This window comes from Urocitellus parryii, chromosome X, assembly GCF_045843805.1.
Source record: "Urocitellus parryii isolate mUroPar1 chromosome X, mUroPar1.hap1, whole genome shotgun sequence".
Classification (NCBI taxonomy): Eukaryota; Metazoa; Chordata; class Mammalia; order Rodentia; family Sciuridae; genus Urocitellus; species Urocitellus parryii.
In genome coordinates, this window is record NC_135547.1 from 20057642 (window position 1) to 20129730 (window position 72089).

General features: G+C 36.5%; 1 protein-coding gene across 1 annotated transcript; it reads right to left on the bottom strand.

Annotated features, from left to right (window-relative positions):
- Nucleotides 1-255: 255 nt before the first annotated feature.
- On the bottom strand, nt 256-53768 carry Stk26 (serine/threonine kinase 26). Its single transcript, XM_026415168.2, has 12 exons — nt 53645-53768; nt 53394-53544; nt 22115-22345; nt 12573-12629; nt 7410-7518; nt 7166-7323; nt 6123-6308; nt 4916-5064; nt 3033-3126; nt 2412-2474; nt 2194-2330; nt 256-1272 (listed from the first exon to the last, which is right to left on the bottom strand). The coding sequence occupies exons 2-12, from the start codon at nt 53433-53435 to the stop codon at nt 1248-1250; spliced, it is 1251 nt and encodes a 416-aa protein (XP_026270953.1). The 5' UTR covers nt 53436-53544; nt 53645-53768; the 3' UTR covers nt 256-1247.
- Between the last annotated feature and the right edge of the window lie 18321 nt (nt 53769-72089).

Consider the following 72089-nt stretch of genomic DNA (forward strand, 5'->3'; position numbering starts at 1 on the left):
TTTGTGCAAAATCCAAGTGTGCAGACCCAAACAAAATATTAACTATTAAAACTAATTAATATCAATAATTCTACAACTACTGATATACAGCCCCAGTTCAGCACTTAGCCAGGCATAATATATATACTGGGCTTAAAAGAAAGAAGGTTATTATCCACTCAACAGTACCATAAATATAACTAAAAATTAACTGTACAGTCTAACTTACCTTTGAATGGACAGAAATCATCCTGTACTATGGTTATTTTCATATGAATTGGAAAATGCTTGATATACCCTTTCAGAAATGAACATATGATGCTTTTGTACTGATAACTATGATGAACAAAAATGAATAAATAGTTTACAGGACAATTTACTGCTATGACAAAAATATACTGTGTAAATTATATTCATACCTGTTGATCAGGTATTTAATCACATGACAATCAGCATTTTTTCAAGCTCTCTAAATCCAAGCATATGTAATTTGACTTAAAGATTTAAAAAATGAAGCCAGTATAATTCCTCCATTGTTACCAAAAACACATCCTTGGCTAAATGATTTTGCTTTAAAATTTCTAACCATATTAAATAAGGGTTGATTGTGTCTTCCATCTAAACGAAAAGATAAATACTGTACACCAAGAGGTACTTCCGTTGCTACACGCTGCCTGTCAATGCCTCAAACACAGGGCTCTCAAATGTGATAATCATTGAGCTGCCTGGAATTCATACCAACTTGGTATAAGAATCAATACTTTTCCAGGTTCAATTTCAAAGAGCTTATTAAAAATTTGTTTTAAGAAGATGTGTCTTACTTCCACTATTCCACAGATAGTCCTTTTTAGAATATGCTTGTGTAAATAAAAACTTTTGAAGCTCGATGATTTACAAAAGTTGAATACTTAGGATGACGTTGAAAGACCTGTATGTTTTATGAGTGTACAGTTAACTAAAGATCAAAACATGAAAGGTATTCATCCTAGTAACTTAAGAAATAATGATACCTAAAAGCAAAACTGTATCTCAACATTTACTACAATACAGGTGAAACTATAGTATTAAAAGTTTTCCTTACAAAATAATCTCTTTAAAATATAAAATGATAAACACCATCACAAAATAGTTGAATAGCTTCTTCCAAATCTTCAATGATGCAAAGATCCAAAAGGCACATGGAGCTCACGAGTTAAGCATTGTTAAGCTTGAAGTAGCTTTGGTGGGTTACTCTGGGTCCATATGAAATTGAAGCCAGAAATACTTTCTTAGGTGGATTCATCTGCAGAACACCTATAAAATTAAGAAAAACATAACTTGATGTGCAATTATGCATGTTTATATTTCTCACTTATATGAGCTCTGTAATGAAGGATCTGATTCAGCCAAGGAGATAGGTATTTTCAATTGAGTATTGTCCTAGAGACATTAAAACACAAGCAAGTCCAAATATCCCTCTGTATTTGATTTCACAACTTCCAACTGATTCCTTTGCATACTGGAAAATGGATGGGAGTTTTCCATTATAATCTAAGGGATTTTGAGTTTATGAATACAAGTGGGCTTTATCGGGTAGAAAGATCTTTGAGATTGTATGATTTTACAGGTCATATGGTTTGTTCCAACTTAATCCCACTTGACATCATGAATACAAGAAATACAAAGGGGCACTGAGAAGCAATATAATGGATTTAAGTAAAATTTGTATCACTTTATAGCTTAAGCTGTATTGTGTGTGTACATACAAAAGTCTTATTTAATAAAATAGTTTTAAAATTGGTTATAAGTTCTTCAAGTAAAATCAAATTAATAGTTCAAACATACAGTATAGAAATTGAACTCAAACAATTGTATTGTCTAGACATAGTCCTCTACCTAAAAATTTTCCCTTAACTTTTCATATTGGACTTCAAACTTAGGAACATAAGCACTGGAAACTATGTGAACAGTGGTGTTTCTGCAAATTCTGAGCCCAGTATCAAGAAAGCATTCCTAAATAACATTACTGTAAGTGCTCAAATAAGAACATGTGCAGTGACCTTTTATCTATACTAGTAGCAGAGAAAAGGTGGGGTCGGGGGAGAATCGGGCCATTCATTCATTACTGGAAAACTACCTCCTCATGTCTAAAGAAAATAACTTCAAAAGTTATGATTAAGATGGGCAACAATTTTCAAGCATACAACTATTTTTAAAATGACATTTCAAGCTTACTTTTGAAACTTTTCAATTAATTTCTTCACCATTTTATCAGTGATGCCAGGACAGGCAGCTTCAGCCACAGCAATACTTTTCTCAAGTTCTTCAATTGCCTGATTCCTGCTTGCATTATTCTCATCCTGCTGTTTAAGCTGAGAAAGAATGACAGCTGTAACATCTGAAATACCATACTATTTAAAATAGATATCAAATGCTCAAGAACCTGTACTTACTTCAGCAAATGCAGGTGTGATTATCATAGACAAACAGCTCAGAGTTTGCACAAGATCTTGCTCCTTTGAACAAATAATATAGATTACACACATAAAATTAAAATAATCATTCATGCTTTTCTTATGACAAATGTGAATTAATTTGAATTTGGCCAAGGAAAGACCTAAGATACAGCAAAATCCTATGCTTCTTCCTATCATGAATTCCCCTCCATAACCAAGAAGGCTTCTTCTAGAATTACAATAGATATCTATGATTCCTTGGGCTTATTATTTCTAGGTGAAACGCATTTTAAAATACCAATGACCATTTAAATGACTTTATCTTTTAAAATTAGCTCAAAACTAATGATATGGGGCTGTGTTGTGGCTCAGTGGTAGAGCACTAGCATGTGTGAAGCACTGGGTTCAATTCTCAGCACCGCATATAAATAAATGAATAAAATAAAGGTTCATCAACATCTAAATTTTTTTAAACTATGATAAATGAAGCATACTACATGTTTAATGAGGCAGGCAGATATTTAGGGGTACTGAATCCTAATAATTTTTAGCCACATAATGTCACTACATAGTTGGAAAAAGTCTATCAAGAGGAAGTGATAGTTTCCATATACATACTGCTCCATTCTGTAGTTTCTTTGGATCAGGCTTCTTTCGCACAGTGGTAAAACTCCATTCAGGATGAGCATTGTTTTCTCTGCTGGTAGATTCCCTAAAGAGATTGCCAAAGATACGTCTATAAGTTTATAAATAATTCAGCATGATAAAAACATCAAATCAATGCAAAGATAATTATCTCAATGTTTAAAAAAAAATAGCATAAAAAAGCATTTGACCTCACTTTCAGGTACATACATTTTACCAAAGAGTAATGTGTGTCTATCTTTCTATCCATCCTTCTGCCTACTTGTCCTCCCTCCTTCCCTCCTTCCCTCCTTCCTTCCTTCCTCCCTCCCTCCCTCCCTCCCACTTTCTTTTTCTTTGTAATATTGGGGATTGAACCCAGGGGTACTTTACCACAGAGCTACACCTCAGCCCTCTTTATTTAATTATTATTATTATTACTACTACTACTACTATTTGGCACCAGGGATTGACCACTGAGCTTAATCACCCAGCGTCATTTAATCATGGAATCACATCTCTAGCCCCTTTTATTTTTTATTTTAAGACAGGGTCTTGCTAAGTTGCTGAGACTGGCCTTATACTTGAGATCCTCCTTCCTCAGCCTCCTGAATCAAGTGTTTTTCAATTCTAAGTATGCATCAGAATCCCATAGGAATACTTCCTACATACATACATACCCATCCCTCACCACTCCCCAGTTACTGAACCAGGACCTCAAGCAGTGCGGCTTGTGGTCTTAGGCTTCATTGGGTGACTCACAAGGGCACCTAAGTCTAGTGACACCATTAGAACAGGGAACAAACTATTCTGATATATTTCACACATTTTGAATATTGGGGATTTTTTCATAAATGTGGGAATCTAAGAGTATTATCTTTAAAAATTTGGTCTTTCCTTTCTTCCAGTTTGCCTAGTGAAAGTGTAAATTATGGTGTAGCCTACATATTCTCCCAGTCAAAACTAAATTAGAAACCTAAAGTCTGATTTTTATATAAATGCTGCCATTTAAAAAAGCCACTGCAACATTTTAAGGGGTGAAAATCATATAGAAATGGGTATTATTATTATTATTTTTGTGGTGCTGGGGATGGAACCCAGGGCCTAACACATACCAGGCAACTGCTCTACCACTGAGCTACATCTGCAGTCCATGTATATTGGTTTTTTTTTTTTTTTTTTTTTTTTTGCAGTAGTAGAGATGGATTCTGGGGCCCTGTATATGCTAGGCAACTGAGCTACACCCTCAGTTTCCCATAAATAAATATTTCAATGTACCAATCTGATCACAGTTTGGTGCATGATTGAGAATTGGGAAAGGTCAGTTCTCCAGAGGGATTTTGGAGGTTGCCATCAAAGTGTGAGAAGATATAGCTCCCTACTTTTTAGGGTACTGGAGGTTGAACCCAGGGACATTCTACAACTGAGCTACATCCCCAGTTCTTTTTATTTTTTAATTTTGAGACAGAGTCTTGCTAAGTTGCCCAGGCTGACCTCAAACTTGTGATTCTCCTGCCTCAGCCTCTTGAACTACTGGATCACAGATGTGCTCCACTGCATTTGGCTCCTTATTACTTTTTGCAAACTAATGTTAACACCTTTAATGAAATTTTATTCCAAAATTTTGTAATATGCTCAAGTATCCACTAGGGGTTAGACCAAGACCATTTAAAACTAGAGCTATTCATTTCCAAGAACAACATGTTTCCAAATTCATTGTATTACACAGACTGTGATTGGGGAACTTTCAGCTTCTATAATGAAACCTCAGAATATGGTTAATGTTTCATGCTAATGCAAGCACACCAGATAATTGTTAAAAGACACAGTGTATTCAAATGGGCTAACTACATACAAATTGAATAATTTGTACATACGAATCAGAGCCATCAGAATCAGATTCATCATCACTGTGTCCTTCTGCCTTCCATCTCTTAAATCGATCGATCAGTTCAGTCAGATAAGAAGTCTTCTTGGAATTTTTTACAATGAATTTATGTTTCAGAAGTTCTTTAGCTGTAGGGCGCTAAGGAATAAAATGAAGAATGCATGACTATATCAAAGCTCTTTGTGAGTGTAAAAAAAAAATCACTGGAACTAAAAGTAAATCTATAGACAGGAGGGAAACTAAAATGTAGGAAAATAGCTAATTCTACTTTTTAAGTGGCTCAAGGCAACCACATTAAATTCACTACGTTTTTACACCAATTTGGTAAAACCCAAATAAACCAGAGGGTAAAGCTTTCTCAAAAGCACATGGAAGGATTTAGAAAGTAAAAATGTAAAAACATCTCAAAATAAAGCTTTAAAATACTTTTATTACATTTACTGTAAGTTGAAAAAATTCATGAAAACTATCAAGGCTATAATTTTGTTATCATCTGCACACATCTTAGGAATGCCTAATTTTGTTATTATCAGCCCACATCTTATTATCCTTTCTCTACAAAGCATCAATTCCTATTGTGTCTAAATGCAAACAGCAGGTGCTGTGGGTGATATTTTCCCTCTAGCATTTTATTAATATCAGAAGGTTTACTATTAACTTAAAATTAGTTATATCAAGTTCTTGTATAGTTTTAGTCTCTAGAAATCACAAGGCAGCTTTAATTTAAACAACAGCAAAATCAACTATAATAAAACTGCCATGTAAATGAGAGGACTTTACTAGACCAGGAAAAGTATAAAACTTCATGTTGGAGTCTCTGAATATTAAATAAAAAGTAAACACAAACTTTCATGAAAAATGATAACATGGTTGAAAGGAATCATCGTGAATATTTTACACATGTACTTTAATAATGACATAAGATGAATTTTATTTCTCAAATTTCTTTCTCCTTGAAATAGGAAATGATCAGTAAACAGCAGGAAGCTGGGGACCAAGAAAAAGATACAGGGGAAGGAGTAAAGATCTGGTTAAGAACTGACTAAGATCAGCAATGTGGAAGGAAGAACTAGGTTCCTGGATAGATTTCAGCCAATTTTCACCTCATTCTATTCCCCACTGTGGAAAAAGCCACCTCTACTCCAAATAGATCTAATAATGGAAAACAGATAGTAGTAAAAGAAATAAATACTCACAAATGATGGATCTTTATTCAGGCAAGCATCAATAAACTCCTTAAAAGACTTAGTAAAGTCTCCAACAAGAGTTGGAGGGTTGTTTTTTGGAATAAGAAACAAAACTCTCATTGGATGCATATCAGAATTAGGCGGCTCTCCCTTGGCTAGTTCAATAGCAGTAATTCCCAATGACCAAATATCAGCCTGAGGTAAAAGAAAGAAAAAAATTCTATTACCTTGAAACTTCATTCCAGTATACTGCTACAAAAGAGTCTGTAGAATGTAGTGGTCCTATAGTTTTGAAAAGTCTGCCAAGATAGGTGGCATTAATAAATTGTTATTAATAGAATTCACTTATTTTAAAATGTATTGGATTCCATACTTCATGCCAGGCATCATTCTAGGCCCAGAGGATTCAGGTGGTAAAAAAGCTAGACAAAAATTCCTGCCCTCAAGGGGCTTACATTCTAGTATGAGAGACAGAGAAGAAACAAACATGTCAGACAGTGATAAGTTCTGTGAGGAAAATAATAAAGCAGAATAAAGAAATAATGAATAAGAGGGTGAAGAAGTTTGCAAATTCACATGGAAGGTCTGGGAAAGACATCTTTGTGTCTGTGATGTTTAAGCAGAGACCTGATTAGAAGAAGGTTATTCCAGAAAGAGGGAAGAGCAAGAGCAAAGGTCTTGAGGCCAGAGTATACTTGCTATGCTTGAGGAACAACAATGAGGCCACCACGACTGGAGAGGCAAATAACAGCCGGAGTTACAGTAAGGACTTAAGATTTCATTCCAAATGAGATGGAAAGTCATTGATGTGAACAGGGTCCAAATATTATTGGCATCAAGGGAATTTATGAGGAAGCAGCAAAATATGACATAACTTCTCCTTAAGAAAGATTTGATAAAGAAGGAAAATAAGGCAGTTCTTTAACTAGGATAGCACCAGGACCCTTTGCTCTTGGCCGTTCCTCTATCTGAAATAAAATTCTTCCTATCAGATCTCTGCTATATAAAATTTATTCATAAAAACAAAACAGTTTAGACAAGCAATCCTTTACTTTTGAGTCATAAGCTGACTGTTGAATAACTTCAGGAGCCATCCAAAATGGAGTTCCCACAAACGTGTTTCTTTTAATTTGTGTATCTGTCAGCTGGCCAGCCACTCCAAAGTCAGCAAGTTTAACATCTCCTTGTTCTGAAAGCAGGACATTGGCAGCTAGGAGGTAAAGAAAAAAGGGCAAAAAATTCAGTTTCTGCAGAATGCATCTATTTTTCTAAGATTCGTATTAGACTGCTATATACCTTTTATGTCTCGGTGAATTTTCTTTTCTGAATGCAGATAGTCCAGACCTTTCAAAATTTCCTTTAGCATGGTAGCGATCTGGAACTCATCAAATGGACCAGCTCGCAGCTTAAGGGGAAAAACATACACACACTCACACACAAAGTTTGCAAAATAAAATTCAAGATTGCTATCTTTGAAATAATGTAATCACTTAGGTATATGAAACAATTGTTTATTAAACCAATATTTAAACAAATGAGGAAATTTTTTAAATATGGGGGAAGAAAGCAAAAGAATTTTAAGTCCCAAGGCTGAACAGATTTTTTAAAAGATTAAATTTAATATTTAAAGATAATATAAACAATTTTTCCTTGATACTAGCTTCAAATTCTGGAGTTCCTGAACTTTTTACATTAGAGATTTAACAAATATATTTAAATGGTGATAGTGCTAGCTAAATTGTTTTTCAGATGGGGGAAAAAATCAACTACTTACATGCTGGCATTTGTTATTAAAAAGTTACTAAATATTGACATTGAACTGATTTTTAGATCAGATAATCTGTAAGATTTCCCCAGCAACTATCTGATCATACAGGTCAACTACAGTAAAGTTACTTAGCATTCTGTATGTTTCAATAATATTGTAAGGAACAGAGTCTTGTTGAGACTCAAATTTTAAATTTATCCAGGAATATAATAATTAAATCATTCAGACTCATTGTAAAACAAAATTTGAATCATGGAGGGATAATATTTTTCAAATAAATGTAACACATTTCCCTTTCTTTCCCCATCCCTGTACTGAAGCCAATAGTTCCAACTGGAATACAAGGAAAGCAATGACTAGGTTTCAGAACTTGTAATGGAATATCTGAAAATTTCTCTTTAAAATAAATGGTAATTTAAAAATTCTGGTACCTCATAAAGCACAAACAGTGGACTGTGCAATATTATTACAGGAAAGGGTGGGAATCTAAAGTCAGAGCCGAGGCACAGTTCTGTTTGCTGGAAGGAGGAAAGAGGTGGTGAAAATCAAACATTGCACACTCTGCCTCACACTGGGAGGGATTCACAGCTCTTTGGCACCTTGTGTATTTCATCTTTCATGAATGCCATATTTATGCTGAATAAAGGGCACTTTCATGTCAGAATTTAACAGCCTAAAATAGGACCCATACTTTGGTCTCACCATTTAATATTAACTCTAGTCTGGGTACACAGTTTACTCCAGGGATGGCTGCAATTCAATAGCTCCCTTTCCTAAGCAAAATTATCTATTTATTTCCAAATCTATCAACTTCTACCCCAAAAGTTCCTTTCTGAAACAGTACTGAAGTGGGGCTGGGGTTGTGGCTCAGCAGTAGAGCGCTCATCTAGCACATGGGAGGCACTGAGTTTGATTCTCAGCACTACATAAAAATAAATAAAATACAGGTTTGTGTCCAACTACAACTAAAAAAAACAGTACTGAAGTAATTCTAAAAAGGTGAAAATGAGATATTATTTTATTGATGGCTGGCAACAAAATTCTCAGGTACTACCAACTAACTGAGGGATAAACATATTCATAAGACTGGTACTATCAAAAATGTTGGCAGGGCTACAGCATGCTGGACAACTGTAGCAGTGAAATGGGCATGGGGCGACAGTGAATCAGGGAAGAAGAAAAAAAAACCACCCACACTATCACATAGAAAACTGTCTCAGATCTTGTAGTTAAAATGGCTCCTTAGGCATGTTGGTAGTGATGAGAAAAGGAGAAGAAAGGGAATAGGAAAGAGAAGGAATGTAAAGTAGAAGGAATAGAGGTTTTTTTAAAAAATATCTAATACAACTTCAGGAAAGATCATGCCAAGATTGTGGTCTACTGTCCTTAAAGTGCATAACTGAACTTCTCTCCAATGACTGAACTTCTTGTCATATCTCTAATATGTAACACTTCTGTCCCAGGACAGTGTACAGGCTTGGTGTAGTTTTGCCTCTATTATGAAGAAAGCATATGCAAAAGAGGGACATGTGCTCTTTCAAAGATTGTACCCTTAGGCAGGTGTGGTGGCACACACCTGTGATCCCAGCAACTTGGGAGGCTGAGACAGGAGGATCACAAGTTTGAGGACAGCCTCAGCTACTTAGTGAGATTCTGTCTCAAAATTAAAAATAAAAGTAGAAAGACTGGGGATGCAGCTCAGTGGTAAAGCACTCCTGGGTTCAATCCCTAGTTCAAAAAGAAAAAAAGAAGAGAGAAAAAATGAAAACTGTACTCTTGTGGACCTAGGCCTGTGGATTTTCCCTACATTCCTTTGACTTTCAGCCAGTCAGTCCCTAATACAGCATGTTATATTATGCCTTCTTTTACAGTTAGCAGATTGTTTCCAACATTTTTTCTTGGTGCTCATGTTTTATTCTGTTTACTTTATTATATGGGTTTTTGTTGTAAGCCACTGTAAATTCTTTTTGGAAAGCAGTAGGATATAATAAACTCAATAAAATAATATATAGTATGCTCAAAGTTTGTTCAGATGCGACAAATGGTTTTTCAAGAATGAGAGAGACCTTTGAGGTACACTATGTATAATGTTGATATAAATTACAAATCATAATGTTATGTTATTCCATTAGTCAGACACCAGTTTAAAGTGATAAATACTCTGTTCAACATCTCTCTTTGTTTTCCCTTGCTCCTGGTAACAGAGTCCTCCTCTACTACTATCATCGTTCTTTCTTAGATTCCCCAAATGACAGCACTCATTTCTATATGACTATACATGGAAAAGGAACAGCACATTTTTTTCAGCACTAGCTCTCCTTTAAAAGCTCAGTTCAATGAGGTTTACAATTAAATCACAATGATTGAATTTTAGAGCTATGAAAACAAAAAAAAAGTTCATAAATCAAATTTCTTCATCTAACATTTGAGGAAATTAAGGCACAAAGAGATTATCTTGCCCAATTTTAGTCAACTGTCAGTGGTAGAAATGGTACTAAGAACTAGGTCTTTAGATTCTCAGCCAATATAGTACTAACAACATTTCAATTCATTTAATTTATTCTAATTGCCATTTTTATCAGGTAGAGTGCAGAATGGCAGGATGAGATCAAGAACTCACAATCATTTCACTCAGGATATCGATTAGGGCTATTAGGAAGGGTTAGGCCAGTGTTCAAATGCTTGACGTTGCTATTAATGATCTTGATAAACAGATTGGACTAGCTTTGCCAAAGCCTACAAAATGGAGAAGAGAAATGGTGAGTTCCATGGGGGAACAGATAAGGTAAATGATAAATTTGTAAAGGCTTCTCAATATTTTAAAAGTAGAAGGAGGTTCTCAGAGCAATTGAGAGGCTTCTTCTAGGGCTAAACAATAAACTATTGTAATAATAAGACTGACAAAGCAAACAGAAATGAGATCATTTAACTTTAAGAATGAAGTCTGACTCTATATGCATGAAGAATATTATACAAAGAAATGCCAGTGGTGTTCTCGAACTAGAGAGGAGAGAAAAAAAATGAAATTAAGCTTTAGGATATGAGAATTAGAGACAAGAAAGGATTACCAAATGTGGCAACTGATTAAACTAAAATGAACTCCTAGAAGTAAATGAGGCTTTCCAGATCAAGTTTATCATGACTTTTTTTTCAGTACAGTTCTGTCTAAAGCAAAGAAAATTTTTTCAGTCATTTCCGTTCATAGTATTAGAAACTTTGACTCATCAGTAGCCAGGGTTAAAATCTTTTAAAAATATCTAATCACCTTCAGGTAGGAAAACTCATCTTCACTTAAAAAATAAGAATTAAAATATTACTTAATGAGCCTAACAAAACACTCTTTTCTTAGACATAGCATGCTATATAATTTCAAAGGAAGAGGCATGTAAATAAAATATATCTTATAGTATTAAAGATGGAAGAGAACTGAAAAATAACTTACTGCAACTTGTTTTATGACACACCCAAGTTCAGGGAGTTCCTGGGTCTGGTTCACAGTCACAGTTTTAGTTGAGCAAAGCTGGCCCTATAACCTTAGACCCCTATAGACTGACTGACCCAGTGGTCATTTCATAATTCATATTTAATCTTATAATTAAAGCCATATTAATAAAGATTTTAAAGGGAAGAAATCAACATTGATAGTATTATACTAACGTGGGGGAAAACCATCAGTTTTTTTCAGAGGCATTCTGCACATGAACATATCTTCATTGAATGGAAATTTTCCTGTACTCTGCAGAACTTCAGCATTCTTGATAATGGCCCACTAAAATGGCAGTAACACTTTCAATCATTTTAACAATCCAAAAATGCCATCACCTTTCCAAATAACCTACAGTGGGGCAGGGGCAGAGAGAAGTCTGTACAGAACTGTATCTGTAGGCCTACTTGGTCAAATCCCTAAAACCAATGTCTTAGTCACTTTGGGCTGCTCTACCTGAATATCATAGACTGGGTGACTTAAAACAGCAAATACTTATTTCTCACTGTTCTAGAGGCTGGGATGTCCAAGATCAAGGTTCTGGAAGACTGAAGTCTGATGAGAGTACTCTTCCTGGTTTCCAGATGGCCATCTTCTCAATGTACCCTCGCAGGGTAGAAAGACAGCTAGAGGGCTCTCTGGAATCTCCTTCACACAAATGCCATTCCTGAGGGCTCTGCCCTCATTACCTAATTACTTTCCAAAGTCCCACCTTCTAAGACTATCACACTGGAGTTAGGATTTCAACATACGAGTTTGTGGGGCACACAAATATTCAGTTCATACTCACTTTTAGTGACAGTTATCACAATTATATATTTTTAAAAATCTAAGAACTCAGTCTTAGAATAAGCTTGTAAAAGTCAAACACAAAACTGACAGCAATTAGCAAACACTCCACTCCTAATTTGGGGCAATCTTATTTTATTAAGCTATTTGTATTTCTTATATACCATAGATTGTCAGCAACAGATTCAAATCTGCAACAAAGAAGTATCTATATAAAGAAGTATCTATATAAGAATTGTAATGCATTCCGCTGTCATATTAAAAAAAGAATTATCGACATAAATGCCATGGTCCTCAAGAAAGAGTTTAATTTGAACATATTAACTAATATAACCACTTAGCATTGCTCAAAAGCCACTGCTTACTTAACATAAAAGAACGGTTAAAAATGTTTGTGTAATTATTTTAAAATACTTACAAGATCCAGTGCTGAACCGCCACCCAGGTATTCCATTATTATCCATAATTTTGAACCCTGTAAAGCCATGGAACAATTTAATAATTATAAACCTTAGCCAAAATAGCATACTAATAAAAAGTTAAATCTTACATACTAATGCAATGATTCTAAAATAGATGTTTAAAAGTGGTTGCTTGGAACACAGAACATATTTTTTCCATATACCATTATACAAAAAAAATAAAATAAAATTCTGAGCCTAGTCTTGCAATTCTATTTAGCCTTTGATATAGCTAAACAAATACAGTATTGTCTGTTATTGTTAAGCTACTAATAATCATTACAAAACTGAGAAAAAATCCAAAGTTTGCAATTGTTATCTTGAATGATAATACTAAAAGTAAAAGATAATTACAATAAAGAATGAGAAGAAAGGACACTTATATAAATGGATAAAGAAAGGGGAGTGTGTAGCTCAAAAAGCATATGATTACTCCAGGAAAAATTAATTTCATTGTGACCAGAACAAGAGTAATGAGGTTTATGGGGGAATATATGTATATGAATTCTAAAACTAGTATACACACGTACACACCATTCTCCTCTATCAGTTAAACACTGGAATAAAACACTTCCTTTTTTCAGATATAGCTTGAAATATTAAGGATAATTCTTTCTCCATACCATTTCGTGAATGATAGTCTGTTTTTGAGAACACATAGCTGACTAGAAATCGAAAGGTTGGTTTATTATACTAGCAGTAGCAAAGTTGTGAATGAATTATGTCCCCAAAGTCCATTTTTAAGTAAGTTATTCAAAAGCAAGCATTTTTTCCATTAAAAATATCAGGTTTGGGATCATGGAGTTGTCTCCCCAAAAGAAAATGTTAACATAAATATATCCATGGTATATAGCATGAAGAATATTGGAGAAACTCACTACTACTTATAACTTAGCAATTTTTCTGGGGAAAAATATATATTCAGTGTTGTGCTCCAACTTGGGATGCCAGGAACACATTTCTCACCTTTACAGGCCCAGCTGTGGGATGAAGATTCTCAAGCTACTGCTGGTGCCCTCACTCTAAAATCCCTGGGAAGTACTGAGGAGTTCAATTTAAAATTTGTCAAGCATCTCCATGGGGCTGGAATTTTATTAAGGCAGAGAATGGACTCTAGTGCCACAATGATGAGTCACAGGAATGTTCCAAGGTTGAGGAATCAGAGTTAAGTTGATATTGTAGTGTAGGGGCTAGGATGTGGTCTAGAGCTAGGGGCTGAGGAGGGAAAGATTAGTTCAGTTAAAACAGACAGATTCTCCTTTCTTAATGTTGACATTATGTACAATATATAAAAGAAAGAGGAATAGAGCACCACCATCCTGTCCACTTCCACTAATCTTAACATCTGCTCTGTTTTGCCTTAGCAGGTCAACTTGAACTGAGGAAAAAAAAGCTGAACGTCATGTTGCATGGAAGGAAAGAGGAAATAAATTTCTACAATAGTGGGGAGGGAAGCAGAGATCTAGGAGTGGTTCATGTAACTTGTATTTATGCATAGAAATTAGACATTCAGAACCAGAGAATTATAAACCTGATACAACTTTATTTTTTTTAAAAAAAGTATTTCCTGCCACTCAAAATGGTACATGCCTGTAATCCCAAAAACTCAGGAGGCTGAAGCAGGAGGATTGCAAGTTAGAGGCCAGCCTCAGTAACTTAGTGAGGTCCTGTCTCAAAATTAAAAAATAAAAAGATTTGAGGATATAGCTAAGTGGTAGAACACCCCTGAGTTCACTCCCCAGTATCACACACATAAAAGTGGTTCTTATAATGGCTTACAGCTTAAGAATATTTTCTTTTACCATAAGTCTGTTTCCAGTAAGTACTATATTCTATCATATGAATGCAGAAAGCTTCCCATGCCCCTCACATTTTAAAACAAGATCTTGTAAAATGAGTTTATCTGTTTTAGGGTTCTTTATGAATGAAAAGCACCTGTTTTTCAAGTCTAAAAACAATGTATGCCCCTTTGCTTATACCAATTCAAAATGGAAACTTCCAAACTATCACCAAAAGGTATTCATAAAAAGCTGGATATGTGACCTTACAAAACAGTATATACTGCTTAGTTATTAAAGTTGAGACTAAGCAACTTCCAGATCTGAAAATAAGACTTACTACCAGAAGAACTTTTCAGTAGAACTAGGTACTCCTCTGACACAGGGAGTGGCCAGAGGTATCAGATAGCTTTTCTGACTGCCTCCTTTTGATTGTCACTCCTGGAGACAAGCATCACTGGAGGATGGCCAAAGACCTGGACATCTGGAAGACTGTTAGGCGGGCAGGAGCCTGAAGCAAGGCCTAGGGAGCAAGGTAGAAATGGAAAATTGGCAGGGCTCCTCCCTGCTCAAGGCAGCTTAATGAAAACACTAACTACAAACAAAACTAATCTAAACTAGCTTGCTACTATTTGGAGGGAGGGTGTGTAACGTCTCAGGTTCTATCTTCAAATTCTACAAAAGGCTTTATTGTTGGAGGATACAAATAAGTGGTTGGTTTGCCTTTAAAATAATTTAAAGTGCTAAGATGGTATCTACATGCTGGTTTACAATTCTAAAAGAGCCAGGTGAGTGTAAACCGTAACCATAAACTTAGCATACAAAATTCCATCTCTGCTTATAAATGAATCCATACATTTGAACAATGGTTTGGAGGATTAAGTTTTGAGTCCTGTATCAACATGGGTTTTCAGTTTGTATTAGGAAATTGTCCCTAAATTCAGAATACCTAAAGAACAATTGCTCTAGCTGGCATGGTGGTACATGCTTGTAATCCCAGTGGCACAGTAGGATCAAGAGTTCAAAGCCAGCCTCAGCAAAAGCGAGGCAATAAGCAACTCAGTGAGACCCTGTCTCTAAATAAAATACAAAATACGGCTGAGGATGTGACTCAGTGGCCCAGTGCCCCCAAGTTCAATCCCTGGTATCTGCTCCAAAAAAGAAAAAAACAATTCAATATACCAATTGTATGTACATATAAGAGAGGATTATTTATGCTACCTACGTGTTCAATTAAGTAGCTGGTCTATTAATCCAACAGGCAATAATAACACTGACCACATCAACCAGCAAGTGCAATTGAAACTAGCCTGTCACAAAAGGACAAATATTCTTTGATACCACTTATATGAGGTACCTAGAATAGCCAAATTCACAGTGACTCAAAGTAGAATGGTGGTTTCCAAGGATCAGGGAATGGGGATTATTGCTTAATTACCCATTAATTGGTAAAGATGTTCTGGAAATAAATGGTGATGACTACACAACATTGTGAATGTACTTAATGCCAGTGAACTTAGAAATGGTTAAGAGTGGTAAATTTTATGTTATGTGTGTTTTATTATAATTGAAAAACACAGAAAACAAGATTTTATAGAACTGCAAGGAACAGCAGAGATTATTTTTGCCTAGAATATGGCTAGATACTTTACCACCTCTGAACCATTTCCTTCCAGTTTGGAATGCCTTGTCCCTACCCCAACCTCACTTTCCAACTTTCATCGTAATCATATTCAAAACCTAGTTCAAATGTTAGCTCCTCAATTTTAGGGTTACTGCCCTTAAGGTACCCACAGGTAAGTAGGTAATAGATGAGGCAAACTAGAAATACATATCTGAAACTGACAAGAGTCTTGGACCAGAGGTATTAATTGTCAAAATAAAGTAGATGAGGGCTGGGGTTGTGGTTCAGTGGTAGAGCACTTGCCTAGCATGTGTGAGGCACTAGGTTCAATCCTCAGCACCACATAAAAATAAATAAATAAAATAAAGGTCTATTAACAACTAAAAAAATATTTAAAAAATAAATTAAGTAGATGAGATTGACTAGGGCAAAGAAACAGAATGAGAGGCACTCAGTAAATACATGTCTGTTAAGCTGAATCTAATATGAGGCTTCTTAGAGATATATTTTGCTGGGGCTGGCTTTGAACTTGCTATCCTCACACCTCAGCCTCCCAAGCTGCTGGGATTATAGGCATGCACCACCATGCATGGCAAGATATATTTATTCTGAGAAAAGAACATTTTGATAAGGAGAAATATATACTGTCCTTAATTTTCTTCAATAAATTATATAATTATAGTTATATAAATTATAATAAATTTTCTTTTATTTAACTATAAAAAATTTTCAACAAAAGAATATTCTAAAGACACTGAACATATACCAGATATAAGCACACACAAAGCTTCAGTGAAAAATGAAAAGGCCACAAAAGTGTACAGAATTTATTCTGGAATATTTCACTTTATTCATTCAATTCTTTTTTTAAAATAAATTTCAGTGGTGGCATATGTATGTCTGTGTGGAGGGGGTGATTATTTCCTTAACATAAACAGAAATCTAAAGGCAATTTTTACCAGCAAATAAAGGCATGATTCAAATTCTACTCAATGCTTGAGTGAGCTTCATTTTAAGATTTACATTGAACTAGAAAAATATTTAAAGATTATAAAAGATTCTTCCAACATTATGAGATCAGAAAGGAAGGGTTTGCTTATTTTAGCACTCTTCATAAAGACTAACTTTGTCTGTCAAGAAACTCTGCAGTGAACTAAAATTAAAGGAAAACACTGTGGTCACACTGATGTGTTTGTCTGGTTTTTACTCTTGTTTTTAAAAATGAAGTTATACACTGAGCTCAGTCAAAATGAATACCTAATACACTTTTGCATGTCTCAAGGAAATCACTACAATTGTATACAGTTTTAGAGAGTATATAATTTTCTCTCAAGTGCAATAACCTTTTCCTCCAGCTTATGGTGAGGTCTTGGTTATGTGTGATATCCTGTGTAAGGACAAGCTGAGAAAACTGATACCCTACACTGTTCAATTAACTTGACTCACAAAATCTTCTGTCATCTGAAATGTAAAGATGGATCAAAGAAGGTACACAGTTGATTGACAGTGCAGTTTTCTGATGTTACTTAGAGGATGTGGCCTTGAATTACACTGACTGCATTAAACAGAATCCTGTTATATGCGATTTTAGTTTAGGAAAAAACCCAAGTCTACACAATCACTGTAAGATTTAATATAAATGGAAAACAAGTTGTTCAATTTTAAAAAGTGATTCAAATAAACAGTATTAAAAGACCATATTTTGTTTTCTGTGTGTGTGTGTGTGTGTATATATCTGTACAGAGATAAACATGTGTATCATACATTTATTTACTTTAAATAGATAATTTTATCATGAAACAATAAGTTCTTCACTGTATTCTTTTTTTTTTTTTTTGCAGTACTGGAGATCAAACCTAGGGCCTCATGGATGCCAGGCAAGTGCTCTACCACTGAGCCATTCCCATCCCCAAAGTATTCTTTTACTAAAAGACTTCAATTAATGATTGGGAAAGGAGATAAAAAAATTTCAATTTAATCCATCAAGAACATCTTGGACAATGGTGTTTTTTCTATTCTCACCAACTAGTCTGAGTATATTCTACAATCAAGATTTGGTACAAAAATTAGTTTATATTTATTTAAAGATTAAGTAATTACTAGATGAATAGTACATATATAATGTGGTGCTAAGTTTTGAAGAGAATTTTTTTAAAATGTGAAATCTTGTAAAAATAGAGTTGTGGGCTGGGGATGTGGCTCAAGCAGTAGCGCGCTCGCCTGGCATGCGTGCGGCCCAGATTCGATCCTCAGCACCACATACCAACGAAGATGTTGTGTCTGCCAATAACTAAAAAATAAATATTAAAAAAATTCTCTCTCTCTCTCTAAAATAAAATAAAGAAAAAAAGAGAAGTAAATTTATGAGCCAAATAATATGAAGTGATGTAATTAAAAAAAAATTGAGTTGTAATACATTTTCTACGAGACTGAATATGAATAAACAAAGGCTATAACAACTAGTAAAAAGTTAAATTTCTCATATCAGTAGTTATTTCCAATATAATAAACAAGACCTATTTTAAATAGGACTTATTAAATATTTTAAGTCAGTCACCAAAAATAGCTTATCTGTTATATGGGCCTAAAAATAGCAAGGGTTCAGGTTTGCTTTAGACTGGGTCTGGAATTACCAGTATTCTATCCAGAAAGAGTCAACCCAAAAGTACAAATCACACACATACACACGTACAAAAAAAAAAAAATCCTAGGACTGCCTACAACAAAGTCTGTTGTAGGAATTAGAAGGGGGACTTAAAAACTATTGAGACTGAATAATCACGAGATTTCTCTAACTTAATATTAACTGCTAAATTAGCCTTTTAGGAGTGAACATGAAAGCCAAAGGACAAAAACTCAGGTATGTAGTAAAATATAGTAACAGCTAACACTTAGAAAGAAATGCTGAAATTGAATAAAAATTATCAGTGTTATTACTTCCTTTTTGAGGACTTCATCTAGTACAGTGTTTAATATAGTGGCTGTTTAAGGATTAATTCTACTATGCATACACTCTCTACCCAATTCATATAATGTTAAAATAAATCAAACTTGTAAAAAGGCAAGGAAACTGATGGTAATTTTTTTTTTTTTTGGTACCAGGGATTAAACTCAGAGGAAGTTTACCACTGAGCCATATCCCCTGGCCATTTTTGTATTTCAGAGACAGGGTTTCGCTGAGTTAGTTAGAGCCTAAGTTGCTGTGGAGGAACTAGTGAGATTCCTTTCTCAGCCTCCCAAGCCGCTGGGATTACAAGCGTGCGCCACCATGCCTCGCTTACATAGATATTAATTAATATAAATACTGATAAAGAAAGCAATGACAAAGTGAAGTCACCAAGATGGAGGAATAAAAAAGAGCGATCTTTGCAACAGCTGCCACACAGACGCAAACCAAAATAATCCTGGAATGGTTCAAGGGCCCTTTTAAGAAATTGAAACAATACAGTGGAGCATAGGAAAGCATTATACACCCATAGAAAGGATTACAGGTGGATCTAGTATACCTGAGACGCCAGTGGACCGCTAGGAACAATGAAGTAAGGCAGGAATCATTTATCAGTTTCATCATCACCAGACTCCAGATTCATGAAAGATGGCTGCCAGGCGAGTTCACATACCAAACGCGCACCCGCTTTGTGGCCGTGCGCGCGCGCTCTGAAGTTGTACACACACGCTTTGCAGCTATGAGCGCATGCTCTTTGCGGTTGTATACACTGGCTTTGCAGCTGTGCGCATGTGCACTCTGCAGTCGTATACACACGCTTTGCGGCCATGCACAAGCGCTTTGTGGAGGAAAGCCCACGCACACGTCATATGCACCCTTGCCAAAACCAAGGTTTCTTTGCTTCCATCCTCACTCCGCACACCGGTTCTGAGGCCACTGAGAGACAGCATGTACTCTGGAATCTGGAATGTAACCTTGCCTCAGACGATCCATATTTAATGGCTCACACCAGGTCTGCGCCAAGGTTGCTCTGCGCATGTCTATACTGCAGACATACACTCAGCCCAGAGTTAGGGTCTAAATTGTAGCGGCACTGCAGCCAACCTGAAAAGTTGAGACAAACAGATCGCCACAACAAGCTAGCTCCCTTTGGGCCGAATTTTTTGCACATGCATGCACTCTGGACATCTTCTCAGAGGTCAGTGAAGTATTCTCTTCTCTGTCCCATAGTAGCTTTGTGTGTGTGTTGCGGGGGGTGGGGGTTTGGGGGTGTGTGTCCATCTCCATCTTTTTCACAAACACCGGCGCCTTGCATAAGAAAGAATACTAAGCAATCCCACCCTTATAAACTCTGAAAGTCTAATACTGCTTTCCTTTGAAATTTTTCAACATGGGAATAAGCAATTTTTTATTTCTTTATTTTTGGTGCCAGGAGTGAACCCAGAGGCATTTAATCACTGAGCCATATCCCCAGCCCTTTTTATTTTTTATTTTGAGATAGGGTCTACCTACATTGTTTATGGTCTTCCTAAATTATTGCTGAGGTTGGCTTTGAACTCACAATCCTCTTGCCTCAGGCTCCCAAGCTGCTGGGATTAGAAGCATGCACCACCACACCCAGTAAAACAATTTTTTAAAAAAACATTTTTAGTTGTATATGGACACAATACCTTTATTTATTTATATGTGGTGCTAAGAATCAAACCCAGTGACTCATACATGCTAGGCAAGTGCTCTACCACTGAGCTACAACCCCAGCCCCAACAATTTTATTTTAAAAATAATTTAAAACCCAACCTAGAATTTTCTAGCTATTTATTCTTTTTCTTTATCTCTTTTATTTTTATTTCTTCTTTTTAGTTATATATGACAGTAAAGTCTATTTTTGACATATTTATACAAACATGCAGTATATCTTATCTAATTAGGATTTCAGTTCATCTTAGGTTGTACATGGTATTAAGATTCATTGCAGTGTACTCATACATGTACATAGGAAAGTTATGTCAGATTCATTCCACTATCTTTCCTATTCCTAATCCCCCTTCATTCTCTTCATTCTCCTTTGTCTAATCCATTGTAGCTATTTATTATTTACATTTCAATGGACACAAATCCTGACTTTTACCTCTGGAACCCAAGAACTCTTGGGTTTTACTAAACAAAGAATTTTCTGTTATGCAGTAACATCTCCATCTGCTGGAAATTTAGGTGGCTGCTAATTACATGATCTTGGAACCAGGAAAAAAAATCCAGCTTCAGCAGGGGGTCAATATTATTTCATTTTATTCCATTTTAACAAAAAGTTGTTCCCCTATTAAGTTCCATATCCAAGATTCAACCAACTGTGGGTCGAAGAAAACCTCTCTACTGAATAAGTACAGACTTTTTTGTCATTATTCTGTAAACAATACAGTATAACAGTTACTAACATAACATTTACAATGTATTAGAGAATAATCTAGAGGTGATTTAAAGTATAAGGGAGGATGTACATAGGTAATATACAAATACTATGTCATTTTATATAAGGGACTTGAGCATCTGGGGATTTTAGTGTCTTGGGAAGCAGGGCCTACAACCAATCTCCTGAGGATAATAATGAATGAATGAGTACATTTATCATGTGCTTGAGATGTGCCAGACTCTGTGTCTGTGCTGTGACAAAGAAACCAAGACTGGTTAAGCTAAACTCCCTGCCATCAAGAAGCTCACAACCTGATGGGAGAGAAAAATGCAAACACCTTAACTCAATGGAATAAGAGACATACTTAAAAATTTCATCAATTCTGAGATTCAGACAGAATGAACTATTGAAAAGAGTTTGCAGGAACCAAGGAAGGTTGGCTTTTTGCTGACAAAGGATATGTCTCAAGAACCAGCTGCTCCATTTCTGCTCCTCCACTGAACCAAAAAGTTCAGGTATAGAACAGAGTACAGCTGAGTGCTGAGATATATTCAGGATACAGTTGCTAAATCTAACAACAATTTATTTGGCACTATAATGGAGGGAGCTGGATTCTGCCTAAAGGACAAAGACTGCCAAATCCTAATTTGAGACATTGCTTTTCAAAAACAGAATTTAAAAAGAGAGGAAGAAAAACATAATGAAAATACCTTATGACTTAAATAATATAGCACACACATTACCTTTAAATATGACCCATAGTATTTTGTTACATATGAGCTGTCACATTGACTCAAAACAGTTATTTCTTGTTGAATGTCTTCTATTTCATCTTCGGCTTCCTCAAGGTCAATGATTTTAATAGCAACAACTTGCTGAGTACGGTTATCAATTCCTTTGAAAACTTCTCCAAATGAGCCTTTTCCAATGCGTTCTAATTTTGTGAACAGTTCTTCTGGATCTGCTATATTGTTCTATGGAAGAAAGAACACAGATGATTTTTTAAATGAAGGAAAATGAATCATAAGACAAAAACACTTTTTGTATAGGTCTTCACTTTTTAATATTTTTAATTGTACGTATTTACTGGGTATGGTGTGATCATTCAACACATGTACAATGTGTAATGATCAAATTTCATCTCCTTGAACATTTATCATTTCTTAATTTTTTTTAAAGCTTACAAACTCCTTTGACTCTTCTCCACAATTGCTTTGTTAGAACAACTGTAATCTCAAACAGCCAGCTGGTCCACATTCTACTGGATCACCCACACCAAAACGGTTTAGCTGATCGTGCACCACTAACAAACCCATACAGCAAAGTCTCTGAGATCTGCCAAAAGATCAGATATATTTTGGAACAAAGCAAAGGATTGTATACAGTTTGAACACTAATGCAAATGTAAGAAGAGTTTTATAAGCATTCTTTCTGAGTATGGTGGTGCACACCTATAATTTCAGTCATTCAGAGGCTGAGGCAGGGGGATTGCAATTTTGAGGTCAGCTTCAGCAACTTAGGGAGACTCTAAATCTCAAAATTTAAAAATGACCGGGATGTAGTTCAGTGGTAGAGCACCACTGTGTTCAATCCCCAGTACCTAAAATAATAACAAAAGAAAACAACATTCTCTCAATATTACTTTTGAACTCTCCTCTGTCTCAACTCAGACCTGCCAAAAAAACCCACCTATAATTCTAAGCAACAAAGAACACAAAATACTTCTGATCCTTTTTTTTTTTTAAATGTAGGATCCTATTTGTGTGAAATGTTCTCATCAATGGCTGAAATGTTTTTGTCTTTTTGGTAATAGCTATTCTAACTGGGGTAAGATGATACCTCATTGCAGTTTTAACTTGCATATCTCTGATATCTAATAAAGTTGAGCAATTTTTCATAAATTTGTTGGCCATTTGAATTTCTTCTTTTAAGAACTGTCTGTTCACATTTTTAGGATCCTATTTGTGTGAAATATTCTCATCAATGGCTGAAAAGCGATTCTATGCCTTTATTAAGAACTGTTCTCCATGCTGAGGAAAGAAATCTACCAAAATATACTAAGCCCATATACGCATATATCACAATTAATCCTGCTTACATATATAATTACAATGTACTAATTAAGATAGTAATAATAATAATAATAATATCAGTAGAGGAAGCAGATCAGGGGGAGAGGAGAAGGGACAGAAAAGGTACTGGGGAATGAGATTGATTGCATCATGTTATGTGCATATATGAATATGGTGTAACAAATCCCACTATTATATATAATTTTAATGCTCTAATAAAAATGTTAAAAAGAATTATTCCCCAAAAGCACAGGAAACAAAAGCAAAATTATGCAAATGATATTATATCATATCAAGAAGCTTCTGCACAGCAAAGGAAACAAAGTTGAGACAAACTACAGAATGGAAAAAAATAAATATAAATTATTCATCTGATGATGGTAGATGAACCTACATAGTGGAACACTTGTCTAACATGTATGAGACCCTGGGTTTGAGGCTCAATATTGTTTTAAAAAACAGAATGTAGGAACTTTGAAAAGTTTTTAAATATACAAAAGAACTTTCACAAATTATTTCACAGTGGAGAATAATAATATTAACACTTTTCTCTGATAAAATCTGACATGAAGCAAAGGTTTTTAGAATAATGAATGTATAGGCATGACTTAGATTTATAAATTCACTGTCCTTTCCTGATATAGAAATATTCTTTTTCTTTTCTTACAATATACAACTTTGAATTAAAACCTTACTCCCATAAGAAATTTTTTATACTTCTTAAACTTTTAATGTTGAAGACATACTTCTGATCAAGTAGCATCTCAAGATGTCCAAGCCTTCCCCCAAAAGCATATTATTAAATTATTCTTAAGTACTTTATTAGTCTAAAACTTTGAGTTCTGCCAAAATATAAGAGGATGCAATTTAGTTGTGGTGAGCTAAATTATAATCGACTTTGTCTATTGGACCTAGAATATCTGTTCATTTTCTATAATTTTGCCTAGTTTTACCTTATCATCAATTTCAGCAGATAATTATGGAGTTAATATGTCCCTTATATCTTATTATTAAAGAGGCCATTAAGGTTTATTTTTCTCTTATCAATTTCTTTGCTCTATGATAACCAAATAGACACACTACTACCTTAGTAAACTGGTTCCTTTTGAGGTAACTTCAAGATGTACTACTGCTTTTAAAAAATTTTATCAACTTCTCTTTTTCAGCCTGCCTAAAATACAGTTTGCACATGATGTATTTTACCTTGTAAGCTTCTCACATATTCCTGTATTTTTTCCATTTCTAAAACATGCACATTCCATATTAGAGGCTCTTTGATACTTCAAGCTATATGTATATCCTCACCTATCTCCAGAATGCACATGAAACAAATACACCTTGAGATTCCCATATGGCCTTTTAAAAATAACTTGAAGACTTCCAGTAGGTTGAACATGCCTCTTTAAAGCTCACATTTTGTTGTAATACCTTCTCAAAAACATGATTTCCTTGGTGTCCTCTTTTATCAAGCTATTATATGTATGTATTTCATTGTGATCATTACTTTATTACTATTACACAGTGGTGATCCCATAGTTACCTCTTCCTACTTTTGGTGATGGTTTTTTGTTTTTCTACTACCCTGTGGTAAAAATTTCTACAAAATACCTTGGTGATGGGTTCACTTCTATATAACTTCCCAAATTCAGTGACCTTGGAAATTTTTCTTAAAAAAAAATGAGTCAGCCTGTTCATATTAAACATACTAAAGTTGGGAAATAAACCATTGATGAAAACTACATAGTATACACCTTTTGATAACATACTCTGGGAAGTGTGTATATTCATTAACTCTATAACAAGAATCTTCTGTTGTTAAGAAATAAAAATTAAATCCTAATCTTCCTAATTAGTGTTTTAGAAGGATTTGACTGGAACAATCAGCCCCAGGGAGGATACAGCTGTGTCTTGCTTTCTATAATAAATGGATTCTGGCAAATATGTAAATCAAGGATTTAAAAATCAAGTCACATTTTGCATTTTAAGGAAGCTCTAAAGTAAATCCTAACTCATCAGTATAGTTTAACATTTTATTGGAGACGGAAACAACCATCATTTATACAATGTATCATACTTCCTACTCTTATTTTGGGTCTAAAACTTATGCAAAACATTATCTTTAGAGAGAAAGGAATCGTGAAAACAAGTTTTCTCTAGCATAACTTCACTTCTGTAAGCATTTAAGGAATGGGGATCCTTACCCAATTTACCAATTTCTGAATCCATGATAGATAACAGCCAAGTTCTAATTTCTCCTTCAGCATTTTAAGCCAAGGCATTCTAAGTATCTTTAGTAAACACAGGTTGCTTTGTTGTTTTTAGTAGAAGGGAAAAAGTCAGGTAAATAAATGGTAAACAGGGCTGGGGTTGTAGCTCATTGGTGGAGCACTTGCCCCTCAGGTGAGGCACTGGGTTCGATCCTCAGCACTACATAAAAAGAAACAAAAAAAAATAAAGGTATTGTGTACACTATAAAAAAATAAATTAATAAATAATAAATACCCCAAATAATGCAATTAAAAAACACCCACATAAAGATGCTGGTTTGTCCTTGGCATTTGCAGGTAAATGGCTGGCGTTGGAGAAGATAATGCTAAGTGAAGTCAGCCAATCCACAAAAAACAAATACCGAATGTTTTCTATGATATAAGGAGGTTGACTCATAATGGGACTGGGAAGAAGAGCATGGGAAGAACAGATGAATTCTAAATAGGGAAGAGGAGTGAGAGGGAGCAGGGGATGAGCAAGGATGGTGGAATGTCTTGGACATCATTATACAAAGTACATGTATGAAGACTTGAATTGGGTGTCAACATACTTTATATATAAACAGAGATACAAAAATTGTGATATATATGTGTATTAAGAATTGTAATGCAAAAAAAAGAATAGTGTTACCTTAGATTAGGTAGAGGAAAGTGAAAGGAGGGGAAGGCAAGGGATGTGGGGATAAGAAAGATAGTAGAATGAAACAGACTTTATTACTTTATGTATGTATGTGACTGTATGACCAATGTGATTCTACAATATGTAAACTCAGAAAAATGACAAATTATATCCCATCTATGTATGATATATCGAAGTTTATAAGTGCATTCTACTGTCATGTATAACTAATTAAAACAAATTAAAAATTTTTCAAAAAAAGATGCTGGTTTGTGCCAGGTATGATGGCACATGTTTATAATCTCAGCAACTTGAGAAGTGAGGCAGGAAGATCACAAGATGGAGGCCAGCCTCAGCAACTTAGCAAGACCTTGTCTCGAAATAAAAAAAACAAGAAGAGCTAGCAGTGTAGATTAGTAATAAAGCACTCCTAGGTCTAATCCAAAGTGCCATACAAAAAAAAATTATTTGCCCAATCATTCCCATTACTTTTGTAGACTAGAAGAAAATCAAGTCAGCATCCTCTCTACTCCAGATCTAATATTCTTTTAAGAATATAGAATCTCTAAATGTTACTATTTCTGCTGCAAATTAAACTTTACTACTTTGTTTGCATTCCTTTCTCAAAGCCATAGTCTAGGAAGGTGTTGTAAGTTGTGTAGAAGCTAATACAACATAAGAAAACTTCATATTGATTTACAGGTAATGGTAGAGGATTTCTACATGCCCCATAAATGTGGGTCTGTGAAAGTGAAAACTTCATACAGATCCACCTCAGGACACTCACATTAATACTTTGATTTGCTTTACCTGTTCAGATTGGCTTCAATCTGCATCCTTCACTCTAACAAATTTAAATCATACAAGGTATTATTACCACTAACCAACTATTCACTAGGGAATTATTCTGAAGAAGCCTAAAAGGGGAAAATTTTTTATGGTGATCACCTTGCTTTTCTTCTATGGAAAGTCAGAGGCAGATGGAAGAAGACTTTTTGGATTCTCAAACCACAATTTAGTTTCTTTTTTATTAGAACATCATAATTTTACATAGCAATTGGGTGCATTCTGACTGGAGGAATTCTTAAAAGTTCTGTAAGTGCTCACCAATTTTGGCTGTGCATTGAGAATCACCTGGATAACTTTAAGAATGCAGATACTCAGGCTTCATCCCAAAACCATTGATTTGTATATTTGAGACTGGAGCCCCATGAGTATTTTGAAAAAGTGACCCAGATGATTACCATATCGTCATTTTGGCATCAGGCTTAAGATCAACATTTGGAAACTATAGAGCAGACAGATGTGAAATTTGTATTCTTGATTACAGGAAACACATTATCCTTACTTTTCCCAGACAAGCATGGGGGTCTCATCTAGTTCTGTATACTAAATGAACAACTTGGAGATTAAGATAAAATCAAGAAGCTGAAAATGGTGGCCCACACCTGGAATCCCAGCAACTCAGGAGGCTGAGGCAGGAGGATCACAAGTTTGAAGCCAGCCTCAGCAAAATAGCAAGGTCCTAAGCAATTTAACAAGACCCTATCTCAAGATAAAAAACTAAAAAGAGCTGGGCATGTGACTCAGTGGTTAAATGCCCCAGAGTTCAATCCTCAGTACCAAAAAAAAAAAAAAAAAAAAAAAAGAGGACTTGATACTTACATGTTTGTGCCTGTACTTGAAAATCAAGTCTCCAACACTTCAAAGGATGCGTCTCTAAAATTAGCCCTTATTCTCAATACTAGAAACAATATTTGTCGAAACACAAGCAATATATAGCATGCTTTCTAGGTGTAATCATTTTTAAACATTGCTTTTACTCAGTATAGTCTATGAATATTCTATAGGTTAGGATGTAATTGGTGATAGTTTTGAGGTTAAGAGCCAACACTGATGAAGGATAAAAGTTAAAATCTCTAGTAAGCAGGAGAAAATGGGTCCATTGTAGAGGGTGACATTAGGAATGGGTGAACAAATCAAATAAGAAAATTATAGACAGATTTAGAATAAAATTTTTTTTGTACCAGGGATTAAACCCAAGGGTGCTTAATCACTGAACCATATCCCCAGCCCTTTTTATTTTTTTATTTAGAGACATGGTCTCACTAAGTTGCTGAGGCTGACTTTGAACTCACAGTCCTCCTGCCTCAGCCTCTGCTAGGATTATAGGCATGTGCTACCTTGCCCAACCAGAATGAAAATCTTGAAAGCCAAAGGTGGGGAAGAATGTAAGGTAAAGAATCTGTTTCTTGGGCTGGAGTTGTGGCTCAGTGGTAAAGTGCTCACCTAGCATGTGCAAGGCCCTGGGTTAGATCCTCAGCACCACATATAAATAATAAAATAAAGGCACTGTGTCCAACTATAACTAAAAAATAAATGTATTTTAAAAAGAATCTATTTGGGGCTGGGGATGTGGCTCAAGCGGTAGTGTGCTCGCCTGGCATGCATGCGGCCCGGGTTCGATCCTCAGCACCACAAACAAAGATGTTGTGTCTGCCGAAAACCAAAAAATAAATATTTAAAAAATTCTCTCTCTCTCTCTCTCTCTCTCTCTCTCTCTAAAAAAAAAAAGAATCTATTTCTTTGAATCCGAAGTAGCTAAGAGCACTAGTGTGAAAATATAATAAGTTAAAGGAAGAGAAAAGAGATTTCTCAAAGGATTTGATCAGGAAGGGTTGAGCTCAGATGTTCTTAAGGAACCTGCAAGGCACAAAAACAAGCAGAGCAAGGCTGAACTCATAGCCATCCTACTTAATGAAGCCCATGCAATGAATCCTCTCAGCTATAACTTTTTGCTATAACAAAGGCTGGCCTGTCTGAGGACCCATCAGCGATTCCCTGATGAGGAGGAACACGACAGAAAATGATGAGCAAAGAGTGTGCTAATGATATCAAGGCTTAAAGAGGAAGACCTCTTACTCTCTTCAGATTCTCAAGTGGTAATACTAGGACTGACATACAGTGAAAATAGGGTATGCTAACAATCACCGAGAGTAACTAAAAACTTCAGCCTAAGAGTGTACTAAAATTGAGATGTACATCTAATTAGCTATCTATTTAAATCAGTCAGATTAGGTCTCCTGAGCTGGAGACGAAATGCTTTTCTGGATGACTCCCACATCTATACCATTACCTATCATCTAACAAGCAGAATGGATATTAACAAAAATCATCCTCTATTGGCTTCATGCGCCTCATATTAAATTATTGTTTTGGGTTGGGTTGTGGCTCAGTGGTAGAGTGCTTACCTAGCACGTGGGAGGCACTGGGTTTGATTCTTGGTATCACATAAAAATAAATAAATCAAATAAAGGTATTGTGTACATCTACAACTAAAAATATAAATAAATAAATAAATTTGTGTTTTTTATAATCTCCTACATTAAGATTTTTTATTTGCTCTAGGAATATTGCCTAAAAGTGTTGAGTGTTTCCTAATCAAGATAATTCCAGAAAGAAAAAAAAAGTTTAAAATCAACAGTCATGTCCTTCTTAGCACTGCTGAATTCAAGACCACAGGATGCTATCTTTTTTAAGTGCTACATATCATCCTGCACAACTGCCTTCTCCCTCAGCATAGACATTTAGAGCTGGAAGGAAATACATAGATCATTCAATCCAACCCACTTTCACTACCATCAACAACAATGCTTGCTATGTCCTAAACTAATATCACTTGAAAATCAAGTCATCGACACTTCAAAGGATGCATCTCTAAAATTAGCACTTATTCTCAATACTAGAAACATAATATTTGTCAAAACACAAGCAATATGAAATTTATGGTTATGAAATTTAAGGTTATTTATGTCAAAATGATGGTAAAGGAAGAGAGGTTAAGAATGAATATAGAGTCTTGGAATTAAACAAATTATAGACTCTTTGAGATGAATAGGAACTTGGCAAATATCTTATCCAAAATCCATTTTCTCTAACACAGAAAGAAGTAGCCTAGAGAGATTATAAATTCTTGAAATATATAAGACATTAACCAGTGGCAAAATTTACACTTGAAACCTGATTTCCTGACTCTTGTGTCTAAAGTTCCTTTGCCACAGCTTAGATTTGTAACTTAAAACTATACTCCCTTTGGGGTAAAATTGGGAGTTCATAACCCACTTCAATCTAATGTATGAAATATGATATGTCAAGAGCTTTGTAATGTTGTGAACAACCAATTAAAAAAAAACTATACTCCCTTTTGCTATAAACCCAAAATTATTTCCATCATAAAGAGATCACACAACTGTCCAATGTCTATTTTGTAATATCCCAATATTTAAAGAAGTTGAAAAATTTAAAAATGAAATAATTTTTAAAATTTAATATGGGACTTTTCTATTCTCCAAATGATACAATTTTATTATTTTTAAACAATGATAAAAATGCATCGATTTATCATGTTTACAATACTGTTGAAATACATTTTGGCATGCTGAAATCAGGTAGTTATCATTTTTGTGGCATGGACACTTAATATCCAGTTTCTTAGCATTTTTCAAGATGACTACATATTGTTACTAACTATGCTCACCATGATGTACAATAGAGGTCTTGAACTTACTCCTAACTGAAAGTTTGTACCCTTTGATCCATCAGTTGCCAGAACATGGACAAACCTGGAGGGTGATATCTTAAGTGAAATAAGCCAGAGACAGAAAGATACTGCATGATCTCACTCATACGTGGAATCTTAAAATGTTGCTCTAACAGAACTAGAGAGTAAGTGGCTACCAGGGCCTGGGGCACTTGGCAGAGGGCAGGTATTAGGGAGATGTTGGTCCAAATGATATAATTCCTTACAATTTTGAACCACTGTGCAACTGGTTGACCCTGTATGTCCATAAATACCACAAATTTCATATTAGAATCATAATGAAAAGTAATCTGTAAGTACCTTGACTTTCTGTCAAAGTTACTTGACCCTATTTTTTGTTTTCCATGTCAGTAACTAGGCTGGAATCTGCTAGTCTCTAGAGTGTAGGAGGCAAAGTAGTGATGGTATTCCATATCATAATTCCCAGAGGATCCAATGGCAGAAAGCCACTGGCTCCAATTTCAGCTCTATCAGTGATTTATTGTAGACTTCAGTAACACTAACACTAAGGTTTTTGAATTTGTCCAAGAATAAAAATAATATTTAACATCAAATGTTAATCTTGTGCTATTTCATGTAGACCTAGAATTGTTTAAGTGGCTGTGTGAATGCTCAGATTTATAATGAGAAGGATAAAATAAACTCCCCATAAATCTGTCTGAACTCTTGGAGAATATGATGTTAGCAGAGTGTTTGTCTACTGTGTATAACCTCAAGTTCATATTACAATTATCTGATAAAATTGTATGGATTCCTTAAAAAGAAACCCCTGTGATTTATATTCCTGAAACAAAATACTTAGCTTCACCATATTTTGCATATGACAGAATAAGAACTAAGATAAAATTTAAATATGTCTATGTATGTTTCAAATTAAACATGAAGAATTTGGCAAGAGGTCAGATTCCTTTAGGTGGTCAGTCATGGAAGTTTGTATTTCCATGTTTATAAGAGCTAAAAAATATGTAAGTGTATAAAGAAAATGTCCTCAGTTTATCTATTTTTGTAGTTTACTCACATTCTTACAACTTTCTCAAAGGTTATTTTAACTTGTCTTTGCATCGTAAAGTAGCAATTGAATTGCCAGATTTTATATACATGCAATGAGATAAATGAAATGTAGTCAGAAATGCAGTTATAACAACTCTGGGCTTCCTTATGGTCATCAACAGCATATGATCAACTCACAGTTGAATCCCTTTCTGTATTCACTCACTTAAAAGGCAGAGTTTTGAGATGGATGAGGCCAGCCCTGCCACTGTGATCCTAATAGCAATGCATGAAGTCAGAGGTCTCATACAGCATTGTTTTGTACTCTTGAAGCAACCATTTAAACTCTGAGCAATATTATGCACAGCAACAAGAAAAATGTGTTCATAAAGCAGAAATACAATTAAATGTATAAGTACTTTTTCATCTCCCCTTTATTTTATTATTCCTATTTTTAAATGCACCTCATTAGCAAAAATATTTAGAATGCAAATATTTTAGTAAAGGATAACTTCATTAAAATTATTACCAAAGGTTTTGACATAGCTGTATGAATAACATAGCAGTTTGAGGAGTTTCCCCTGATTAGCAATTGTGATTCTACTTCATCTTTAAGAACAAAAGAATAATTGAAAATATTCCTTCATCTTAATTCCTCCTACTCAAGGGATGATAGGAGAAGAGCTTCCTCTCTGCCTCCCAACTTGCATTCTTCTCTTTACTCAAACTCAGATCACAAGAACAATGAAACCAGCAGGAGCCATTCTCGCCAAAGGGTCCCCAAGAATGCAGTTCTTTACATATGTTTGTAAGTCAGTTCAATTTACAATGGGGTAAAGTAGAATGAGACATTTCTTTTGACTCTGTTGTCACTTTATCACATAACACATTTTTGTAAAGCAAGATGAAAATACAGAAAGAATGAGAAGAAATTTAATCAGACCTTCCCTCATATTAGAAATCCCCAAGCAAGAACCCAAGTCATAACAGGCAGCACTTTTATTAACTTCATTTCCCACATATGGAGGTCTTATCTCCCTGTTGTTTTAATTTAGACTAGAAATATCAGATTATTTTGTTCAGCTAGGTAAATCATCCTTGGATCTCAGACCTCTTAAGTGAAAGGAAATAACAAATTTTGTCTTTTCAACCAACTCCAGGATCTGAAATTTCCTTAAACCTTTAATTATATCCATGGGGAAGGGGAAGGAAATGTCCTGCAAACAATCACATTTTTCTCTCAATAAACCGAAACTCAAGGCTATCATCACAATAAATGCTGGATGCAAATTCCATCACATCATTTAGCTCATTTCTCTCTAACCTTACAGCCATTCCAAAGGAAAAAGGAGGTCTGGTTTCGCATAAGTATTACAGAGGTAAAGAGAGCAGAGAGGTCAGGCAAAATTGGCTTAATTTTGCTTATCCTGGAAATTGCAAGAAATCAGCGATTAAATGTCAGCTTCACCATCTGTATAATGAGGGAGAGAGGTGGACTCATGATCTCTAAATCGCTTCCTGTTCTGATGCTGTGTGAATCTGTGAAGTATTAGGAGGCAGGTTCCTTTGTTCTTCTCCCTTTATCACTTGCTTCACCAAACCTAGTTTAAAATATAAACATATAATGTACTTTTTTGTACTGGGGATTGAACTCAGGGGTGTTTTACCACTGAGTGAACCCCTTAGCTCTTTTTATTTTGAGATAGAGCCTTGCTAAATTGCCAAGGCTGGCCTTGAGCTTGTAGGCATCCTGCCTTGACCTCTAAAGTCACTGAGATTATAGGTATACACCACCGAACCCAGCCTTGTTTTGAAATTTAAAGTAAGGGATGAACTGGCATTGGCTCCATAGTCAATTCTACAGCAGTACACAATGGCTAAAAGGAAAAGTTTATAATACCCTGCAGTTCCAGTTAGAAAATCAGAATCACTAGTACGCTGCATTCAAGTCTCAATTCTGATATAATAATGAAGCAGGTTTAGAAGCCAAGGCAGGATAAAGAGCTGTACAATGCAGGAGTCAACTCTTCAGACTAATCTCTGCCCCTCACTCTGTCCTATTATATATGAGTGACTATCCCCAAGGAAGTCAAAAGGAGCTAAGAACTCAACAAATACAGGATATAAGTTTTTATTAGTCTTCCTGTCCTTAATCATTAAGTAAATTCATTCAGAAAGTAAAGTATTCACAAGGTAACAGTTATATTTAATCATAAATAGAACTTCAACATCCAACAAAACAAAGTGTCTAAAGGGAAAATTCCAGGGCTATCTTAACCATATCTCAAGCCCAATGCTTCAGTAGGTAGTAGCTTAGACACACAAAGTTAAATGCAATGCTTCATTGGGGAATGACTCTACTTTTTTATTTTTGAATCTTTTATTCTCACCAGTTTCTCAATCTACCATATCCTCCATCTATATCTATAATATCTCCTCCATCTCTGAATGTCCCAGTATCTTTAATTAAAACAACAAAACCAAACTTTCCAATCCCCCCTGGAATCTATTGCTTCATCCTCTGCCCTCTCAAAACCCTGTAGTCGTGCCTCCTCTAAAGCATACATTTATTATGTTTGCAATCTCTTTCATTGCCATGACTTTTCTATCTTCAACAGTAAGATCATTAAGGATATGGCTCTCTGTTTCACTCAGTGCCAGGTATCCTCATGGTACCCAGTACATTACTTTACACATTGTGGCCCTTGGATGCTTGTGGAGTGTTTACCTGGAAGACTACCTAAGATGAAATCTTTGGCATGAGAATATACTTTTATTTGCAGTTTGATTTCTTACTTTTGGTACAAGAAATTACATTCAGTAAGCTAAAGGATGTTAAAATAGGTATGAAATTTTAAGCTGATCCCTATCCTCACATGTGATTAAAATAATAAAAGCTTTCTAAACACCTGGAGATTTTTTTTTTCTTTCAACTGGAGAGTTCATTAGGTTGCAAAACAGCAGTTCTTGAAATAATATGAAGGTCTGCACAAACAAAAGATGGTAGTAGCCATAAGCAGGCACAGGGTACATATCTCTAGCATATGCAAATATAATTCTGAAAACACATCTACAATCACAATTAACCAGGGCACATGACTACTGCATGTCCTGGAGCCATCTTGGATTTCATATTCTAATGTAAAGATTAGAGGTCTCCAAGAGCCACAATTTGCATTATTACTCTGCTGTACATGTCTTTTAATTTAGCTGGGCTAAACCCATGTAGAAATATACAATTCAACCTGGGGTCTGATTTAACCATGAATATTAGTGTTAAAATTAGAGGGATTATTACTGACTAGACAGGATGTTACATAAATATGGTCTGGGATTGATAATAAGCCCTAACTATAAAATATTCATCCAGAAAAGGAGAAAAGGCCATATGATGAAAGGAAGACAAAGGTTCTGTTAATATATAAATGATAAAAAAGCTATGCTAATTTATTCAGGCTATTATTTAATCAAACCCACACAGGGCACTTAAAAGTGATGGACAACGAGAGCCCCATTTATGCTACCCATATTAGCGGGAAAATAAAAGGATGTCATTCTAGTACCTTTGGTTAGAATAATAAGCACCTTTGGTTAGACTCTAAGGCAGCAGCCCGTTATAGCAAATATCGAACTATCATGGGTAATGTTATGGTGAATCTTTAGCACACTTATTAAAATGCATTGGATTAAAACAAAATTGATTTGCTCACTGCCTATCTTCCTTCTAGATGCAGAACTCCAATTAAAATCAATAGGTTTGAAGCTGGTAAGCACAGCACTAAATTATTAACACCATGAGTTCTTTTAGAAAATTAACACTGATTGAAAAAGTGGAATTTTACATAGACTTACCTTTTCATTCTTAATGAGAAAGTGGCTGCAGAATAATTTCCTTCCAACATTTTCCTCCTTAATCAAATCTATGCTCTGAATGAATTTAATCAAATAGTATTTGCAATAGTTACCCAACGGAATCTTGAGACTAAGGAAAATTATCTCTTGGGTCCTGCTGGCTTTAACATTCTATGATCACAAGAAAATGATACTGATGGCACGAAGGCATCAATAGCAATATGATTTTAATCTTGGCAAGCACTAAGAATGGAGCTGAGGGGAGATTATAGTGTACTTTAGAAGAAAGCTCTCTTTTAAGTTCAACAATCCACTTTTTCATTTCCTCAAAGTGAAAAATATCAGAGTGTTTGATTATGTATGTATGTCTGTGTCTAGGGCTTAAAGAATGCTTATTGTTATTTTTATAGCCTTCTTTAAAAGATTTAGAATAACAATAACAAAAAAGAATACACTCTAAAACCATGTATTCTTGGTACAGGTATGTGAAACCTGCTGACCTAACCAAAGAAGACCACTACAAATGAGCATAAAGATTAGCTCTGTACTGAGCACCCGACACACACCACTTATATGAGAAAGTAGCTTACATTAACAAGACAGGCTGGCTGGAAGATGATGATTTTATTATTCTTTTGTTTGCACAGAGAACACCATTCATTTTTTATAAAGCACTAAATATTGTCCTATTTCCATTTTACCAAAGAATTGCAGCTTAGAGACGCATCTACATTTTACTGTGAATTAATCTCCTCTGAAAGTCCCAAAACATTTTCTGAACTGAAAAATTTTCAACTTATCTCCATCCTGCCCCACACCCCACTGTCCTCCTCAATAGCAATTAGAATATGCTAATCTCTATAGGTACAGATTCACCAGTATTTACACCCATTGATCTATGTTGATACTGCTGAAATCCGTAACAATTTAAATGTTTGATAGAATATTGCTGAAATCTGTTTGTAACAATTTAAATGTTTGATAAATTAAATGTCCAAACAAAAGGGGAAATGTTACTGAATTATGACATATCTGCTAACATAAGTAGAATCTTCTAATTTTTTAACAAATATCACTATTAACATAAAGCTATTTCCATGTTTTCTACACAAATATGGCAAAGTGAATACAATCCATTTATTAGGTGGCATTTATAATCCTTGTGTATTTAGCAATCAATTTAACAAAGCTTTCTTCAATTAGTATCAGTATCCAGTACTAAATTTGCATAAATGTACAAAATATGATGTTTCTTTTTTTTAAAAAAAAAGGCTATGTGGTCTATTTAGGAACTTTAAAGTGCATCATGATTTTAGAACTGGACATGACCATTATAAACACTTGACTTTTTTGATTTGATGATGAGTGATTTCTAGTTGTGGCTGGGGTAGGGAGAGCAATGACAAGTAACCTCAGGATAGAGACAAATGACAAAGTTCCTTAATTAGTTCTTGACTTGCCATCACCAAAATAAGCTTGATGAGCAATTCAAAGGAATTAAAATGCTTGGAGCAATGTCTACCCAAAAAGATCTGTGATCTACAACTTGAGCTGACTTGTACCCTATCATTTTCCAGTCCTACCCAGAGAGAAAGTACCATTCACGAAACAAATCCTCACTGCTTGCCCCATAAGGACTTAAAAAGCACTTTGAAAAATACAACCTAAAGAAGTCCCTTTGTCCTTTCTTGCCTCAGCTAATTTTTTCCCTCTCTTTCCTTTCATCACACCTAGTCTTAGAATCAGCTCAGCCACTCAGGGATGCCTTTTCTGACCATCTCTGCAGCCAAGCTTGACTCATCTTTCCTGAGTTTCTGCTCAGGCTGCTAAGAAGCCACTGACAGCTCTCAGCAGATGAGTGAAAAAATAAATGCTGTGTTTCAGGTAATTCCATCATGTCTGCAGGCAGCCTTGACTGTACTTAGTGATAAAGGCCAGAATAGCATGATAAAAGAAGGGACGATGCCTGACACTTTCTGGGGGAAATTGCTGATAGAACTTCATGATTAACTAAACATGGAGAGAAAGGAAATCAGCAGCAAGTTCCAAATAAATGCCTGCTGGGCTTCTCTTCCCTTGATAATTTTTTCCCTTGATAATTTTGTGATTCACCAATACATGTTTTATGGCCTGGTACCTCCCCCCCACTAAATCAAATAGTTAAGTGGCATTTGGTAGAGCCTGATTATTTCGTGTGCTATGATCTAATAATTTTAATGCATTTTTGATTAAGTATTATTCTCCTTACTGCTGACAAGGTACCTGAGATGTTAATTGTAGGGTGAAGACACTTACTCAGTACAAGAAGGAAACAAATGTGATTATATCTGACACTTAACACTCGCTATTCACTTTCCTTCTCTAATAGATACGGCTGTTTAATTTAAAATACTGATAAAAGCAATTAATGCCCTCTCCTTCCCCCCTTAAATTCCTTTATAAAATTCGTCCACTTTTATTTTCTTTTTCTAGAAACTGAGAAAAATATTAAAATGTATCTTTATACAAACACATTTATCATTCATTATCATTACCAACACAACTTGCCATATAATTCAATGGTTAAAATTTATCTTTAAAAAATAGACAAATTGGGGCTGGGGATGTGGCTCAAGCGGTAGCGCGCTCGCCTGGCATGCGTGCAGCCCGGGTTCGAGCCTCAGCACCACATACAAAAACAAAGATGTTGTGTTCGCCAAATACTAAAAAATTAAAAAAAAAAATAGACAAAAATACATCTCCAAATTTACTATAATCTGAGGTCTTTCCTTGAATTCAGCATTACACTACTGGGACCAATATGCAAGTTAGTTGCATTAGTAAACGGAAAAATTTATCTATTTTCATACAATATCCCCAGCCTCAGTGAAAATACCATAAAAGCCCTCCTTTCTTTAGAATAGCAATTCTCAGTGGTGTTCAAGGTTCTAATGTCAGGAAACTTTTCTGTATAGGGCCAGATAATAAATATTTTAGGCTTTGTGGGTCAGGTATACTCTATAGTCTCTGAGTATCCCATCTTCTTCTTCTTAGCAATTCTTGAAAAGTGTTAAAAAATATATTTTTAGCTTGCAGGCCACCTACAAAACAGGCTACAGACAGAATTCTGCCCTTGGCTGTAGTTTGCCAACTGTCACCCTAAGGAATCCACTGGATGTAATAAATTAACTGCTCTGTAGTGCATCTAGAATTGGTCTTAGTTATGTGTCCTTCTTGAGAGAATTGAGAAAAGAATAATTCAAATCATGTTCCCTGTTTTATGGTTCAGAGAAGAATTCTGATTGAGAAAGTCTGAGTTAGATTAACAACGCTCCAAACACACTACTGAAAGAAGGGGAATGATTATTATTTTCAAACACATAGAAATTCAAAAATATTTCCAAGGGAGAGCTTAAAAATATAAAATTTCAAACAACTTTTCTTCTGAAACACAAGGCAAACATTATAGCCTTAATATATCTTAGTAGAAAATTAATTACACAGAGTCAAAAAATAATTACATGTTAATTGCCTCAGTAGAAATTGAATTACATCTAATTCAAAATTTGCCTGGAATGAGTACCAAATCCCTTTGATATATAAACAAGTAAGTGTTACTTTTTAATTTTTTACAAATAATAATCTAGTCTTAATTCCTAAGCAGGATCCCCCAAAATTCAAAGTTTAAGGGTTTTCTATTCAATCTCCTCATTTCACATTTGAGGAGATGCTTGCAGGCATTATTTCAAAGAATATACTGCATTCTTCATCCTAGCAGGTAGGAGGAAATGATTTAATATCATACTGGGGATAACAATTAAATATTTTGGCTTGGAAAACATCTGATCATATTAAGTAAGAATATTCTTTCATAATGAATACATCTTCTTTTCAGATAATGGAGGTTTTTGCCCATGGAGTCTAAAATGGCTGGTGGTGTAGTTCAGTGATACAGCATTTGTCCAGCATGTTGTAAAGTCCAGAGTTCCCTCCCCAGCACCACAAAATTAATTAATTAATTAGAAAGTCTCAACCTGTGCCTTACCTTTCAACCAGGATCATCCCTTACACTACAACTTCATAACACACTCATCAAAAAATACACACCAGATTAATCAAATTAAAATGCATCCATTTAAACAGATTTACCCCAAACCCAGGCAGGTTAAGCAGACAATGGGAGAGAGTTGTTTCTGCCTTACAACTTGAAGAAGAAGCTGTAACCCCTGGACAGAAAGAAGTGGGTTTTGTTTTGCTTTCTTTTTTTCAAAGTAAGATGACATTTATACCTTTCAAACCACCAGAAAGTTAATGTAATAGAAACAATATTTAGTATTCATAAGTATTCTTAGAAATAAAAGTGAATTGTACTACCAATACCTAAAACTTTTCTCAGCCAAAGCAGAAATCAAATGGTGCTAAAAAGTCATTAGGCAAACTTATTTCCAAGTAAATCTGAGATGCTACACAGCCTTGAAATGCTCCAAAGAACTATTTTAATCATTCCCTGAGGGAGACCTTTAATGCCAGAATCTACTAGAAAAGTAACAATGATATTAAATCCAGTCATTTGACAGTGAGTCTCCTCTTTTGCCTTCCCTCCCCCACAAAAATAGCAGTCCAAATTAACCAAATAAAACCTGTGATATTCTGGCGTTTTCCCTTGTTAATGAAAAGGACTCCTTTACCTTCTAAAGGGGGGGAAAAAGGCCACCCAAAATGACTCCAGTGTCTAGAAACAATTTATTGGGACAATATACATGCCATCAAAATTGCACATCTTAAACAGAAAAGCAATTGAAATCACTCTCCCCATGTCATCAGCTCTTCCCCTGATCTTCCCCAAGCTTCCTCCCAACCAAAAAGACACTTAACAAGACATTTTCTTGCCATAACCAATTAATTATGTAAATGTAACTTTCATTACAGAAGTCATAAGCAACAAGAAAGAAATGAATTACTATTACCTCCCCAATTTCCTTTTCTGTTAGCCTTTTCTCCTCTCTGCAGAAAGTAGAAAAATTTCCCATTCTAAAAAATATAGAAAGAAGTCTCAATCTTTAAAGCAAAAGACTACTTTTCCCTTTCCTTGGAAATACTGTCTTTCTGTACTTCCAGACTCCAACACCTCTTTCCTCACCTACATTTTCTGTTTGCTCATGAGGCAGCAGTAATCCTCTGGTATTATGAAATTCTACCTTCCCTAAGCAGGGTTTACACCGCAGCCTCCAAAAACGATGCCCGAACCTCAGCAGATAGAAGATCCATAGCAACAGCGGTAATAGTTTTTTTCACTTGCTATTACCAGAAATCACAGTCCAAAAAGACGACCATGGAGGTGTCACCTATGCTAAAACCTCAAAATTGATTCATTATTTAACTAGTTGAATCCCACGTTTTTCATTGTATGTGCCCTTTGGGAAGCTTGTGACAGAGGAAAAAAGATCTTTCAGTGACAGTCACCATTTTTCATAAAGAGATAAATAGTTTTTTAAAAAAGCAGCTCTCTGGGTACAAGATTTTGTTTGTCACTGAAACAGATTCCAATGCCTGGTCTCCTCTATAGTGTGAAGTACCCATAACAAATTTAGCTTCAAAATAAGTACTTAGACAATGATGACAAGTTTTTGTTAAGTAGAAGTCATTTGTATACTGCCCAATAGCTCTGATTTTACTAACAGGTGAACAGATTTACATTTATCAAAGGCAGTTCCTTTGATGCAATGATTCTCTGTAAGACTATTCTATGGGAGAAATTAAGCAGAGAATTGGAAATCTTGATAAATGTAATCCTACATAATGTTCAATTCTAATTCACTAAAACTGCTTAACAGTGGTATTGAATTTCATTAAAAGTCATTTCCCATGATCTGTACCCTGTATGGAACAGACTGCTGTGAGTTCAATTTCTTCAAGAATAATAGGGGATTAAATATCAAAGGCAGAAAGAACCAGCCATGGTAAAAGTGCAACATGTGTCACAACATAAGTACAACATGTAAAATCCTGATAATCTCATTATGCATAGGTACATACACACATTTACTTTAGAGTACATATTTTAAATGAGATAAGAATTCTACACATTTACTCTGTTTTTCATATAATAAAAATATTTAGGGCTGGGGTTATGGCTCAGTGGTAGAGCATTCGCCTTGCATGTATGAGGCACTGGGTTCGATTCTCGGCACCACATGAAAATAAATAAAGTTCATCAACAACTAAAAAAATTTTTTTAAATACTTAGCAACCTCATGAATATCAGCATTTCCTGACTACATAGTTTTTACATAAATTTTACTTCTTTTTATATGCAGATGTTTTTATTTGTTCTTTTTAGATATACATGACAGTAGACTGTATTCTGACATATTATACATACATGAAGTATAACTTATTCTAACAAGGATTCCATTCTTATGGTTATACATGATGTGGACTTTCACATGGTATATATGAACATAGGAAAGTTATGTCCGATTCATTCCGATATCTTTCCTATTTCCATCCTCCCTCTCTTCCCTTCATTCCCCTAGATTATCCAATGAACTTCTATTCTTCCCCCACCCCTTGTTGTATGTTAGCACCCATATATGCAGATCTTAAATGACACTGTCATAGTTTTCTACTTCTTGAACTTAGTAACCATCCTATCTTTTACACATTTCTCTACTTTTTAAAAATAATTCTATCTGGGGCTGGGTTGTGGCTCAGTGGTAGAGCACTTGCCTAGCATATGTGAGGCACTGGGTTCAAACCTCAGCACCACATAAAATAAAAGACTAAAATAAAGCTATAAAAAGTAGTTATATCTACAATTGGTACAACTGATTAAAAACTCAACTGGCCAATACTGAGCCTTAGTTTATTTTTAATAAAATGTTTTCAAATTGCAAAATATACTTCATGTGGGACACTTATTATGTGTGTATAAATACAAACATCTATCCATCTGTCCATTCATTCATCTATCATTTTCACCAACAAAAACCTAATTTACCATTTATTTATAAGAACAAGTATCCTGGAAGAGATAACTATGTGAGAAGTGGGAAATATAAAAATTTCTTTAAAAAAAATTTTTTTAGATGTTGATGGACCTTTATTTATTTATTTATGCATGGTGCTGAGAATTGAACATACATGATAGGCAAACGCTCTACCACTGAGCCACAACCCCAGCCCAAGGTAAAAACTTTTTAATTTTTACACCCAAACAAATTGTATTCCCTAAAAGGGAAATAGGTCTCTTAGTAATTCTATGGATTTATTCTAACAATAATTAAATATGACTTCAAGTAGTTTTAAGAAGACATTTCTATACATGCTACTGAACATCCACATAGGTGGAAAATCTTTGATTCTAAAGGATGGATTTATTTTTGTTGGCTGTCTGTTCATTTTAGAAATTGAAAAGTAAGCTAGGTACAAGGCTGGTGAATGAGGTGGGTAATCACATTTGCTCACACTGTTTGATGTTGGCAAACTCATTCGATATTTGCTTCTCGTATTTTCAGTTCTCATCATATGTTTGAACTAAATTCTGAGCTTTCCTACATGGTACCTGTTGGAAAGTGCTAATATATTAATCTGACAGGTATAAGGAATATTTCAGGGAGCAGAAGAGGGCATTTAGAAAGTGGTTTGATATTTCCTTAATGACTCAGAATTAACTTCCTCTTCCTTCCAGGAATTTACACATACAATCAAAAGTTGGCTTTGGAATGTCATGATTGTGAATGAGTAATTTTTTTTATATAATAACAGCCCAGAGATATTAAGTTCAGTTTGTTTGATTGTTGAGATAGGTAGAGTTCGGAAGGGGTGGTAATGGAGGGAGGGAAAAGTATTCTGAATAATAAAAACTGGTGAGATGTGTCAAAATTGGAAAAGGTCTTAAAAATCTCCATTGTCACTTTTGGCATTTAAGATACTGACATTTTACTTCATTTTAGCCAAGTTGCATTTTGGAAGCTGTAAACATACAGATTTCAAGTACAGTAACAACTCCACAAAATATTTATTTCTAAGAACTGATCATCTAAGAAGCTTATCCAGATAAACTAAAAATATATAACAAAATTTAAGATATTAAATCAATAAATAAAAAACTGAAGTACTTTACTTATAGCACACATGGGTCAATGACAAATAAGAAGAATGGGCATCTGCTGCCTAAATTACAAACCTACTTCAACCAAGGAAAATACAAGTCATGGGTGACAGTGAAATTTTGGAAACTGTAGAAACTGACACAAAGTTGTATTCAGCTTCTTGGAAGGATAATTGAAAATCTTGTTATTTTCATCTCTCATAATTTCATCTAACTAGGTCTATTCATGCAGGATTCTCCTATCTCCCTCCATCTTCTCTCCTGAATAAATTAATAATTGCCTCTGCTTGGTTGTGTGACCAGCACTTCAAATTCAGTATTTCTAAAACTAAACCCATTTTCTTCCAAGCTCAGCCATGTCTTTAACTCTTGAATATCTCATCAGGTTTCTCCTCTTGCCATTCAATTAGCAACCCAAGGTGTCCAAAGTCTTTCTTGAGTGATGCTCAGAGTGGTTCCCAAACCTGCAGAGCAGTTAGGAACTCATTTAAAAAAATGCACCCCAGACCAACTAAATCATAAACACAGAATGGGCCCCTTCAGGTGGTTCTTATGCAGGCTCAAGTTTGACCATCCTTGCCCTGGATCAAACCCTTATCAATTAAATCTTTCAGCCTTTCTCTATCTACAACCCAGGCTGTTCGGTTTTTGGAAGCCATATGCAGTCTTCCAAAACAAACAACATTGCTTCCATCATTTCAGTGTGTTGCTGAAAAACTCCTTATTATCCATTGAAGAATGCATGTCTCAGTCTGGCATTTAAGGCCTTTTACAACCTGGCCAAAACACAGTTTATGCCAATAGGCACCTACTTCAGAACTCTGAATCTTGAGTGTGCCTACTTGTTATGGTTTGGGTGTGAGGTACCCCCTAAAAGCTTATGTGTGAGACAATGAAAGAAGGTTCAGGAGTGAAATGATTGGGTTATTGGAGGCTTAACCCAATCAGTGACTTAATCCCCTGATGGGATTAACTGAGGTGGGAACTGAAGGCCATAGAATGTGACTAGAGAAGGTGGGTCACTGGGGGCATGGCTTTGGGCTATAAATTTTGTATCTGGCCATGGAGTCTCTCTCTGCTTTCTGCTCATCCTGTGAGACACTTCCCTCTGCCACACTCTTCTGCCATAATATTCTGCCTCACCCCTAGCCCTGAGGAATGGAGCCAGCTGTCTATGGTCAGAGACCTCCGAAACTGTGATCCCCCCAAATAAACTGTGCCTCCTCTACAGCTGTTCTTGTCAAGTCTTTTAGTCACAGCAGTGTAAAAGCTGCCTAAAACATTATTTGTGTCTTTTCTCCCATTGGTCTCCCATTCTGTTTTAAGGGTTTAATGAAGATGGTCCTGCCTAGAAGCAATGGAATGCAGTGGCAAAACACAAGTGGCTAGCATAAAGATATTCATTCTGTAAATGATAGCTTCCTTACTTAAGTCCAGTCTTCCTCGGGATGCTTGCATTTACATCAGATTCTATCTCATTTGGGATTCATCATTTTTGCTTTGCATTGTAGGATTGCTAAGAATGTAGGTGTCTAGTTATTTCATTAGAGTATAAACTTCTTGAGTGAAAGACTCTTATACCTGTTATATCTTAAAGACAAGCATCAAGTCCTATGTTCTACTCAAAATAAGCCTTCCTAAATTTGCTGCTAATAATCTAGCTTAAATCAAACTCCGTTGTTTCATGAAGACTAAGCATTAAAAACCTTAAGCCTGGTTCACTACTGTCCAACTTGGGAAAGTCCAATATATTACCATTTGCTGATAAGCACATAGAAAGGCTCAAATCTAAGTTCAAAGGATTTGAACTAGAGAAGCAAACAGGACCCTAATTAATGAGTTTGTTAACTATTTTTCTCATGGGGTCAGTAGCATTAAAAAGCATACACTGGAAATGCGCTTCTTTTCCTAAGGCTGACTATAGTGTCTTTAAACACAAGAGGTCAAAGTTCTATTTTTTTCACCATTCTTAAGTAGCATGTGTTCATGCTTTACTGATTGGTTTCTTTTGTGCTTTTGCTTAAAGTTAAGGCAGGCAGCAGGAAATTGAGACCAGGGAGTCGAAAAAGTTTCCCAGCTCTAGTGGGCAGCAATAATGATAATGCAGAGGCTTTGGGAAAAAATTTTTGACTTTATGACTTCTATTAGTCCAGCTCCCCCAAATTTTCTTGCACTGATAAGTTTATACCCCACCTCATTATCTTGATTTCCCATCATGCACTGCTGTTATTTATACTATACTGCATCAAATAGTTAAGTTTAGCTTAATGTACATACTGTAAACTGATATGTTCCAAAGCCAATGGTTTAATGGAAAGCTGGGGGGAGCAGGGTTAAAAAACCACTAACAGAGCAACTAAAAAATGTATTTTCAAAGAAAAATCTGGATGATTCTAGATGTCCCTGAAGTATTTCCTCCACCTGCCAAAAATTCACTCCTAGGATTATGTTACCAGGCACTATTGAAACCTGGTAGAGTAATTCACTAGAATACTTAGAAATGTCCTAACACACCTAGTGTGGTATGGATTTCAAAACCAGTAAAACTTCATTAAGTTGATACTGGGAAACTGTTTCTCAAATTCAAAGCAACTGTTATACTTTGGCTAGACACCCTGTTGTAATAATAAACAAACTGAGAAAATCCAATGATGGTTGGTTTGAGCCCAGCTTATCTGTTCAGCCCTTTGTATTTTCCTTTGTATTTTAAATTAATAAGGTTTTACATATTCCACGTCCTCCCTACCCTGTTTTTCTTTAACAGATGAATGAACAGGAGAGAGAGGGAAAATACCACCAACACACAATCTGTTACAAAGATAGGTTGAAAATTTTTTTCTAAATATTTTTCATCAGAAACATACAGGAACAAAACACCTTGGATTTCTCAACCACACATTTTTGAAGTTACTTGACCAAAAGGGGGGGAACGTGGACACTGAAAAAGGTAATTAGAATATTTTCAGCTCTTTCATCTAAGCTGTCTACAGTTTTGTTTACTCTGAGGCTCAGGAAGTGGGAATGACAATTTTGTTCTAATTTTACCAGACTATCCCAAACTATGCCATACTAATGGCTAATCTGATATTTTGCAAAGTGAATCATTCTAATTCATGATCTTATGATAACTGAGGAAAAAGAAAGGGCATCAGGCTGTTGTCAGGGAATGCTGGAATAAGTCCAGAGAAGGCTAAGGTAAAGTTCTGGGCAGCAGCCTGGAGTTCTAGGTAATATGGAGTAATGTGGAGAAGGTGTGGTAGAGAAAGGCAGGCAGGAATAGGAGGAGGAGGACAGAATCTGCTCCATGTATAAGTTTTCTGATTTTTTTTTAACATATCAAGTGATTTACCTCCATCATAAGAAGTTTTGGGGAGGGAAAATAAAGAGAATCATGGATAGAGATGGCAAGCAATATGTTGACAGTCTTAATTTTTAATACAATTTTGAAGGCATTTTCCTGTATGATCACTCTTCCTATTTCATAAGATTGTTGAGAGAAATTAGTTAATATCTTTAATAAATATTTGATCTGGTACATATTAATTCAAAGATATGGTCCCTACCATATAACACCTTAGTCTAAAATAGCAGATGAAAAGTGAGATATGTTCTTAAGATGGGGCCAACATTTTAATTACATGTATTTTATTGATATTTGTTTGTTTTAAAGCCAGTTATTTCATGGCATTGCTCCAGAGATATTGCTTTATATGTACCCATGATACAAATTGTTTGGGACTTGTGTAAAAAATGAAAAGGAGTTTGTTGCATCATACCTAATAATAGTATTAATTTTTGTTCTCCTAATTCCATTTTCTCACAACAACAAAAGTTAAACCACCACTCTTTCAGAAGACACAACTCAGTTAAAAACTATTATGGAAATGCCTAAAATTCTACTATTAAGTTTCCATTTCTTTAAGGCTTTATTTCTGCTGGAATAGTTCACACACTGAGCCATTAATAAAAACATGTTAATATGAATGAAATTGTGTGATTCTAATGTTACAGTTGGAACAGGAAAATAAAAAAGTTTAAAAATTATGTTAGTTTGTCTCAGCCTCCTGAGTCACTTGGATTACAGGTGTGCACCACAGCACAAGGATAAATGGAATTTCTTGTTGGGAAATACCCAGAACTCAGTTTAGGTCTATAGAGAGGAGCTGAATAACAGAACATTTGGGAGTCAGAGTAGAGGGTTTTGGATACGACTGAGGAAAGTGGGGTTGCTGTGATTGGGGTTCAATAGAAAAATCTGGGTTATCAAAGCAGGAGAGGGCTGAGATAATGACAGTGTTTTCATGTAATTAGCCTAACATTGTTTTGTAGGATGAACTGTCCATATACATCATAACACATTTTTTTAAAGGAAGCCCAAAATACAATCCACAGATGATAGTTAATTCATCAAAATAACCTCTCATTGAGGCAAAGAAAATGCAGCTTTTATTATTCCCGATTTTGTACATGATTTGCTCAAGGTTACTGAATAAATTAAAGAATAAAAAATAACAGTATCACAATGTTCAATGGTTCTAAATTATTCTCTCTCATTTTCTATGACTCAAGCAAGGGAAGTACATAATGGACCTTATACTCAAGTGCCATTTCTAGACCCTCATTACTGATCAAGTCACATGTCCCACTGTGCCCAATTCCCATTTACTCTCCCCAATAGTCCCTAGACCCTAGCTTCAAACCTTCCAATTACCCCCACCTCTCTAAGGTTGGCTTTGATTCTGTTTTTCAGCTGGTCTTCTGCTATTATGATTAGAGTATTCAATCCATCTGTATCAACCACTGGACAACTGAGACACTGGTTTGGGTTCAGCAATTCAAGACAAAGCTTGTTACCTCTTTGCACCTCAAACTGCAAATCTAATTAGTCCCTTAGGAAGGTGTAAGAGATAAGAACTCCACATGCTAGATTCTGATATCAAAAAGAATTCCTTCTCCAATTTGGTTTTTCAAATGATTGTTAAAGAACCACCCCCAACCCAGTTACCTCACGTTGTCTCATTGTTCCATGCTTCTCAAAGATATCCTTCTTTTCTCAAAAACTTCTGTTTCCTGTCTCATGAGGGCCCTCATTTCCATACATTCTCTCTGGTATCATGAACCTCTCCCTCCTTGAAAGCACCCCATCCTTCATTTTCAAGTATGGTACCTGGCATATACTAGATGCAAAGTTAATGTCTGATGAACAGCTAAAGCTCCAGTTCTATATGGCTTAACTACTTATGTGACATATTTACTTTGTTATCCCATTGTTACCTCAAAATTTGTGAGTCTGGAATAGAAATCATTCTACCAGATTAGGCTCTTCCCCATTATATTCTAATTTCTTTCAAATGTACCATAATTCTCCCAGTTTCAAAAGAATTTGTCTCCTTCTGTAACTAGCTAATTATTAACTCTGCCAAATTTTTTTCTTCACATTACTAAGCATATGGAAGGCAATCTGTCAATGTAAGGCTCATTGCATCTGTATAGCTAGGATTGACCCACTGAAATAGCCTCTTTAAGTCAAACTGCCTTAAATTTCTTAATTCTCCTGTTCATCCATTCATCCAATATTAAGTTTTCTTTTCCTGCATAATAACTTTTTTCATTGAGTATCCTTTACTCAAAAATGTTTAATGGTTAGTTCAAAGGCTAATAAAATCTTTCCCTAGGAGGGTGCATGGGGGCAGGAAAGATGTGGAATGAGAAGGACATCATTATCCTAGGTAATGACTGCACGTATGGTGGAATGCTACATCATGTGCAACCACTGAAATGAAAAGTTGTGCTGCAATTGTGTACCATGAATCAAAATGCATTCTGCTGTCATATATACCTAATTAAAATTAATTAATTAATTAAATATTTCCCTAGCATTTGAGGACCACCACAATTTGAACTCAATCAACTTTTCCAATCTTATCTCCTATTACTTCTCTAGGGATAGTCTTCATCATGACCCAAATGCTTTTTATCACACTCTCAGTGTGTGTGTGTGTGTGTGTGTGTGTGTGTGTGCGCGCGCGCGCACGCGTGCACATGTTTACCCATGCACATGTACCCTCCCCTATATATCTATCTATACATAATTTTGCTCAGGGTATTTCCAAGTAAGGAAATACCCTTCCCAGTATAGATCTTAACAACACTTTGGAAGCTTTCAACTCTTCCAGTCTGAAACTTCTATTGTACTTACAGTAAGTTCCCAGATTTGGCATTATTTGATTATTTCATATACTAGCTTTAAGAACCCCAAAAGATTTTTAAATCCATAAGGGCAGATCATGTAGTATACTTTACAGAGCCCAGCAGTAGGTTTACCAATGCCAGGCAATGTTTTCTATCCATTAGTTAAAAAAAACAATTCAGTAAAGTGTTCATTAATCCTAAAATTTTATTACCACTCATTTCCCAAATAACAACCACTGTTAAACTGTACCACCTTGACTATATTTAAAGGTAATCAAAAGCTAATTTAAAATTGTTTAGCAAAAAGTTTAAAAATTATTTAATGAAAGGTATAGCACAAAGCATAAAACATTTAGTACTCCAATTCAACATTTAACTTTATTTCCCCACCTAAATTTATGCGAGCTCTAAAAATTAGAGTGTTTGTCTTCATAAATGTTAATGCAAGTTCCAAGGGGAAATATCTTAAGCTTTTAAGTGTGATTTATAACTAAAACTTCAAAGAAAAAAACAGGGTTTAAATCATTAAAGAGTAAATATTTGGGTGGAAAGAAACAGGTTTATTGCTTTATTATTTTTTTAAAGTTATACTTTAAATATTGTTCAAGAGTTCAGCTCCTGGGGTGGAAAATTCCTTTAGTTATACAATAAAGAAGCAAGCACAAATTAACTACAAAAAATTCATACTCTCAACATTTGTTGTAATAGGACAAAAATGTTCATTACCACAATATTAAGAAATATCAACAATATGAGTTTGAGTAACTAATTCATAAGGAAGAGTTTGAATTGGACTAAATCCTGGGTTTTCTCTGTTCACTCCAAGTTTCTTTTCTATTTTAAACTAGTGGCAACAGAAATTTCTTTGTTTGAAAGTTAGGAATGCTGAAGTCTTAAGTGATAGAACAGGTAGCTCAGCTTCTACTTCACAGCTCTCCTCAGAGGGAGAAAAACATTGTGGATAAAGCAATTTTGTTTTTATTTCTGGAAAAATCATTTTTCCATCAATCTTCATAATTCTCTAAAATAAACTGTTAAAAAGTTGTAGGCAAGTAGGCTACTTTGCCCTGGTTTGTGGAAATACTATACATTAATTTCAAGAACACATGGGTAACTCAATTTTTCCTCTAAAGGCCTAAAAGTTGCTCCCAATGTTAACAAAATTTCAGGCAAATGTTACCAGTTCATGATATATTTCTACATCTCATCTGCAATACTTTTGCAAAAGAATAGTAAAAGTCTAGGTTCAAGGGTCACACTGCATGCCTTCAAATTTATTTTTAGGAGACTGTATGATTTCAACTATGGGAAAAACTTTTTGTTTCACCAAGTGCTAAAGAATCACATCTAAAAAGAAAATGGAAATAAGTCAAGAATTTGCTATTTTTCATTAAGGTGGGGAGAACGACAAATAGTCTTCTTTGCTGAAAGTTACCACAACTTTTAGAGGGCATAAATTGCAAAGCAAAATTTAAAATAATTTAAAATATGTGGTTCACATTCTAACCAACCTCAATTAAGATTTAAACATTCAAGAGATAGCCAACTTAGATGATTAAGCAAAGCAGGAAGCAATAAGAAACACTGAACAACAGTTCTTAAACCATATAAATCAAATAAAATCAAGACAAATGAAATAAAGACAAGAAACCATTTTCTCCTCAGCACACAGAATTGCCCCAAATCACAAATGATGAACGGGAGACAAGGCTGACGCACGCACGCAGGCGCACGCACACAATGGAGAAAGAAGCATGCAGACCCTCAGAGACAAACTTTACACATGTAATGTTCTATTCTCCACCCAAAGGAAAGGAGAGCGCGTGGGGGGGGGCGCATTACACAACGACAGTTAGTACTGCAAACTACAATTCTCTTGATACAATCAAAGGCACAACTGAATGAATGGGGTGTGGGGCAGGGTGGATGGAGGAAAGGGGGGAAGGGAAAGAGGGGGGGAAAGTGTCTGAGAAGAAAGTTGGAGGAGGTACTTTGCAAGCTTGAATAGATTAACTTTAAAAAAAAAAAGCCCTACTATTTCCTATTTCACATCCTCCCCTAATTTTTATGAAATATACACGGACTTCCTGGGACGCAACCCAGACTAGCCTTCAATGCAGCTGAAAGGCCTAGGGCTTCAGACACAGCAGGAGTCCTCAGCTAGATATATGTCCTAACACAGATGGCCTCTTTTGTGGGAAAATGATTTGAAAAGTCACTTTTGCCACCGTGTGTAAAATAAGACCAATTGCTAAGGAAAGATGAATTCTGTGCATCAATCCACAGTGCTTTGATCTTCTACTAGAAACATAAGCTATGTACCACTCTGGACTTTTTTTTTTTCTTAACTTTAAAAAGTTTGTTTTCTCATTTTCAGAAGATCATGAGGGACTGAGGCTTTAGTGCTTTTTAAGCTTCTGACTTGTTCTTAAATGGGTTGTTTAGGCTACCTAGCAAAAGCGGGTAAAGCGTGAATGCTTTAAAAAGTTAATTAGGATTGACATCAGATAGGCTGAAATGTACTGATTTTAAAACATAACAGCATAAAAAAGTTTCTGGATACAACTTTCCTTTAATAAAATGAAAATATAATGGGGGATGGCGATGAGATCTTGAGTAAGAAGTTGGGTCCCATGCAGTGGTCCCGTGTACTGGACAAAAAGCTTCCTTTAATCACATGCAACAATCATCTTATGAGAAAGGCATGGAGAGGGGGCTGGGAAATGATCACCTCCGCCACTTTGAATAGGACCCTGCATTTCTCACACCACTATGAGCCAGCCCAGGTGGGGGAGGGAGATACAACTTCGCCCTTAAGAAATAACACCGAAAGGGAAAAAGAAGTCACCTCACTCTTCTTTGCTCTACACACACAGGAAGAGCCCAATTCAGTGCCACCACCACCCCCTGTCTATGCCCCGCCCCAACTTGTGTGTGTGTGTTGGGGGGCACGACTCGCGCTTTATCCCACAAGTTCCGAGATACCTCCATCTCTTCCAGATTAAGTTCCCCCACCCCCAATCCTCCATGGTGCCACGCTCAACAGACGCAGGTGTCTCTGGTTCTGGCCTATTTTTATACCCTCCCCCCTCCCCCCCAGCAAACCCCGTCTAGTTGCACACCCCAGTCCCTCCCTGATTGCCCAGCGCAGAGCACGACCTAGCCTAGACGCCAGGAAAACACCTCAAGCCCTACTCCAGGGTCACCTGGCCAGAGCGCTGGGCCCTGCCTTCAGGGGAGACCTGGGGCCGCCCCCTCGTCGCTGGTGCCTAGTGCGGGGCGCGCACTGGGCCCCCGAGCAGTCACGTGGGAGGGAGGGGAGGCCTGGGCTTCCTCACCTGCATCCCAGGCACTTGGACAGCCACCGGTGAGTGGGCCATGAAGGCGACTTCTGCTCCGCACTGCTTCTGCGGTGGTGGCGCCTTGGGTTCAGGCTGGCTCCTCCTACAGGGGTAGCTCGGCGGCCCTCCCAGGCTTTTCGATCGGGGCCTGGAAGGACACAGAGAAGTGGGCTTACTGGGCTCGTGGCTTGTAACCCCGGGCTAGGAGGTGGGCGGTTCGCGGCGCGGCTCCCTGGGACTCAGTCTACCTTTCTGGTGCCCGCCCGCCGCTGTGGCCGCCGCCTCCGCTGCTGCTCCTCTTCCTGAATGCAGGGCGCTGTGTGTGGCGGTGGCTGGGACCTGGGCTCGAGTGATGCCGCTCGTCTGCGCCTCGCCGCTTTAGGAAGAGGAGGTGGAGGCGCCCCAGCAACCCGCCCGCTCGCCTGGCCTGGGAGGCGGTTGGGGGCGGTTCCGCAGTTGGCCCTGCCCCCGCCCGGCAGCCGGGCGGTGTCGGGGGAGCTAAAGCTCCAGGCAGCGAAAGGGTTTGGCTGGGGTGGCAGGAGCCTGAGAAGGGGGGGAATCTCCGGGCAAGCGGAGAGTAGGACCCCGAGAACGGGAAACCTGGAACACAACTGGGCCTGGAGAGAGAATGAAAGAGTTTGGGAGACCCTGAGGGTATGAGGGTGTCCCAGACGTGGCCACGTTGCAGGCAGGCTTGCGAGGCTAGGGCATTTGAAGCCTCCGAGACGTCTTGAGCTGAAACTTGGGGAGTGTTGGAAGTTTTCCTTGGCTCCTCCACCTGGCCGAGGGTGGGGCCACGCAGAGTCGCAGAGTTGGTAGACCCCAGCTCGTTCTCGGCGAACCGTGTCCTCAGCCGCGGGCCAAGCCACTGGGCAGATCCGTAGTCTCTCTCCTGCTTTCCGGTTTTCCCGCCCGCCCACATGCTTCAGGTGACTTCAACCTGAGGCTTCTCTACCTCTTGGACTACTAGTTGGGAGATGGCCAGGCTGGGCTTCTCGGCGCCAAGTTCTGCACGTGTGAAGGAGAGGGAAATGGGAAAACAGATGGTATATCGGCAGAAAAATTAATGAGGATAATAGAGGCAAGGGAAATGAGATTGGATCATTAGCAGCAGCAGTACATGTTATTGAATTCAGCATACACAGCCATGGTTTCCGCAACTCTCTGCCTCCGCCCAAGTTTAAATTCCACTCCAGGAACTCTTTTGAGACCCTGATAATAACAAAATAACAATGATATTAACAGCAATTACAGCAATCTCATTATGAAGGCACTTTTGGGAACACACAACAGGTTAATTACATTTTTAAAACATAATATCTAAGAGCCAATCTTAAATGAAGATGAAGTTCCTTACCTTGCAGTTTGTTAGGAGTCTGTGTACCTAATACAGTGTAGGAGGGGCTCAAGTAGACACTCAATAAATTTTATTATTTTTAATGTTTCTCAGAGAATAGCATAGGGTTATTATCAATGTCACCATCATTGGTATTGTTATTGAGGCTCTGAGGATTGAACCCAGGGCTTTGTGCAGACTGTGCAAGTGCTCTACCACTGAGCTACATCCCCAGCCCAATATCGTTGTTATTAATGAATCATTTGTTCTGTGCAGGCCAATAACCACTAAATGCTCTATGTGTGTTGCCTTATTGAATCCCAGCACATGCCCCCATTTTACAGAAGGAAAAAAAAGCTCAACCAGGTAAATATTTTAATCAAACACCTAGAAGTTGTAGAGCTGGGAATTCAGACCCAGGTCTCTCTGGTGATCAACTTCCTACTTCCTGTATGGTTTGTGTTTGTTTTAAAAAGTGATCATTGCATTTTCCCTACTCCTGGTTCCCCAAGTCCAAGTCCTTAGGATTTCTAACCTGATGATAGCCTGTCTAATCTTTATTTCTGAGAAGCCTTGCTCACACTTAATGCTAGCCTGGCCAGAAAGCTACAGTGCCTCCTAAACTTTATTGATCATAGAAATTTCCAAGGGTTTTGTTGTTGTTGTTTGCTTTGTAATACTGGGAATTGAACCCAGGGCCTGGCACATGCTAAGCAAGAGCTCTACCACTGAGCTACATCCTCAGCTATGCCCCCACAGCTGATTTTGATCCCACAAGTCTGAAGCAAGCCCTAGGTTCTGCATTGCTAACAAGCTCCCGTGTGGTGCTGATTCTGCTGATTCTTAGATCACACTTCCAGTTAGCATGGATCTGAGTCAAGCTCCATCATTTAAGACACACCTCAAGTGAGCCCATTGAGCCTTCCTTGTTGCTCTAAGCCCCCCTTCAAATTCTCCTTATTGTACATTGGTGGAAGCAGCACTTACATTGTAGTTCTTTCCTCTTATTTCATGTGTTTTTTTCTGTCCATCATGATTACTAGATCCTTGAAGTGACAGATTCAGCTTCGCTTACATGAAAATTATTCAGGTAGAAGGGTGGCTCTCCAAAGCAAACTTTTTTTTATTGTTTTGTTCATTGTTGTAACCTCAGAGCCTAGAACAGTTTGTGGCACATAGTAGGCTCTCAACCAGTATTTGTTGAATGAATGAATGAACTTCCTTTGAATTCTTCATTGAGGGTATTAGGTGCATAATAGGTACACCGTATGTTTTATTGATGCCAGGCTAAACTCCTAGGAACTGCTCTGCTAAACCTTTAAATTGGTCACTTAATGTGTTAACACTGTTCATTTTTTGCTTCCTAAATTCTTTCCAGTTTAATTTCACAATTACCTAAGAGCAAAGTGTGTGTGTGTGTGTATGTGTGTGTGTGTATGTGTTTCCTGGCATGCTGGGTAACTGCTCTACCAGTGAGCTACATTCCCAGCCCAGGATGTGTAATTTTATTTTTTATTTTTTATCTTTTTTTAATATTTTTTTTTTAGGTGGACACAATATATTTTCATTTTATTTTTACGTGGTGCTGAGGATGGAACCCAGTGCCTGGCACATGCCAGGCGAGCGCGCTACCACTTGAGGCACGACCCCAGCCCCAGGATGTGTAATTTTAATAAATAAGTAAATTAAACATTTTAGACAAGTGGTTTTCTCTGACATCATTCTGGGCCAGAGTTATGTTATAATGTGGAAGAATGAATGCTAAAGTTTGAGACCTAGACAACTGAGATATTTCCAGAGAGACACTGCTTAGTAAGCTTTTTGACTTTTATTCAGGACTAGTAATTTTAAATAAACCATCTCAGGTTGTTATTTTTGATATAGTTTGAATTTTTTTCAGCACTGGGGATGGAACTCAGGGCCTTGCACATACTAGGCAAGTGCTCTACCACTGCACTATTGCCCTCATTTGTGTTCTTATATGAAGTTCCTTGTGGTTTTTCTTATACCTTTTCCATTATATGTGCATGTATGTATATGTTGCACATATATGTATGCATGCATAAAAATCTTGTGAAGAGGTCAACATTTGAAAACAATTCAAAGTTTATGAGCACTAGGAGCTTTTTTCTGTCTTGCATTATCTAAAATTCACGAGACCACAAGTGACTTCAGAATTTTCTGGATTGGGGCCTTTGCATAGACTTTACCAGTTGACCATTGCCTAATATGAAAATCTGAAAACTGAAATGTTCCAAAATGTTTGAGCACCATGTTGACACTCAAAAAGTTTCTGATTCCAGTGTGTTTTGATTCTTGGATTTTTCAGATCAGAGATGATCAGTTTGTGCATTAATACCACACCTATGCCTCTTGGTAGGCATATAGGGTGTAACAGAGTACCTCACATAGATTTTGGTACATGCTTGATTCTTGTGACCTGAGTGACTATGAATACTTAGTAACTATATAAAATGGTTTTACACAGATTGTGCAGTCATTGGATTACAAGTTAATATCCTTGAGCTCAAAAAACTTTATTTAAATTTAGCTTCTGTGGTTCCAATTTCCTGATATTTTTCATACCTTCAACATTAAATATTTAACATTACCCATGTTTATAAATATTTACTAAATGGACTGGTTCATAGCTAAAGTGTTAAGTAGATAGAAATGACCAAATATTAATGTAGGCAATAGTGAGGTAATACATTAAGTCCATGGTTCTCAACCATGGGCAATTTTGCTTTCTAGAGAACATTGTTGGGTGTCACAAAGAGTAGTGAGGATGCTACTGGGTGGGTAAAGGCCAGAATGGCTAATTATCCTACAGTGCTCAGGACAATCTCCACAACAAAAAATAATCTAGCCCAAAAGCAAATGGGGCTGAAGCTTGAGAAACCATCTGCTACACTCTCAATATTAGGAGCTATTAAGAAACAGACTTGGTGGGGTTCACCGTTCCTTAAGGATTTCAGTTTAATGTGATATCTGGGGCCATAAAAAAGTGAGTAGTGGAAACAAAGCCAGTCTACTTTTTTTGTTTGGTGGGTAGGTACTAGGGATTGAATCCAGGGGTAACTTACCACTGAACTACATCCCTAGCACTTTCTATTTTTATTTTGAGATAGGATCTCACTAAATTGTCCAGGATGGCCTTGAACTTGAGATCCTCCTGCCTCAGCCTCCTGAGTAGCTGGGATTACAAGTGAGTGCTACTATACCCAGCCAAAGCAGTATTCTTATGTTAACATTGTACTAAACCACAGGTCACCTGCCCCCAAAGAGTGAATATAATGACAAGAAATTCAAGTATGCTTTTGTTACCCCTGCTTCAAAGTAATATTGAACAAAAAATAACTTTAAAGGAAAAAATTGACTTGTTTAAAAAACAGTCACCGAAGGTGTTCTAACATACCAGGCATTACCCAAGAGCCTTCAAATATGGTAACTCATAAGTTAAATTTGACTTTTAACTTCACTTTACAAAATTTAAAGATAGTGTTTCACATTTTGAACTTTCACATTTTTAGCCTAATGACTGTGTTAAAATATATAAAATGTGTAAAAATATAATGGTAAATGATACAATTACCTGAATTTCTTTCCATTATCAGGATATTTAAAATGAAGGGAAATGATCTGGGCAATTCTAGAAGCTCACCATCCACTGATAGAAATATTTTGATTCAGGCTATGAGACTCTGTACTGATATTTGGAACTACAGCTTTCAAGGATCCTTTTTTATTATTAATAAAAGCATATGTGATACCTCACATCTCCTCTTTACTCTCTGTGGGTATCAAATTGGAAACCATGACATAATAGTTCTTGCAGATGTTGTATCCTCACTATAGTTCCAGCAAAGCATCCCATGGAAAAATCTATTGAATCAGTTCTTGGTCAGGGAACATTAAACCTGTATAATTGCTGAATTCTCTAGAATAACCTTGTACCTTTTGGGGCTTGCACAATACTCTATCATAGCATCATTTATAACAGAAACCATACTATCTGAGACTCTGCACAGCTGAATTTTCTCACTGGCTTTACTTCCTGACACTACTGAGGGGAATAGAGCAACAGAGGAGGTGGGTGGAAGCAGATGCTGCTTAAGTGGTTTCCTGCTTATAGCATTTGTTATATGCTTACTCACTTTGAAATATTTGCATTCAGGTACTGAAAGAATCAAGCTCAAAACTTCTCGTCTTTACCAATTGGTTACAGAGCTGAGAAAGGTAAACATGGCCTGGACACTTTTGTTCATATGTAGGGGTAGCAATCAAAAGATGGAATGGCCAGCTGCAGTGGCGCACACCTGTAATCCCAGCGGCTCAGAAGGCTGAGGCAGGAGGATCGCGAGTTCAAAGCCAGCCTCAGCAAAAGCATGGTGCTAAGCAACTCAGTGAGACCCCATCTCTAAATAAAATACCAAATAGAGCTGAGGATGTGGCTCATTGGTCGAGTGCCCCTGAGTTCAATCCCCTGTATCAAAAAAAAAAAAAAAAGATGGAATGTTCAGAGTTCCTTTCCTGGTTCCGGTTTTGCCACCTGTCCAAACTGTCCAGTACAAAGCTACTGTTGACCTTTAGATGACTTGGACCCAAGGCCTCACAGCCTTCATAAGCTTACTCCCAGTCTCCTCGGTTCCAAGAGGCACACTGCTTGCTGCACTGGTCATCCCATAAATGACCATTTTCTCTTGCTCTGTGGGTACATGAAAAACTTTTTTTTTTTTTGGTAAAAGTTTGAAGGTCATTTTGGGGGGTAGCTTTGGGAGACTGGGCTCTTTGTAATGAGCTCAGATAACTTCTTTGTGCTCTCCAGGGTATATTTTTCAGTCACAGGGGCGCCTTTAAGTGGGTTTCCATGAAATGAGGTTAAATAACCAACCTGGGTGATATTTTTCTCCTCTGGGTTGACTTTTGAAAGTATATTCAATTGACCACTTGTTCTTTAATTCATAGGCTTCTCAAGAGAATGGTTCTAGTCAAAGGTGGCAGTTAAAAACAGGAAAAAAACTGGCAGTTAAGACCAAATAGGAAGTGACTATGCCATCAGCTCACACTGAGGAAAAGGAAGTTGTTGCCAGGACCTCTAAGAAAGGCAGTTGTGTAAAATTACCACCCTTCAACTTGCTTAGCTGAGGTTCTGTCACCCTGTAGTAAAAAGTTCCATGGTTTTGTATTGCTAGACTCCAGAGAACATGAACACAGTAAGGGCATGATAGGCACTCCTGTGCAGGACTGTTATCAGAGACTACCAGAAGTTTCGAGGGCGGGGAGCAGGAACTCAACATCGTAAACAAGCAAAGTTGCCATTCTACCCTTTCTTATTTCCTGGCCCACCTTGATATCTTAAGATTAGTTAACATTAGGATGTTATGTGATGAGATCCACCACAAGGATCCAACTGTAGCCTATAATGAAATTTTCACTCACTAATAGAAGTCAGAATGTCTTTTTACACTTTCATTTTGGCCCCAGATCCAGCCTAAGCCACACCACCTGTCCCATTTCCTCTCTCCCCACATCTTTTCTTTCTCATATAATTCTCGAGCATACTTCGAGGCTGGGTGCTGAGAGTATAAAGAAGTGCAAGGACCTTGCTTTCTCCTAGGAGAATGCCATAAGCAACAAGGAATATTCAAGACAATATGTAATTATAATGGAAGTCTATTAAAAATACTAGAGCAATAAGCACCAGAGAGCAATTCACTTTACCTGTGTAGATCCTGGAAGGCTTCACAGAGAAGGCAATATTTGGGCTAAGCCTTGAAAATTGAGTAGGAGAGAGCCAGGAGGAGAACTGAGGAGAGGGAATGAAGGAGGGAGGGCATTCCAGACAGAAGGACAGCAAAAACAAAGGCCTAAACCAGGCCTTTGTACCCCCCACCCTCTATGATCTGGTTAAAAGAGTCTGCTATCAATTCGTACAGATTCTGAATTTGTAGGTCTCAGATGGAGAAAGGGCAGTTGTGTTTTATCTTTTTAAAACATTGGGATAATGTGTACTCTTGGTTAAGAACCACTAGTTTAGAGAAATGACAAGCTTTCTTTGAGGACTAGCTGGTAGTTTGCTTGTGAACAGGCAGAAACAGTACATGAGGCATCCTGGCATGAGGCTGGAAGGATAAGTTCAGGGCAGACCATAAGTCTCATATGCCATTCTGCAGTTTCCACTTGATCCCATAGGCTCCTAGGAGTCCTGAAAGGCTCTAAGGAAGAGAGGCATTTGATCCAGATTTTTTTTTTTCAAAGAAAATTCTGCTTAGCACATAAAGGGTACAGTGGATATGGGAGATACTAGAAGCAGAGGGACCTATTAAGAGGTCGTTGTAAAAGTACAGAAGAGGGACTGAACTAAATTAATGGCTGTGAGAATAAAAAGGAGGGAGTAAATTCCAGAAACAATCTGAAGATAGAATCAACAGTACTCAATTGATTGGACATGGACAGGACCAGAGGGAGAAGTTTAAAATGCCAGAGACATCTAGCTTAGGAAATTGGGTAAATGATGTCTACAACTGAGCCAGGGAATATAGGAGGACCAGGACTGAGGTAAAGAAAAGGTAGTGAGTTTGGGTACTCTGAGTTTGAGGTGCCTGAATGATATCTAATGGGACATATCCAATAGGAAGTTGAAAATAGTAAAAGGCCGGGTTGCGAATATAGATTCCACAAGTGCAGAGATAAATCCTTTGTAACCTCATGGCAAGGTATCAATAAAGGACATAAAAAATAGAAACCAAGTTGGAACCATTCACTTCCCATTTAGAAAACCACTTCTTGAATAATTGTCCTATGTTTAGGGCAAGTCAAATGCTGCCTGTGCCTACTGGTATCATATCTTCCTGCAGAAACTGTACCATTTTCTTCAAAGTAGTGATCGTTAATCTTGTGTCTATAAGATTATATTACTAAATATTTCTGCTGTGTTCCTACATACATAAATTGCTCTTTGAATGCATGATAATGACAGTAAAGAAAGGAGCAGAGTAAAGGATAGAAATGATGTGAAGAGATCTGAATGCTACATTGCCAGGTTTTCTGGGATAGTTTTCTTGCGTGCAACTGTAAAATAGATTATTGTGCTCCAGAACAGTTTGTATTATATTTCCCCTCCTACACTCAAAAGAAAATGAGGTGGGAGATGACATGCATGCCTGGTCTCACGAAGCCAAGTTAGTGTCTTCTGCAATGGAAAGAAAAACAGGAACAATTTATTGTAATCTAAAGCACAGATTACTGGCAAAATCACGATATTTGCCTGCTGTGAAAGTACACAGAGACTTTAGTTAATATTTCTCCAATTTTTCAGAATCATTCATACTGTTCTGGTTCTTTCATTCTTTCTGTGCTATTGACCTTTTATGAAACTTCACACAGCTCTATAGTTTACCATATGTGAAGGTAAGCATTCAAATGGCTAAATGCCAACTTGAAATTAACATAGATAAATCATGCTTTCCATAAAAATTGTGAAAATAGTAGTAGACATTTACAATATGAGATCATGAAAGCAGATACAAATAGATTATATTTTAAATGTTTTGTACACTGCATTTTATTATGTGTTTGGGTTTTTCCTCAGGTGTTACAAGAAACTGAAATATACCAGCTCTTAAATTTTAATGTTTCTTCTGCATCTGACAATATACAGATTTCTGCCATGCAAATATAGAGAAATGGGTACTTACCATGTTGTGGAAGATGGATTTAGTTCATGAAATATATTTTTTAAAAAGATATTTTTTCTTATTTTTCCAGACCCTAAAAAACATAAAAAAGGTTATTGCTGTATGGAAAGGTCATTTATATGAACAAAAGAAACTGTAGCTGGGTTATAAAATTCTGGGTTATTGAATATATTTCCAAGTAAAAAAGTAAGGTATTCAAAGGAATATGCATAAAAATGTTTCACTATCACTCCTCTATTTTGGTTCTGCACATAGTAAATGAGGCATAAAGTAATTATTTCATTGTCCTTCTTAAAGGAGAATCCCAAGCCAAAGTTGAATTAATGTAAATGGAGGAATGAATTAATTACAATAGCTATAATACTTAATCTGTGCCAGTTATGTAGCAATTTACATACTCAATCCTTGCAATACTCCATGAACTTGGTACTACTATCATCATTACATCCACATAATTCCCATTTTGTTTATTTATTTATTTGTTTGTTTTTATTTTACTTGTACTTGAACACAATACCTTTATTTTATTTATTTATGTTATATGGTGCTGAGGTTCAAACCCAGCACCTCACACATGCTAGGTGAGCACTCTACCACTAAGCTACAACCCCAGCCCCACATCATTCCCATTTTACAGAAGAAGAAACTGAAGCACAGACAGATTAAGTAACTTGTCCAAGGTAGGGATGGAATATCAAATGCCAGTTAAATATGAATTTTAGATACACAATGAATAATTCTGCAAGAGACATTTAGATTCATGTTTTAAAATTATTGCTTATTTGAATTTCTAATTCATCAGACTGTCCTATATTTTTATTTGCTAAATCAGCCAACCCTATATGTCAAGGTAACACAGTTATTAAAAGTTTGAGTCAGAACTTAAACCCAGAGAGTGTAATATCAGAATTCATGTTTTTATTCACTATACTTATACTGATTATAATGAATAGAGAGTAGAGTGCATTATTATGTATATGCTAAGTATTTAAAACAACCATGACATACATATATTATTCAGCCATAAACAAGAATGAAATTATGGCATTTGCCATAAATGCATGGAACTAGAAACTGTCATGCTAAGTGAAATAAGCCAATTCCAAAAAACCAAAGGCCAAATGTTCTTTCTGATATACGAATGCTAACACACAATAAGCGGTGGGGCGGGGTAGAAGTTCATTAGATTAGACAAAGGGTAATTAAGGGAAGGGAGGGTGGATGGGAATAGAGAAGACAGAAGAATGAATCAGACATACTTCCCAATATCCACAAACAAATATACCACCAGTGAAATGCCATACCATGTGCAACCACAAGAATGGGATCCTAATTAGAATAAGTTATACTCTGTGTATGTATAAAATGTCAGAATACCCTCTACTGTCATGTATATCTAAAAAGAACAAATTAAAAAGAAGAAGAAGAAGGAAATAAGGAAACTTGAAAATAAAAAGAAGGAAAACAACCATGACTAATGGATAAACTTCATGGGCAGGATCATAGGTTTTTGGTAGCTTTGAATTTATTCTAATTTACTCTGATTGTTAATATAATTTTATCACAATATTTTTGAGTGTGAATATTGTTCCAAAAATGATAAGATCTGTGATTCTTTTGAACTGATTTTTCTGTCAGTGCTCTTCAAGAAAGAGATTAAGGAAAAGTGTGATTCACTCTAATGAGAGGAATTGACTGATCAGTATGTTGTTCAAAACGCCTTTCTCTTCCATCACAAAGCAGTTTTGTGTTGTTTATAAAGAATAAGTGTTTTCTTTCAGTAAGAGCTTTTTAAAGGAAAAAATATATATTTACTTATATCATTTTCTTTTGATATTTTTACTCTAAAACAGGCAATGAGACATCTACTTTTTGAAGATTGTTCAATTTAATGGAGAAATATATGGGCTTTGGAGCCTAATGTACCTTATTGGCTGTGCAAACCTGATGTTAGAGACTTATTTTCTTCAACTGCAAAATGGGGATTATTAATTCCTATGTCAAATGGTAATTCCTCTCTCTTATCCATTTGTACCTTCCTCTGAGCATCTACTACTCTTAGCAACCCTTATGAATCTTTGATAATCTAACCCTTATTTACGTAAGCATTTGACTTGCCCAGCAGTTACACAACAATAAGGGACAGAGGCAGATGGAATCCAGAGGACCTAAAATGCTAAATGCTTTCCTTTCTTCCATGATTTTCTGAGTACCTAAAATGTTTAGGTTACAACAGAAGACTACAGTGTGATTTCTACTCTTAGAGATTACTTGGAAGGATTTTTAGAGAATGCCTTTAAAAAAGAAAAATGTTCTTAGAGTTTCAGATTGGATTTTAATATGTTTTAGTATCTTTTAAAGGATACAGAGACAAAAATAGATGGCAAAAATAAGGAAATTACGTTATTAAAGCATTTTTCCTTTTTTATCCTCTGCATATGTGTGTGCATGTGCACTGAATCAAGGTCTGATGATGTATAATGAGGGGAAATGCAGAAGTAGATGTAGTTAGGGCCAAATACAAAGTCATCATAAGATTAGGAAGCAAATAGCTGGGCGTGATGACACATGCTTGTAATCCCAGCAGCTCGGGAGCCTGAGGCAGGAAGATCAGGAGTTCAAAGCAGCAACCTAGGGAGGCCCTAAGCAACTCAGCAAGACCCTGTCTCAAAAAAATGAAAATGGCTGGGGACGTGACTCAGTGCTTAAATGCCCCTGGGTTCAATCCCCAGTACAAAAAAAAAAAAAAAGATTAGGAAGCAAATAACCTTCCTACTAAGAAAGATTCAACTCTGAGAGGTGGTATATAGTATACTAGTGAAGAACAGACTCTGGAGCCAGGCCATTTAGGTTCAAAACTTGAAATTCTAGTTTTCCCTGCATACTAGCTCGGTGATCTTCACCAAGATAGGTTTCCTATACCCCAGTTTTCTCATCTGTTCAAAGAGAATAATAAAAATACTTGCTTAAACAAGTTGATTTGAAGGCGAAAATGAGTGATTTTTTTCTTTAAACTTTCACTAAAGTATGAAATGCCTACAGAAAGATGCACAAATTCTAGATGGCCACCAACTCACTGAATTTGCAAAGTTAACACATTCATGTATTTATCACCCAGATCAAGGAAAAACATGCTGCCTGCACTCAGATGTCATCTTGATCCAGTTGCTCCCTCCCCCAGCCCAAAGTTATCCATTTCCTTATCTTCAAACACTGTACTGTTGTTTCACATCATGTACATTTGAGCTTTAAATGAGGATCTATATAAAGTAGAACAGTTCCTTGCACATAGTAAACACTGTATAAATTTGGCAATGTGATTTTTGACAATAAGAAGGAAATAGATATGTTTTGAGGATAGATTTCTTAATAGGAATAATCAAAAGCAAACTTCTGAGGTAAGGAATATGACAATAAAGTTAAATGCAAGCCAATTTTTAAAATTGGAGTTCTTGAAAACGTTTCCCTTTCATAAATTATATCTATCGTGCATTCCATGGGAAGAAAAATGAATTCCTCTTGAGACATTAGAGAAAACATTCTCCCAAACATTTTAACATAATACAGAATAAGAATGTTATTCTGATTGTTAAAAGACTATTAGATGAGGGGGCTGGGGTTGTGGCTCAGCAGTAGAGTGCTTGCCTAACATTTGTGAAGCACTGGGTTCGATTCTCAGCACCAAATAATAAATAAATAAATAAACAAAGGTATTGTGTCTCACTGCAACTAAAAAATAAACATTTTTTTTTTAAAAAAAGACTATTAGATAAAAAAATGGGTTTTGTCTGAAGCCTTTTTAGGCCTTGATTTCCTTGTTGAAAAACGAAGAAAATTAAGCTATCTCCAAGGTTCTTTCCATCACTGACATTTAATGATTCTATGAAAAATATTCTAAAAAACCAAAATCTGGAAATCTCTGAACCATTGTTTTATACCTAATTAATCAATTTAGAGTCACAGTCAAACATGACCTTTTACAAGGAAGGCAGCAGGGTTTCTGTGAGAGAAAATCATGTCTAACTAATGTATCAGTGCTCCTCAAGAGAGTAAATAACATATGGGCAAAGAGGAACCCAGGGATAGAATTTAAAAGACTTTTCAAAAAGTCCTTGACAAGCTTCCATATTGTTGACTTTTTGTGTTGTAAATGAGTCCCTGTGAGATTTGGGAAAACACTGTTTTCAGGAAAGGCAAACCAATTTAAATAATGAATTGGAGGATAAGAAGAAGTGGGTGCTTCCCTGGATGGAGAACTTGGTGCTATTATCATCATCACATCCACATAATTCCCATTTTGTTTATTTATTTATTTGTTTGTTTTTGTTTTACTTGAACACAATACCTTTATTTTATTTATTTATGTTATGTGGTGCTAAGGTTCAAACCCAGCACCTCACACATACTAGGTGAGCACTCTACCACTAAGCTACAACCCCAGCCCCACATCATTCCCATTTTACAGAAGAAGAAACTGAAGCACAGATTAAGTAACTTGTCCAAGGTAGGGATGGAATATCAAATGCCAGTTAAATATGAATTTTAGATACACAATGAATAATCCTCTGGGTCCAAGCTTATTTAAGCATTATAAATGGTGTATAATAAGGCATACACAATAGTATTGCTTTTCTATTAGAAAGTTATAATTACACATAATAGTGAGATGCATTATGATATATTTGTACATGCACATAACATAATTTGGTTGATTTCATTCTGTGCTTGTAGCTGGCGGTCAGCTTTTCTCAGTAGTGAAATGCCAAGCCAACATAGTCTAAATAGCAAGAAAATGTCTTAAAATTTAGGGAGTAGGGAAAAGCAGATCATCTCAGTAAGGTCAAACATTTACCAAAAAATATTAGTGTACAATAGACATAAATGTGTTGTTACCTATAGCCCTGGAAACTGATCTAGGAGTTGAATGTTATTTCTAAATCAATTTCAACTCACTGTTGAAATTCTGTGCATCCATAGAAAATAGACCAGAAATAAAAGAAGAGTTTATCCTAGTTTTGGAAAAATATTAAAATCTGTGCAGCCACGTCTGGAACATATTGTTTAGTTCAAAGGGTCACAAATTAAGAAGGGCAAAAGGCAGCAAGAATGAGGGGATAAGCTGGGCATTGTAGCACATGCCTGTAATCCTAGTGGCTCGGGAGGCTGAGGCAGGAGGATTGTTTGAAACCAGCCTCAGCAACTTAATGAGACCCTAAACAAATTATCAAGATCCTGTCTCAAAAATAAAATACAAAAAAGGGCTGGGGATGTGGGCCAGTAGTTAAGTACCTGTGGATTCAATCCCTGATACCAAGAAAAGGGAGGGGGGATGAGAAGGAGACAGACCCAAAGAATTAGCATTCATTAACCCAAAAAGATGGAAATAGAAGCAACAGCCAAAATTAATATTAATGCAATAGTAATAATGATCACTTATTTAGAGCTCACTCTGTGCCCAGCACATGTCCAAGTGCTTTACACGCACTCAATCATTCACTATTAAACCTATGAGGTAGGTTCCACTACTTTCCTCATTATAAAAGCATCATGAAGGGTATGTACAGAGTAAATAGTGATCAAAGCTATTTACTGGCTAGAGCTCAGCGTAGACCTTTAAACCAAAAGACTGAAATCCAAGACAAACAAAAGGATGTGAGACTTTATACAGTGGGCAGTAAACCTGTGGAACTAACCACCTCAAAGAACAGCACACGTTGAGATGTAAAGAGATTCAAGAAAGATCTAGACTACATTCCTGGAAAATAAAACTAAGATATCTTACTAAGAGAGGCTTAGATTTGTCTTAAACCTTTGAGGCTGTCATTAAGGAGGACAACCACATTCCCTCTACTTCTACTGCCAACATGGCACTTAGTCCCCCTTTAAAAATTCTGGGTTGGATGGACCAGAACTTTGGCCAACTGTGGCTTTTCCTTTTTAATCATGACATAAGTAGGGGAATAGTACACAAATTCCTTGTGGGTACCTCAAGATGGTTGTAATTTACACAATGCTTGAATCTATTTTAATTGATAGCCTAAATTATACAGAATTCTATTTAAAGCAAAACCTTTTATTCTGTGGAAACGGAATCTTTTTGAAAAATGACTTACTGAAAAAAAGAATTGCCATAAAGAGAACAGGTAGAGGCTTTTCCCTTTAGCACCTATCATGGCCATTTTTCTTTTAAAAATATACGTCAGAGCAAGTATTTCATGCAAGGAACAACAGGAAATTAACTTGAAAGAGAATCCCTGTGTAAAAATCCTCCCATGAAAACTCATGTAATGGGTCTGGGGATGTAGGTCAGTGGTAGAACACTTTCCTAGCATGTAGGAGTGCTAAGTTTAATCCCCAGAAGTGCAAAATAACAACAACAACAATAATAAAAAGAAAATAAAAGTTTTAAAAAAAACTTACATCGTGGTTTCTCTGACACATCAGTCCTCATGAAACCCAATAATGGACCCATCCAGTGTTGCTGGGAACATCTTCTGTTTTACTGGAGTAACACTGGTGATTTCCCCCAATTGCACTAGCATCTTGCCTTGCCTTTGTGACCTCTATCCTAATTGAAACAGTGTATGTGCTCTGAGCAGAGGAGAAAAGAAAGACTGGGAGTGACCATACAGTTCACAAAGAACAAGTCTTATCAGTGGGGAGGAAGTATGAAAAGAAAAATGAATACAGCTTGGAGAGCTGAGAAACAGAGGAAGGGAAAAGGTACAAATGAAAAGCTATGAATGCTCTGTCAGTATATCATATTTCAATCTAAACATGGTTTAAAGCTAGGTGTGGTGATACACACTTGTAATCCCAGAGATTCCGGAGGCTAACACAGGAGGATCACAAAATTCAAGTCCAGCCTCAGCAGTTTAGTGAGGCCCTAAGCAAATTTAGACCTAAATATAGTGAGTCTCAAAAACTAATAATAAAAAGGGCTATGGATGTAGCTCAGTGGTATGGCACCCCTGGGTTCAATCCCTAGCAATCAATCAATCAATAAATAAATAAATAAAAATTGTTTATATATATAGAGAGAACTAAATATGTGTACTTGGGCCACAAGCAAAATGATGAAGGCAGTTGGTCAATCCTTTGAGATCTTCTACTTCTCTTAGCAAAATTTTAGCCTGCCTCTAATCCCCTCAACCTAACTCTCTGTCCTCTGGCTACCCAAAGCTCATCTCTGTAGCCACACATGTACTCCCCCAGGAAGCGCCCTGGTTCTAGGCCACTTTCATCTCTCTTGATCAAAATGTATCTGTGTTCTGCCCATTTGTTACCCTGAATTGAGAACATTTTCATCTTAATAGAAAACAAGTGAATACTTATTAAATATGGCTCTTTTAGTTGCAAGTAGAGATAATTTGGAAACATATCTCCTTGTACCCTCAAATAGCAGGAGGAAAGCCAACAGTCTTTGTCTAAGTCACAATTTGAATTTACATTTCCTCATCTGTGAAATGTAGATGAACAACTTTCATTCCTATTTCAGTTTAGAATACTTTCATATACGTTCACACACTTGATCCCCAAAGCTATCCTCTGAGGTAATTTTTGCTTCCATTTAAAAAACAAAATTGAAGCACATGAAGGGTAAGTAATTTGTCCTAGGATGATAAGTGAAAGGGCCCATGCAGAAGAGTGGTAATCAGACCTCCAAGATAATGAGTTGACATGTGATCACAGAAGCTCTCTGGGTGATGGTGACTGGCACAGGAAGTCTGTATCTGTGTGGAGGCAGGATGGAATCAATGTTGTGAGTCCGGATATTCCAGTCACAGAATCCTAGAAATGGATCCTAGCTCTGCCCATGGATCCCTTGGTTAAATCCCCTTCTCTCAGTCTACATTACCTCATTTGGAAGATGAGGCCAATAATTCCCTGCTTAGAGTGCTGTTGTAAGGATTAAGTGAAACAGTGGGTATAATATGCTTAGCACAATACAGAACTCATGGGAAATAGGCAAAGATGTGGAAGCTACTGGAATAAAAATTAGTACTAATATTTGGTGCCAATGCCAGTAAACTATGTCCAGAACATAGTTTACTGGCCCAAAGTTAGAGCTAGCCACTAGTGACTAGGCCATGGACAATGTGAACCAAACACAGTTGGCACACCAAGAAAAATGAGACTGTGCTTTGCAAGATGAAACCAGTCAAGGCTACCAGGAATAGGTTGCAGTAGCCTTAGGCTGGTGGTTCTCAAACTTTAGCACAAAATAAACCCTCTGGAGGGCTTGTTAAAGACTGATGGCTATGCCCTGCTCTCAGAATTTCTGATTCATTGAGTCTAGGGTGGGGCCTGAGTATTTGTATTTCTAGCAAGTTCCCTGGTGTTAAGGCTGCTGCAGATCTACCTAGGAAGCCCTCTTTGAGAATCCTTGTCCTGGAATAAAGAATCCCAGGACCTTAGTCCTGTCCAGAGTTTCCTTGCTCTTGTGTTTTCTTTCCTTAGTACAAACCACTTGAAAAATGTCAACCCTGTTTTGGTAGAACAAATGGAATTGCCCATAACTAGTCCAAGAAAGTTAGGGCAATCAGAGGACTGCTGAAAACCAGGGTTAGTTGTGACAAAGATTTGCCCAGTGGGAAGGCTGGGGAGAGGCCTTAGGATAGAACAAAGGTCAAAACCCAAACAGGAAAGAGTTAGAGGCAGCTTAGATTATTGACCCTTTCCCAGCTTGAATTTTCCAATCATGAGTTTTTTGTGCTTAAACTTTTTATCCCTTATACAACAACTGCCATATTTGGTGAGGACACAAGAAGGATTCACTGTATTTTTGCCTTTTTCCTCCTCTCTTGTTTTAGTCTTTGTTAAGCATATGGCCAGCATGTACATCTTGGAGAGCAGCAGCACAGATTATGGCAGTCTGAACAACAACAACAAAAAAATTGACCAAAATTAGACATCTCTCTTGAGGCAAAGTATGTGCTCTGTGCTCTGTATCATGTTACAGCAAATTTGAAAACCAAAGGCTATGTTCCAGGTTACTGCCTGGCAGTTGTCAGTAACTGAGCCTCTGCTACCTGTTAAACATAGTTAATGAAGCAGTCTGTGTTTATAAATTAGAGGATTTGTCTTTGAAAATAGTAACTCAATAGAATGAGAAAGATAGCTTCGGATTAAAACTTCTGGATTAGAAGTCATCTGCTCCACGAATTTTGAGGGGTTGAAAGAACTTGGGGTTTTACCTATTAATGAGATTATATATTTAAACTACAAATCTTGGGAAACTGAAACACAAACACGAAACTCTGCTGTAATTACAAGAATGTAAGTTTCTCCAGCTCCTGAGGCAGAGATACTTTGGCTTAGGGATGCGATACAGGGTGTCTGGGCCTGCTCAGTGCTGTTAAGCTATCAGGTATTTGCCTGTACCAACCTGCCCACACTACATGAAAACAGGCCTCCCTCATTCTTTCAGAATTCATGGTTTCTGTCCTGAACCATTCACCCCAGCTTATCTCATACTCCAATTCCTAACTCTTCCTCAGTCTGTTCTAATTTCTGACTGCGTGACTCATTTTTCCTCTTACTGCCTTGCCTCACCCTAGGATCTGGCACTTGGTATTAGTTCTCTGACTTGAACCTTTGGCAGTCCTCTTTGGCCAATCATGAGAATCCCTGCTCAGCTACCCTATTCTTATCCAT

Excerpts from the sequence above, each read along its gene's own strand:
- Stk26 (XM_026415168.2), bottom strand. The coding sequence starts at position 53,435 with ATGGCCCACTCACCGGTGGCTGTCCAAGTGCCTGGGATGCAG. Across the intron at positions 12,630-22,114 it reads ACTATGGGTCATATTTAAAG|GGTTCAAAATTATGGATAAT; the intron begins GTAATGTGTGTG and ends ATGGCTTTACAG. Across the intron at positions 7,519-12,572 it reads GCGGTTCAGCACTGGATCTT|CTGCGAGCTGGTCCATTTGA; the intron begins GTAAGTATTTTA and ends TTTCCCCTTAAG.